The following is a 72,089-nucleotide window of genomic DNA, read 5'->3' on the forward strand; positions in this document are numbered from 1 at the left end:
ATATCAGCACCGCCATCTGTACAAACATGGAAATATCTACACCGCTATCTCTATATACATGGAAATATCTGCACTGCCATCTGCAAAAACATGGAAATAACTATACAGACATCTGTATAAACATGGAAATATCTCCAATGCCATCTGTATACACATGGAAATATCTACACAGCCATCTGTATAAACATGTAAATATCTACACTTCTATCTCTATAAACATGGAAATATCTACACCGCCATCTCTATAAACATGAAAATATCTACACTGCCATCTCCATAAACATGGAACTAACTACTCCGCCATCTGTATAAACATGGAAACATCTACACCGCCATCTGTGTGAATAAGGAAATATCTACAAAGCCATCTGTATAAAGATATAAATATCTGCACCGCGAGCTGTATAAACATGGAAATACCTACATCGATATCTGTATAAACGTGGAAATACCAACACCGCTATCGATATAAACATTGAAATATCTACAACGCCATCTATATAAACATGGAAATATCTACACCGCTATCTCTATAAACATGGAAATATCTACACAGCTATCTGTATAAACATAGAAATATCTACTTCGCTATCTGTATAAACATGGAAATATCTACACCGCGATCTGTATAAACATGGAAATATCTACACCGTGATCTGTATAAACATGGAAATATCTTCACCACGATCTGTATAAACATGGAAATATCTACACCGCTATCTGTATAAACATGGTAATATCCTCACCACCATCTATATAAACGTGGAAATAACTACACCGCCATCTGTATAAACATGGAAATATCTACAATGCCATCTGTAGAAAGATGGAAATATCTACACCGCAATCTGTGTAAACATGGAAATATCTACACCGATATCTGGAAAAACATGGAAATATCTACACTGCTATCTGTATAAACATGGAAATATCTACACCGCGATGTTTATAAACATTGAAATATCTACACCGCGATCTGTAGAAACATGGAAATATCTACACCGCTATCTGTATAAACATGGAAATATCTACACAGCTATCTATATAAACATGGAAATATCTACACCGCCATCTGTATAAACATGGAAATATCTACACAGCTATCTGTATAAATATGAAATATCTAAACCGCTATCTCTATAAAAGTGGAAATATCTCCACTGCTATCTGTATAAACTTGGAAATATCTTCAATTCTATCTGTATAAACATGGAAATATCAACACCGCCATCTGTATAAACATGGAAATATCTCCTCTGCTATCTCTATAAACATCGAAATATCTACACCACCATCTGTATAAACATGGAAATACTTAGAAAGTTATCTGTATAAACATGGAAATATCTACACAGCCATGTTTATATACATGGAAATATCTACACCGCTATCTATATAAACATGGAAATAACTACACTGCTATCTGTATAAACATGGAAATATCTACACCGCCATCTACATATCCATGGAAATATCTGCGCCGCCATCTGTATAAACATGGAAATATCTACACGGTCATCTGTGTATAGATGGAAATATCAACACCGCCATCTGTACAAACATGGAAATATCTGCACCGCTATCTGTATAAACATGGAAATATCTACACCACGGTCTGTATAAACATGGAAATATCTACACCACTATCTGTATAAACATGGAAATATCTACACCGCTATCTCTATAAACATGGAAATATCTACACCGTGATCTGCATAAACATGGAAATATTTACACCGCTATCTGTATAAACATGGATATTTCTAAACCGTCATCTGTATAAATATGGAAATATCTTCACCGCTATCTCTATAAAGATGGAAATATCTACACCGCCATCTGTATAAACATGGAAATACCTATAAACTCATCTGTGTAAACATGGAAATATATACACCACCATCTGTATAAACATGAAAATATCTACAATGCCATCTGTATACACATGGAAACACCTACACGGCAATCTGTGTATAAATGGAAACATCAACACTGCCATCTGTACAAACATGGAAATATCTACACTGCTATCTCTATAAACATGGAAATATCTACACTGCGGTCTGTATAAACATGGAAATATCTACACCGGTATCTGTATAAACATGGAAATATCTACACCATGATCTGTATAAACATGGAAATATATACACCGCTATCTGTATAAACATGGAAATATCTGCACCGATATCTCTATAAACATGGAAATAACTACAAAAACATCTGTAGAAACATGGAAATACCTACACAGTCATGTGTAGGAACACTTAAATATCGACACTGCCATCCGTATAAACATAGAAATATCTACACAGCCCTCTGTATAAATCTGGAAATATCTGCATAGGCATCTGTGTAAACCTGGAAATATCTGCACCGCTATGTGTAGAAACATGGAAATACCTACACCGCTGTCTCTATAAACATGGAAATAAGTACACCGCTATGTGTATAAACATGGAAATATCTCCACTGCTGTCTGTATAAACATGGAAATATGTCCACCGTTATCTGTATAAACATGGAAATATCTACAGCGCCTTCTCTATAAACATTGAAATATCTACACTGCCATCTGTAAAAACATGGAAATATCTACACCGCCAACTGTATAAACATGGAAATATCTACACCACCATCTGTATAAACATGGAAATACCTACAATACCATCTGTATACACATGGAAATATCTACACGGCCATCTGTATAAACATGGAATTATCTACACTGCCATCTGTAGAAAGATGGAAATATCTACACCGCTATCACTATAAATATGGAAATATCTACACCGCCATCTCTATAAACATGAAAATATCTACACTTCCATCTCCATAAAGATGGAAGTATCTACTCCGCCATGTGTATAAACACGGAAGTATCTACACCACCATCTGTGTAAACATGGAAATACCTACACCGCTATCTGTATAAACATGGAAATACCTACACCGCTATCTGCATGCCCATGGAAATATCTATGCCGCCATCTGTATAAACACGGAAATATCTACACTGCGGTCTGTATAAACATGGAAATATCTACACCGCGATCTGTATGAACATGGAAATATCTTCACCACGATCTGTATAAACATGGAAATATCTACACCGCTATCTGTATAAAGATGGTAATATCTACACCACCATCTATATAAACTTGGAAATATCTACACCGCCATCTGTATAAACATGGAAATATCTACAATGCCATCTGTAGAAAGATGGAAATATGTACACCGCAATCTGTGTAAACATGGAAATATCTACAACAATATCTGTAAAAACATGGAAATATCTACAGCCCTATCTGTATAAACATGGAAATATCTACACCGCTATCTCTATACACATGGAAAATTCGACACTGCTATCTCTATGAACATGGAAATATCTACACCGCCATCTCTATAAACATGGAAATATCTACACCACGATCAGTATAAACATGGAAATATCTACACCGCTATCTGTATAAACATGGAAATATCTCCACTGCTATCTCTATAAATATCGAAATATCTACACCGCCATCTGTATAAACATGGAAATACTTACAAAGTTGTCTGTATAAACATGGAAATATCTACACAGCCATGTGTATATACATGGAAATATCCACACAGCTATCTATATAAACATGGAAATAACTACACCGCTATCTGTATAAACATGGAAATATCTACCCCGCTGTCTACATATCCATGGAAATATCTGCGCTGCCATCTGTATAAACATGGAAATATCGACACTGTTATCTGTGTATAGATGGAAATATCAACACCGCCATCTGTACAAACATGGAAATATCTGCACCGCTATCTGTATAAACATGGAAATATCTACACCGCGATCTGTATAAAAATGGAAACATATACAGCGATATCTCTATAAACATGGGAATTTCTGCACCGCTATCTCTATAAACATGGAAATATCTACAAAGCCATCTGTATAAACATGGAAATACCTACACAGTCCTGTGGAGGAACATGGAAATATCTACACTGCCCTCTGTATAAACATAGAAATATCTACACAGCCCTCTCTATAAATATGGAAATATCTGCATAGGCATCTGTGTAAACATGGAAATATCTTCACCGCTATCAGAATAAACATGGAAATACCTACACCGCTGTCTCTATAAACATGGAAATATGTACACCGCTATGTGTATAAACATGGAAATATCTCCACTGCTGTCTGTATAAACATGGAAATATCTCCACCGTTATCTGTTTAAACATGGAAATATCTTCTCCACGATCTGTATGAACATGGAAATATCTACACCGCTATCTGTATAAACATGGTAATATCTACACCACCATCTATATAAACATGGAAATATGTACACCGCCATCTGTATAAACATGGAAAAATCCACACCGCTATCTCTATAAGCGTGGAAAAATCAAAACCGCTATCTCTATGAACATGGAAATATCTACACCACCATCTCTATAAACATGGAAATATCTACACTGCGATCAGTATAAACATGGAAATATCTACACCGCCATCTGTATAAACATGGAAATACCTATAGAGTCATCTGTGTAAACATGGAAATATCTACACCACCATCTGTATAAACATGGAAATATCTACAATGCCATCTGTATGCACATGGAAATACCTACACGGCAATCTGTGTATAGATGGAAACATCAACACCGCCCTCTATACAAACTTGGAAATATCTACACTGCTATCTCAATAAACATGGAAATATCTACACTGCGGTCTGTATAAACATGGAAATATATACACCGCTATCTGTATAAACATGGAGATATCTGCACCGCTATCTCTATAGACATGGAAATATCTACAAAGCCATCTGTATAAACATGGAAATACCTACACAGTCATGTGTAGGAACATGGAAATATCTACACTGCCATCTGTATAAACATAGAAATATCTACACAGCCCTCTTTATAAATATGGAGATATCTGCATAGGCATCTGTATAAACATGGAAATATCTGCACCAATATCTGTATTAACATGGAAATACCTACACTGTTGTCTCTATAAACATGGAAATATGTACACCGCTATGTGTATAAACATGGAAATATCTCCACTGCTGTCTGTATAAACATGGAAATATCTCCACCGTTATCTGTATAAACATGGAAATAAATACAGCGCCATCTCTATAAACATTGAAATATCTACACTGCCATCTGTAAAAACATGGAAATATCTACACAGTTATCTGAATAAACATGGAAATATCTACATAACCATCTGTATAAACATGGAAATACCTACAATACCATCTGTATACACCTGGAAATATCTACACAGACATCTATATAAATATGGAAATATCTACAACGCCATCTGTATAAACATGGAAATATCTACACCGCAATCTGTGCAAATATGGAAATATCTACACCTCTATCTCTGTAAATATGGAAATATCTACACCGCTATCTGTATGAACATGGAAATATCTACACCGCTATCTGTATAAACATGGAAATATATACACCACGATCTGTATAAACATGGATATATCTACACCGCTATCTGTATAAACATGGAAACATCTACACCGCTATCTGTATAAACATGGAAATATGTACACCGCTATCTGTATAACTGTGGAAATATCTACACCGCTATCTCTATAAACATGGAAATGTCTACACCGCTGTCTGTATAAACATGGAAATATCTTCATGGCTATCTCTCTAAACATGGAAATATCTACAACGCCATATGTATAAACATGGAAATACCTACACAGTCATCCCTATAAACATGGAAATATCTACTCCACTATCTGTATAAACATGGAAATATCTACACTGCAATCTGTATAAACATGGAAATAACTACACAGCCATCTCTATAAACATGGAAATATCTACAGCGCTATCTGTATAAACATGGAAATATCCACACTGCTATCTGCGTAACATGGAAATATTTACACAGCCATTTATAAAAAAACATGGAAATATCTACACCGCTATCTGCGTAACATGGAAATATTTACAAGGCCATTTGTAAAAAACATGGAAATATCTACACATTCATCTGTATAAACATGGAAATAACTACACCCCAAGCTGTAAAAACATGGAAATATCTACACCACTGTCTCTACAAACATGGAAATACCTGCACCGCTATCTGTATAAACACGGAAATATCGACAACGCTATCTGTATAAACTTGGAAATATCTACACTGCCATCTCTATAAATATGAAAATATGTCCACCGCTATCTGTATAAACTTGAAGATATCTCCACCGCTATCTGCATAAACATGGAATTATCTACACCGCTATCTGTTAAAACATGGAAATATCTACACCGTTATCTGTATAAACATGGAAATCTCTAGACCGCTATCTGTATAAACATTCAATATCTACATTGCTATCTGTATAAACATGGAAATATCTACACCGCTATCTGTATAAACATGGAAATATCTACACCGCTATCTCTATAAACATACAAATATCTACAGTGCTATCGATATAAACATGGAAATATCTCCACCGTTATCTGTATAAACATGGAAATATCTACACCGCTATCTTTATAAACATGGAAATATCTACCCTGCAATCTCTATAAACATGTTAATATCTACAACACTATCTGTGTAAACATGGAAATATCTTCACAGCTGTTTGTGTAAACATGGAAATATGTACACCACAATGTGAGTGAATATGGAAATATCTACACCTCTGCCTCTGTAAACATGGAAATATCTACACCACTATCTGTATAAACATGGAAATATCTACACCGCTATCTGTATAAACATGGAAATATCTACACCACAATCTGTTTAAACATGGATATACCTACACCGCTATCTGTATAAACTTGTTAATATCTACACTGCTATCTCTATAAATCTGGAAATATCTACACTGCTATCTCTATAAACATGGAAATATCTATATGGCTATCTCTAAAAACATGGAAATATCTTCACCGCCTTCTGTATAAACATGGAAATATCTACACTGCCATCTGTATGAACATTTAAATAACTAAACCGCTATCTCTATAAACATTGAAATATCTACACCGCTATCTGTATAAACGTGGAAATATGTACACCGCAATCTGTGCAAATATGGAAATATCTACACCTCTATCTCTGTAAATATGGAAATATCTACACCGCTATCTGTATAAACATGGAAATATCTACACCGCAATCAGCATAAACATGGATATACCTACACCGCTCTCTGTATAAACATGGAAATATCTACACCGCTATCTGTATAAACATGGAAATATGTACAAAGTCATCTGTACAAACATGGAAATAACTACACAACTATCTGTATAAACGTGGAAATATCTACACCGCTATCCGTATAAACATGGAAATATCTACACCGCTATCTGTATAAATATGGAAATATACACACCGCAATCCCTATAAACATGGAAATGTCTACACCGCTATCTGTATCAACATGGAAATATCTACATGGCTATCTCTATAAACATGGAAATGTCTACACCGCTATCTGCATAAACACGGAAATATCTACACCGCTATCTGCATAGACATGGAAATATCTACATTGTTATCTGTACAAACATGGAAATATCTCCATCGCTATCTCTATGAACATGGAAATATCTCCACCGCTATCTCTATAAACTTGGAAATATCTTCACCGCTATCTTTATAAACATGGAAATATCTTCTCCACTATCTGTATAAACATGGATATATTTATACTGCCATCTGTATAAACGTGGTAATACCCACACCGCTATCTGTATAAACATGAAAATATCTACACCACCGTCTGAATAAACATACAAATATCTGAACTGATATCTGTATAAATATGGAAGTATGTACACCGATATCTCTGTAAACATGGAAATATCTACACCGCTACCTGTTTAAACATTTACATATCTACACCACCATCTCTAGAAACATGGAAATATCTGCACCGCTATCTGTATAAACATGGAAATATCTCCTCCACTCTCTGTATATACATGGAAATAACTACACTGCTATCTGTATAAACATGGAAATATCTACACCACAATCTCTATAAAAATGGAAATATCTACAACACTATCTGTGTAAACATGGAAATAACTACACCGCAATCTGTGCAAATATGGAAATATCTACACCTCTATCTCTGTAAACATGGAAATATCTACACCACTCTCTGTATAAGCATGGAAATATCGTCACCGCTATCTGTATAAACATGGAAATATCTACACCACAATCTGTATAAGCGTGGATATATCTACAACGCTATCTGTATAAACAGGGAAATATCTACACCACTATCTGTATAAACATGGAAATATCTACACCGCTATCTGTATAAACATGGAAATATCCACACCAAAATCTGTATAAACATGGAAATATCTACACCACAATCTGTATAAACATGGAAATATCTACACCACTATCTGTATAAACATGGAAATATCTACTCCGCTATCTGTATAAATATGGAAATATCTACACCGATATCTCTATAAACATGGAAATATCTACACTGCCATCAGCATATACATGGAAATAGCTACACAGTCATCTGTATAAACAAGGAAACATCTACAGCACTATCTGTATAAACGTGGAAATACCTTCACTGCCATCTGTGTAAACATAGAAATATCTACACAGCCATCTCTATAAACATGGAAATATCTACAATGTACCTCTATAAACATTGAAATAGCCACACCGCTATCTGCATAAACATGGAAATATCTACACTGCCATCTGTATACACATGGAAATATCAACAACGACATCTGTATAAACATGGAAATATCTACAACGTTATTTGTGTAAACATGGAAATATCTACCCCGCTATCTGTGTAAAGATGGAAACATCTACACCGCAATCTGTGGAAATATGGAAATATCTACACATCTATCTCTGTAAATATGGAAATATGTACTCCGTTATCTATATAAACATGAAAATATCTACACCGCTGTCTGTATAAACATGGAAATATCTACACCACGATCTGTATATACATGGATATATCTACACCACAATCTGTATAATCATGGAAACATCTACACCGCTATCTGTGTAAACATGGAAATATCTACACCGCTATCTGCATAAATATGGAAATATCTACACCGCTATCTCTATAAACATGGAAATGTCTACACCGCTATCTGTATAAACATGGAAATATCTACATGGTTATTTCTATAAATATGGAAATACCTACACCGCCATCTGTAGAAACATGGAAATACCTACACATTCATCTGTTTAAACATAGAAATATTCACACTACTATCTGAAAAAACACGGAAATATCTACACTGACATCTGTATAAACATGGAAATATCTACACAGCCACCTCCATAAACATGGATATATCTACATCGCTATCTGAATAAACATGGAAATAGCTAAATCGCTATCTGTATAAACCTGGAAATATCTACAACACCATCTGTAAAATATGGAAATATCTACACAGTCATCTGTAGAAACATGGACATATCTACAACGCCATCAGTATACACATGGAAATATCTCCACCGATATCTGTATAAACATGGAAATATCTACACCGATATCTGTAGAAACATGGAAATATCTACACCACTATTTGGATGGACATGGAAATATCTACACCGCAATCTGTATAAACATGGAAATATCTACAATGTTATCTGTATAAACATGGTAATATCTACACCGCTATCTGTATAAACATGGAAATATCTACACTGCCATCTGTATAAACATGGAAATAGCCACACCGCTATCTGTATAAATATGGAAATAACTACACCGCCATCTGAATAAACATGGAAATATCTACACCGCCATCTGAATAAACACACAAATATCTACACCGCTATCTCTATAAATATGGAAGTATCTACACTGCAATCTCTGCAAACACGGAAATATCTACACCGCTACCTGTATGAACATGGAAATATCTACACCACTATCTCTATAAACATGGAAATATCTACACCGCTATCTCCATTTACTTGAAAATATCTACACCACCATCTCCATAAACATTGAAATATCTCCACCGCTATCTGTATAAACATGGAAATATCTCCACCGCTCTCTTTATAAACATGGAAATAGTTACACCGCTATCTGTATAAACATGGAAATACCTACACCGCTATCTGTATAAACATGGAAATATCTACACCGCTATCTGTATAAACATGCAAATATCTACAGCGTTATGAGTATAAACTTGGAAATATCTCCTCCGCTATCTGTATAAACATGGAAATATCTACACTGCTATCTTTATAAACATGGAAATATCTACACCGCAATCTCTATAAACATGGAAATACCTACAACACTATCTGTGTAAACAAGGAAATATCTACACAGCTGTCTGTGTAAACATGGAGATATGTACACCGCAATCTGTGTGAGGATGGAAATATCTACACCGCAATCTGTGCAAATATGGAAATATCTACACCTCTATCTCTGTAAACATGAAAATATCTACACCACAATCTGTATAAACATGGAAATATCTACACCACTATGTGTATAAACATGGAAATATCTACTCCGCTATCTGTATAAATATGGAAATATCTACACCGCTATCTCTATAAACATGGAAATGTCTACACCGCCTTCTGTATAAACATGAAAATATCTACACTCCCATCTGTATAAACACGGAAATAACTACACCGCTATCTCTATAAACATGGAAATATCTACACTGCCACCTGTATATGCATGGAAATAGCTACACAGTCATCTGTATAAACATGGAAACATCTACACCACTATCTGTATAAACGTGGAAATGTCTACACTGCCAACTGTATAAACATGGAAATATCTACACAGCCATCTCTATAAACATGGAATTATCTACAACGCTACCTCTATAAACATGGAAATAGCCACACCGCTGTCTACATAAACATGGAAATATCTACACTGCCATCTGTATACACATCGAAATACCTACACAGTCATCTGTATAAAGATGGAAATATCTACACCGTTATCTGTATAAACATGGAAATACCTACAACACTATCTGTGTGAACATGGAAATATCTACACAGCTGTCTGGGTAAACATGGAAATATGTACACCGCAATCTGTGTGAGGATGGAAATATCTACACCGCAATCTGTGCAAATATGGAAATATCCACACCTCTATCTCTGTAAACATGGAAATATCTACACCAATATCTGTATAAACATGGAAATATCTACACCGCTATCTGTATAAACTTGGAAATATCCACACCAAAATCTGTATAAACATGGAAATATCTACACCAAAATCTGTATAAACATGGAAATATCTACACCACTATCTGTATAAACATGGAAATATCTACTCCGCTATCTGTATAAACATGGAAATATCTACACCGCTATGTGTATAAACATGGTAATACCTACACCATCTATATAAACATGGAAATATCTACACCGCCATCTGTATAAACATGGAAATATCTACAATGCCATCTGTAGAAAGATGGAAATATCTACACCGCAATCTGTGTAAACATGGAAATACCTACACCGATATCTGTAAAAACATGGAAATATCTACACCGCGGTCTGTAGAAACATGGAAATACCTACACCGATATCTGTAAAAACATGGAAATATCTCCACCGCGGTCTGTATAAACATGGAAATATCTACACCGCTATCTCTATAAACATGGAAATATCTACACCGTGATATTAATAAACATGGAAGTATTTACACCAATATCTGTATAAACATGGAAATGTCTACACCGTTATCTCTATAAACATGGAAAAATCAACACCGCTATCTCTATGAACATGGAAATATCTACACCGCCATCTCTATAAACATGGAAATATCTACACCACGATCAGTATAAACATGGAAATATCTACACCGCTATCTGTATAAACATGGAAATATCTCCACTGCTATCTCTATAAACATCGAAATATCTACACCGCCATCTGTATAAACATAGAAATTCTTACAAAGTTATCTGTATAAACATGGAAATATCTACACCGCTATCTGTATAAACATGGAAATATCTACACAACCATGTGTATATACATGGAAATATCTACACTGATATCTATATAAACATGGAAGTAACTACACCGCTATCTGTATAAACATGGAAATATCTACACCGCCATCTACATATCCATGGAAATATCTGCGCCGCCATCTGTATAAACATGGAAATATCGACACGGTCATCTGTGTATAGATGGAAATATCAACACCGCCATCTGTACAAACATGGAAATATCTGCACCGCTATCTGTATAAACATGGAAATATCTACCCCGCGGTCTGTATAAACATGGAAATATCTACACCGCTATCTGTATAAACATGGAAATATCTACACCACTATCTCTGTAAACATGGAAATATCTACACCGTCATATGTATAAACATGGAAATATTTATAACACTATTTGTATAAACATGGAAATGTCTACACCGTTATCTGTATAAATATGGAAATATCTTCACCGGTATCTCTATAAACATGGAAATATCTACACCGCCATCTGTATAAACATGGAAATACCTATACAGTCCTCTGTGTAAACATGGAAATATCTACACCACCATCCGTGTAAACATGGAAATATCTACAATGCCATCTGTATACACATGGAAATAACGACACGGCAATCTGTGAATAGATGGAAACATCAACACCGCCATCTGTACAAACATGGAAATACCTACACTGCTCTCTATAAACATGGAAATATCTACACTGCGGTCTGTATACACATGGAAATGTCTACACCGGTATCTGTATAAACATGGAAATATCTACACCATGATCTGTATAAACATGGAAATATATACACCGCTATCTGTAAAAATATGGAAATATCTGCACCGCTTTCTCTATAAACATGGAAATATCTACAAAGACAACTGTATAAACATGGAAATACCTACACAGTCAAGTGTAGGAACATTTAAATATCTACACTGCCATCTGTATAAACGTAGAAATATCTACACAGCCCTCTGTTTAAATATGGAAATATCTGCATAGGCATCTGTGTAAACCTGGAAATATCTGCACCGCTATCAGTATAAATATGGAAATACCTACACCGCTGTCTCTATAAACATGGAAATATGTACACCGCTATCTGTATAAACATGGAAATATCTCCACTGCTCTCTGTATAAACATGGAAATATCTCCACCGTTATCTGTATAAACATGGAAATATCTACAGCGCCATCTCTATAAACATTGAAAAGTCTACACTGCCATCTGTGAAAACATGGAAATATCTACACAGTCATCTGAATAAACATGGAAATATCTACACCACCATCTGTATAAACATGGAAATACCTACAATACCATCTGTATACACATGGAAATATCTTCACGGCCATCTATATGAACATGGGATTATCTACACTGCCATCTGTAGAAAGATGGAAATATCTACACCGCTATCTCTACAAATATGGAAATATCTACACTGCCATCTCTATAAACATGAAATATCTACACTGCCATCTCCATAAAGATGGAAGTATCTACTCCGCCATGTGTATAAACACGGAAATATCTACACAACCGTCTGTGTAAACATGGAAATATCTACACCGCTATCTGAATAAACATGGAAATATCTACAGCGCCATCTCTATAAACATTGACAAATCTACACTGCCATCTATAAAAACATGGAAATATCTACACAGTCATCTGAATAAACATGGAAATATCTACACCACCATCTGTATAAACATGGAAATATCTACACCGCCATCTGTATAAACATGGAATTATCTACACTGCCATCTGTAGAAAGATGGAAATATCTACACCGCTATCTCTATAAATATGGAAATATCTACACCGCCATCTCTATAAACATGAAAATATCTACACTGCCATCTCCATAAAGATGGAAGTATCTACTCCGCAATGTGTATAAACACGGAAATATCTACACCACCATCTGTTTAAACATGGAAATATCTACACCGCTATCAGTATAAACATGGAAATATCTACACCGCCATCTGCATATCCATGGAAATATCTACACCACCATCTGTATAAACATGGAAATATCTACACGGCCATCTGTGTATAGATGGAAATATCAACACCGCCATCTGTACAAACATGGAAATATCTACACCGCTATCTCTATAAACATGGAAATATCTGCACTGCCATCTATAAAAACATGGAAATACCTATACAGTCATCTGTATAAACATGGAAATATCTACAATGCCATCTGTATACACATGTAAATGTCTACACAGCCATCTGTATAAACATGTAAACATCAACACTGCTATCTCTATAAACATGGAAATATCTACACCGCCATCTCTATAAACATGAAAATATCTACACTGCCATCTCCATAAACATGGAACTAACTACTCCACCATCTGTATAAACATGGAAACATCTACACCGCCATCTGTGTGAATAAGGAAATATCTACAATGCCATCTGTATAAAGATATAAATATCTGCACCGCGAGCTGTATAAACATGGAAATATCTACAACGCTATCTGTATAAACGTGGAAATACCAACACCGCTATTGGTATAAACATAGAAATATCTACAACGCCATCTATATAAACATGGAAATACCTACACCGCTATGTCTATAAACATGGAAATAACTACACCGCTATCTCTATAAATGTGGAAATATCTTCACCACTATCTGTATAAACATGGAAATATCTACACCGCTATCTGTATAAACAGGGAAATATCTACACCGTGATCTGTATAAACATGGAAATATCTACAAAGCTATCTCTATTAACATGGAAATATCTACACCGCTACCTGTATAAACATGGAAATACCTACAATGTCATCTGTATGAACATGGAAATATCTACACAGCCATCTGTATATACATGGAAATATCTACACAATTCTCTGTATAAACATGGAAATAACTACAACGCTATTTTTATGAACAAGGAAATATCTACACCGTGACTTGTATAAACATGGAAATATTTACACCGATATCTGTATAAACATGGAAATTTCTACACCTTTATCTGTATAAATACGGAAATATCTACACCGCTATCTCTATCAACATGGAAATATCTACACCGCCATCTGTATAAACATGGAAATACCTATACAGTCATCTGTGTAAACATGGAAATATCTACACCACCATCTGTATAAACATGGAAATATCTACAATGCCATCTGTTTACACATGGAAATACCTACACAGCAATCTGTGTATAGATGGTAACATCAACACCGCCATCGGTACAAACATGGAAATATCTACACTGCTATCTCTATAAACATGGGAATATCTACTCTGCGGTCTGTATAAACATGGATATATCTACACCGGTATCTGTATAAACATGGAAATATCTACACCATGATCTGTATAAACATGGAAATATATACACCGCTATCTGTATAAACATGGAAATGTCTGCACCGCTATCTCTATAAACATGGAAATATCTACAAAGACATCTGTATAAACATGGAAATACCTACACAGTCATGTGTAGGAACATTTAAATATCTACACTGCCATCTGTATAAACGTAGAAATATCTACACAGCCCTCTGGATAAATATGGAAATATCTGCATAGGCATCTGTGTAAACCTGGAAATATCTGCACCGCTATCTGTATAAACATGGAAATACCTACACCGCTGTCTCTATAAACATGGAAATATGTACACCGCTATGTGTATAAACATGGAAATATCTACACTGCTCTCTGTATAAACATGGAAATATGTCCACCGTTATCTGTATAAACATGGAAATATCTACAGCGCCATCTCTATAAACATTGAAATATCTACACTGCCATCTGTAAAAACATGGAAATATCTACACCGCCAACTGTATAAACATGGAAATATCTACACCACCATCTGTATAAACATGGAAATACCTACAATACCATCTGTATACACATGGAAATATCTACACGGCCATCTGTATAAACATGGAATTATCTACACTGCCATCTGTAGAAAGATGGAAATATCTACACCGCTATCACTATAAATATGGAAATATCTACACCGCCATCTCTATAAACATGAAAATATCTACACTGCCATCTCCATAAAGATGGAAGTATCTACTCCGCCATGTGTATAAACACGGAAGTATCTACACCACCATCTGTGTAAACATGGAAATACCTACACCGCTATCTGTATAAACATGGAAATATCTACACCGCTATCTGCATGCCCATGGAAATATCTACGCCGCCATCTGTATAAACACGGAAATATCTACACCGCGATCTGTATAAACATGGAAATATCTACACCGCGATCTGTATGAACATGGAAATATCTTCACCACGATCTGTATAAACATGGAAATACCTACACCGCTATCTGTATAAAGATGGTAATATCTACACCATCATCTATATAAACATGGAAATATCTACACCGCCATCTGTATAAACATGGAAATATCTACAATGCCATCTGTAGAAAGATGGAAATATGTACACCGCAATCTGTGTAAACATGGAAATCTCTACACCAATATCTGTAAAAACATGGAAATATCTACAGCCCTATCTGTATAAACATGGAAATATCTACACCGCTATCTCTATAAACATGGAAAATTCGACACTGCTATCTCTGTGAACATGGAAATATCTACACCGCCATCTCTATAAACATGGAAATATCTACACCGCGATCAGTACAAACACGGAAATATCTACACCGCTATCTGTATAAACATGGAAATATCTCCACTGATATCTCTATAAACATCGAAATATCTACACCGCCATCTGTATAAACATGGAAAAACTCACAAAGTTATCTGTATAAACATGGAAATATCTACTCCGCCATCTGTATAAACATGGAAATATCTACACAGCAATGTGTATATACATGGAAATATCTACACCGCTATCTGTATAAACATGGAAATACTTCCACCGCCATCTACATATCCATGGAAATATCTGCGCCGCCATCTGTATAAACATGGAAATGTCTACACGGTCATCTGTGTATAGATGGAAATATCAACACCGCCATCTGTACAAACATGGAAATATCTGCACCGCTATCTGTATAAACATGGAAATATCTACACCGCGGACTGTATAAACATGGAAATATCTAAACCGCTATCTGTATAAACATGGAAATATCTACACCGCTATCTCTATAAACATGGAAATAACTACACTGTGATCTGTATAAACATGGAAATATTTACACCGCTATCTGTATAAACATGGAAATATCTACACCGTTATCTGTATAAATATGGAAATATCTACACCGCTATCTCGATAAACATGGAAATATCTACACCGCCATCTGTATAAACATGGAAGTATCTACAATGCTCTCTCTATAAACATGGAAATATCTGCAATGCCATCTGTAAAAACATGGATATACCTGTACAGTCATATGTATAAACATGGAAATATCTACACCACCATCTGTATAAACATGGAAATATCTACAATGCCATCTGTATACACATGGAAATACCTACACGGCAATCGGTGTATAGATTGAAACATCACCACCGCCATCTGTACAAACATGGAAATATCTACACTGCCATGTGTACATACATGGAAATATCTACACCGCTCTCTATATAAACATGGAAATAACTACACCGCTATCTGTATATACATGGAAATATCAACACCGCCATCTACATATCCATTGAAATATCTGCGCCGCCATCTGTATAAACATGGAAATATCTACACGGTCATCTGTGTATACATGGAAATATCAACACCGCCATCTGTACAAACATGGAAATATCTGCACCGCTATCTGTATAAACTTGGAAATATCTACACCGCGGTCTGTATAAACATTGAAATATCTACACCGTGATCTGTGTAAACATGGAAATATCTACACCGATATCTGTATAAACATGGAAATTTCTACACCGTTATCTGTATAAATCTGGAAATATCTACACCGCTATCTCTATAAACATGGAAATATTTACAACGCCATCTGTATAAACATGGAAATATCTACATTGCTATCTCTATAAACATGGAAATATCTACACCGCTATCTGTATAAACATGGAAATACCTAAACCGCTATCTGTATAAACATGGAAATATCTACAACGCTATCTGTGTAAACATGGAAATATCTACAACGCCATCTGTGTAAACATGGAAATATCTACACAGCTATCTTTGTAAACTCGGAAATATCTACACCACTATCTGTGTAAAGATGGAAATACCTACACTGCAAACTGTGCAAAGATGGAAATATCTACACCGCTATCTCTCTAAACACGGAAATATCAACACCACCATCTGCATAAACATGGAAATATCTACACTGCCATCTGTATAAACTTGGAAATATCTACAGAGCCATCTGTATAAACATGGAAATATCTACACCGCTATCTGTATTAGCATGGAAATACCTACACCGCTATCTGTATAAACATGAAAATATCAACACCGCTATCCGTATAAACATGGAAATATCTACACCGCTATCCATATAAACATGGAAATATCTACAACGCTATCACTATAAACATGGAAATTCCTACAACGCTATCACTATAAACATGGAAATATCTACACCGCTATATGTATAAATATGGAAGTATCTACACCGCTATATGTATAAACATGGAAATATCTACACCACTATCTGTATAAACATGGAAATGTCTACACCACTATCACAATAAACATGGAAATATCTACACCGCCATCTGTGTAAACATGGAAAAACTACACCGCTACCTGTATAAAAATGGAAATATCTACACCGTTATCTGTATAAATATGGAAATATCTACACCGCTATCTCTATAAACATGGAAATATCTACACCGCCACCTGTATAAACATGGAAATATCTACACTGCTCTCTCTTTAAACATGGAAATATCTACAATGCCATCTGTAAAAACATGGATATACCTGTACAGTCATATGTATAAACATGGAAATATCTACACCACCATCTGTATAAACATGGAAATATCTACAATGCCATCTGTATACACATGGAAATACCTACACGGCAATCTGCGTATAGATTGAAACATCACCACCGCCATCTGTACAAACATGGAAATATCTACACAACCATGTGTACATACATGGAAATATCTACACCGCTCTCTATATAAACATGGAAATAACTACACCGCTATCTGTATATACACGGAAATATCTACACCGTCATCTACATATCCATAGAAATATCTGCGCCGCCATCTGTATAAACATGAAAATACCTACACGGTCATCTGTGTATACATGGAAATATCAACACCGCCATCTGTACAAACATGGAAATATCTGCACCGCTATCTGTATAAACATGGAAATATCTACACCGCGGTCTGTATAAACATTGAAATATCTACACCGCTATCTTTATAAACATGGAAATATCTACGCTATCTCTATAAACATGGAAATATCTACACCGTGATCTCTGTAAACATGGAAATATTTACACCGATATCTGTATAAACATGGAAATTTCTACACCGTTATCTCTATAAATATGGAAATATCTAAACCGCTATGTCTATAAACATGGAAATATGTACAACGCCATCTGTATAAACATGGAAATATCTACATTGCTATCTCTATAAACATGGAAATATCTACACCGCTATCTGTATAAACATGGAAATATGTTCAACGCCATCTGTATAAACATGGAAATATCTACATTGCTATCTCTATAAACGTGGAAATATCTACACCGCTATCTGTATAAACATGGAAATACCTAAACCGCTATCTGTATAAACATGGAAATATCTACAACGCTATCTGTGTAAACATGGAAATATCTACAACGCCATCTGTGTAAACATGGAAATATCTACACAGCAATCTTTGTAAACTCGGAAATATCTACACCACTATCTGTGTAAAGATGGAAATACCTACACTGCAAACTGTGCAAAGTTGGAAATATCTACACTGCTATCTCTGTAAACACGGAAATATCTACACCGCTATCTGTATAAACATGGAAATATCCACACCGCTATCTCTATAAACATGGAAAAATCTACACCGCGATCAGTATAAACGTGGAAATATCTACACCGCTATCACTATAAACATTGAAATATCTCCATTGCTATCTCTACAAACATCGAAATATCTACACCGCCATCTGTATCAACATGGAAATACTTACAAAGTTATCGGTATAAACATGGAAATATCTACAATGCCATCTGTATAAACATGGAAATAACTACACCGCCTTCTACATATCCATGGAAATACCTGCGCTGCCATCTGTATAAACATGGAAATGTCTACACGGTCATCTGTGTATAGATGGAAATATCAACACCGCCATCTGTACAAACATGGAAATATCTGCACCGCTATCTGTATAAACATGGAAATATCTACACCGCGGTCTGTATAAACATGGAAATAGCTAAACCGCTATCTGTATAAACATGGAAATATGTACACCGCTATCTCTATAATCATGGAAATATCTACAATGCCATCTGTAAAAACATGGAAATACCTATACAGTCACCTGTGTAAACATGGAAATATCTACACCACCATCTGCATAAACATGGAAATATCTACAATGCCATCTGTATACACTTGGAAATACCTACACGGCAATCTGTGTATAGATGGAAACATCAACACCGCCATCTGTACAAACATGGAAATATCTACACCGCTATCTGTATAAACATGGAACTATCTACACTGCGGTCTATATAAACATGGAAATTTCTACACCGGTATCTGTATAAACATGCAAATATCTACACCACGATCTGTATAAACATGGAAATATTGACACCACTATCTGTATAAACATGGAAATATCTACCCCGCTATCTCTATTAACATGGAAATATCTACAAAGCCATCTGTATAAACATGGAAATACCAACACAGTCATGTATAGGAACATGGAAATATCTACACCGCGATTTGTATAAACATGGAAATATCTTCACCGCGATCTGTATAAACATGGAAATATCTACACCGCTATCTGTATAAACATGGAAATATCTACAAAGCTATCTCTATAAACATGGAAATATCTACACCGCAATCTGTATAAACATAGAAATACCTACAAAGTCATCTGTATAAACATGGAAATATCTACACAGCCATCTCTACATACATGGAAATATCTACACAGCCGTCTGTATATACATGGAAATATCTACACCGCTATCCGTATAAACATGGAAATAAATACACCGCTATTTGTATAAACAAGGAAATATCTACACCACCATCTGTTTAAACATGGAAATATCTACACAGACATCTGTTTATACATGGAAATATCTACACCGCTATCTGTATAAACATGCTTATAACTACAGTGCTATCTGTATAAATGTGGAAATATTTGCACCGCTATCCCTATAAACATGGTAATATCAACACCGCGATCTGTATAAACATGGAAATATCTACACCATGATCTGTATAAACATGGAAATATCTACACCGCGATCTCTATAAACATGGAAATATCTACAACGTGAACTGTATAAACATGGAAATATCTACACCGCCATCTCTATAAACATGGAAATATCTACACCCCTATCTGTATAAACATGGAAATATCCACACCGCTATCTCTATGAACACAGAAATATCTACACCGCCATCTCTATAAACATGGAAATATCTACACGGTCATCTGTGTATAGATGGAAATATCAACACCGCCATCTGTACAAACATGGAAATATCTGCACCGCTATCTGTATAAACATGGAAATATCTACACCGCGGACTGTATAAACATGGAAATATCTAAACCGCTATCTGTATAAACATGGAAATATTTACACCGCTATCTGTATAAACATGGAAATATCTACACCGTTATCTGTATAAATATGGAAATATCTACACCGCTATCTCTATTAACATGGAAATATCTACACTGCCATCTGTATAAACATGGAAGTATCTACACTGCTCTCTCTATAAACATGGAAATATCTGCAATGCCATCAGTAAAAACATGGATATACCTGTACAGTCATATCTATAAACAAGGAAATATCTACACCACCATCTGAATAAACATGGAAATATCTACAATGCCATCTGTATACACATGGAAATAACTACACAGCAATCTGTGTATAGATTGAAACATCACCACCGCCATCTGTACAAACATGGAAATATCTACAAAGCCATGTGTACATACATGGAAATATCTACACCGCTCTCTATATAAACATGGAAATAACTACACCGCTATCTGTGTATACATGGAAATATCTACACCGCCATCTACATATCCATAGAAATATCTGCGCCGCCATCTGTATAAACATGGAAATATCTACACGGTCATCTGTGTATACATGGAAATATCAACACCGCCATCTGTACAAACATGGAAATATCTGCACCGCTATCTGTATAAACATGGAAATATCTACACCGCGGTCTGTATAAACATTGAAATATCTACACCGCTATCTGTATAAACATGGAAATATCTAAAACGCTATCTCCACAAACATTGAAATATCTACACCATGATCTGTGTAAACATGGAAATATCTACACCGATATCTGTATAAACATGGAAATTTCTACACCGTTATCTGTATAAATATGGAAATATCTACACCGCTATCTCTATAAACATGGAAATATTTACAACGCCATCTGTATAAACATGGAAATATCTACATTGCTATCTCTATAAACATGGAAATATCTACACCGCTATCTGTATAAACATGGAAATACCTAAACCGCTATCAGTATAAACATGGAAATATCTACAACGCCATCTGTGTAAACATGGAAATATCTACACAGCTATCTTTGTAAACTCAGAAATATCTACACCACTATCTGTGTAAAGATGGAAATACCTACACCGCAAACTGTGCAAAGATGGAAATATCTACACCGCTATCTCTGTAAACACGGAAATATCAACACCACCATCTGCATAAACATGGAAATATCTACACTGCCATCTGTATAAACATGGAAATATCTACAGAGCCATCTGTATAAACATGGAAATATCTACACCGCTATCTGTATTAGCATGGAAATACCTACACCGCTATCTGTATAAACATGAAAATATCAACACCGCTATCCGTATAAACATGGAAATATCTACACCGCTATCCATATAAACATGGAAATATCTACACCGCTATCACTATAAACATGGAAATGCCTACACCGCTATCACTATAAACATGGAAATATCTACACCGCTATATGTATAAATATGGAAATATCTACACCGCTATCTCTATAAACATGGAAATATCTACACCACTATCTGTATAAACATGGAAATGTCTACACCGCTATCTCAATAAACATGGAAATATCTACACCGCCATCTGTGTAAACATGGAAATAACTACACCGCTACCTGTATAAAAATGGAAATATCTACACCGTTATCTGTATAAATATGGAAATATCTACACCGCTATCTCTATAAACATGGAAATATCTACACCGCCATCTGTATAAACATGGAAATATCTACACTGCTCTCTCTATAAACATGGAAATATCTACAATGCCATCTGTAAAAACATGGATATACCTGTATAGTCATATGTATAAACATGGAAATATCTACACCACCATCTGTATAAACATGGAAATATCTACAATGCCATCTGTATACACATGGAAATACCTACACGGCAATCTGTGTATAAATTGAAACATCACCACCGCCATCTGTACAAACATGGAAATATCTACACAGCCATGTGTACATACCAGGAAATATCTACACCGCTCTCTATATAAACATGGAAATAACTACACCGCTATCTGTATATACATGGAAATATCTACACCACCATCTACATATCCATAGAAATATCTGCGCCGCCATCTGTATAAACATGGAAATATCTACACTGTCATCTGTGTATACATGGAAATATCAACACCGCCATCTGTACAAACATGGAAATATCTGCACCGCTATCTGTATAAACATGGAAATATCTACACCGCGGTCTGTATAAACATTGAAATATCTACACCGCTATCTGTATAAACATGGAAATATCTACAACGCTATCTCTATAATCATGGAAATATCTACACCGTTATCTGTGTAAACATGGAAATATTTACACCGATATCTGCATAAACATGGAAATTTCTACACCGTTATCTGTATAAATGTGGAAATATCAACACCGCTATCTCTATAAACATGGAAATATGTACAACGCCATCTGTATAAACATGGAAATATCTACATTGCTATCTCTATATACATGGAAATATCTACACCGCTATCTGTATAAACAAGGAAATACCTAAACCGCTATCTGTATAAACCTGGAAATATCTACAATGCTATCTGTGTAAACATGGAAATATCTACAACGCCATCTGTGTAAACATGGAAATATCTACACAGCTATCTTTGTAAACTCGGAAATATCTACACCACTATCTGTGTAAAGATGGAAATACCTACACTGCAAACTGTGCAAACATGGAAATATCTACACCGCTATCTCTGTAAACACGGAAATATCTACACCCCTATCTGTATAAACATGGAAATATCCACACCGCTATCTCTATAAACATGGAAAAATCTACACCGCGATCAGTATAAACGTGGAAATATCTACACCGCTATCTCTATAAACATGGAAATATCTCCACTGCTATCTCTATAAACATCGAAATATCTACACCGCCATCTGTATAAACATGGAAATACTTACAAATTTATCGGTATAAACATGGAAATACCTACAATGCCATGTGTATACACATGGAAATAACTACACCGCCTTCTACATATCCATGGAAATACCTGAGCCGCCATCTGTATAAACATGGAAATATCTACACGGTCATCTGTGTATAGATGGAAATATCAACACTGCCATCTGTGCAAACATGGAAATATCTGCACCGCTATCTGTATAAACATGGAAATATCTACACCACGGTCTGTATAAACATGGAAATAGCTAAACCGCTATCTTCATAAACATGGAAAAATCTACACCGCTATCTCTATAATCATGGAAATATCTACAATGCCAACTGTAATAACATGGAAATACCTATACAGTCATCTGTGTAAACATGGAAATATCTACACCACCATCTGCATAAACATGGAAATATCTACAATGCCATCTGTATACACATGGAAATACCTACACGGCAATCTGTGTATAGATGGAAACATCAACACCGCCATCTGTACAAACATGGAAATATCTACACCGCTATCTGTATAAACATGGAAATATCTACACTGCGGTCTGTATAAACATGGAAATTTCTACACCGGAATCTGTATAAACATGGAAATATCTACACCACGATCTGTATAAACATGGAAATATTGACACCTCTATCTGTATAAACATGGAAATATCTACACCGCTATCTCTATTAACATGGAAATATCTACACAGCTATCTCTATTAACATGGAAATATCTACAAAGCCATCTGTATAAACATGGAAATACCAACACAGTCATGTATAGGAACATGGAAATATCTACACCGCGATTTGTATAAACATGGAAATATCTTCACCACGATCTGTATAAACATGGAAATATCTACACCGCTATCTGTATAAACATGGAAATATCTACACAGCTATCTCTATAAACATGGAAATATCTACACCGCAATCTGTATAAACATAGAAATACCTACAAAGTCATCTGTATAAACATGGAAATATCTACACAGCCATCTCTATATACATGGAAATATCTACACAGCCGTCTGTATATACATGGAAATATCTACACCGCTATCTGTATAAACATGGAAATAAATACACCGCTATTTGTATAAACAAGGAAATATCTACACCACCATCTGTTTAAACATGGAAATATCTACACAGACATCTGTTTATACATGGAAATATCTACACCGCTATCTGTATAAACATGCTAATAACTACACCGCTATCTGTATAAATGTGGAAATATTTACACCGCTATCCCTATAAACATGGTAATATCAACACCGCGTTCTGTATAAACATGGAAATATCTACACCATGATCTGTATAAACATGGAAATATCTACACCGCGATCTGTATAAACATGGGAATATCTACACCGTGATCTGTATAAACATGGAAATATCTACACCGCCATCTCTATAAACATGGAAATATCTACACCCCTATCTGTATAAACATGGAAATATCTACACCACGATCTGTATAAACATGGAAATATTGACACCGCTATCTGTATAAACATGGAAATATCTACACAGCCATCTCTATATACATGGAAATATCTACATAGCCGTCTGTATATACATGGAAATATCTACACCGCTATTTGTATAAACATGGAAATAAATACACCGCTATTTGTATAAACAAGGAAATATCTACACCACCATCTGTTTAAACATGGAAATATCTACACAGACATCTGTTTATACATGGAAATATCTACACCGCTATCTGTATAAACATACTAATAACTACACCGCTATCTGTATAAATGTGGAAATATTTGCACCGCTATCCCTATAAACATGGTAATATCAACACTGCGTTCTGTATAAACATGGAAATATCTACACCATGATCTGTATATACATGGAAATATCTACACCGCGATCTGTATAAACATGGAAATATCCACACCGCTATCTCTATAAACATGGAAATATCAACAACGCTATCTCTATGAACATGGAAATATCTACACCGCCATCTCTATAAACATGGAAAATCTACACCGCGATCAGTATAAACATGGAAATATCTACACCGCTATCTGTATAAACATGGAAATAGCTCCACTGCTATCTCTATAAACATCGAAATATCTACACCGCCATCTGTATAAACATGGAAAAACTCAGAAAGTTATCTGTATAAACATGGAAATATCTACACCGCCATCTGTATAAACATGGAAATATCTACGCAGCCATGTGTATATACATGGAAATATCTACACCGCTATCTATATAAATATGGAAATAACTACACAGCTATCTGTATAAACATGGAAATATTTCCACCGCCATCTACATATCCATGGAAATATCTGCGCCGCCATCTGTATAAACATGGAAATATCTACACGGTCATCTGTGTATAGATGGAAATATCAACACCGCCATCTGTACAAACATGGAAATATCTGCACCGATATCTCTATAAACATGGAAATATCTACACCGTGGTCTGTATAAACATGGAAATATCTAAACCGCTATCTGTATAAACATGGAAATATCTATACTGCTATCTCTATAAACATGGAAATAACTACACCGTGATCTGTGTAAACATGGAAATATCTACACCGCTACCTGTATAAACATGGAAATATCTACACCGTTATCTGTATAAATATGGAAATATCTACACCGCTATCTCTGTAAACATGGAAATATCTACACCGCCATCTGTATAAACATGGAAATATCTACACTGCTCTCTCTATAAACATGGAAATATCTACAATGCCATCTGTAAAAACATGGATATACCTGTACAGTCATATGTATAAACATGGAAATATCTACACCACCATCTGTATAAACATGGAAATATCTACAATGCCATCTGTATACACATGGAAATACCTACATGGCAATCTGTGTATAGATTGAAACATCACCACCGCCATCTGTACAAACATGGAAATATCTACACAGCCATGTGTATATACATGGAAATATCTACACCGCTCTGTATATAAACATGGAAATAACTACACCGCTATCTGTATATACATGGAAATATCTACACCGCCATCTACATATCCATAGAAATATCTACGCCGCCATCTGTATAAACATGGAAATATCTACACTGCCATCTGTATCAACATGGAAATATCTACACATCCATCTGTATAAACATGGAAATATCTACACCGCTATCTGTATTAGCATGGAAATAACAACACCGCTATCTGTATAAACATGAAAATATCAACACCGCTATCCGTATAAACATGGAAATATCTACACCGCTATCCACATAAACATGGAAATTCCTACACCGCTATCACTATAAACATGGAAATATCTACACCGCTATATGTATAAATATGGAAATATCTACACCGCTATCTCTGTAAACATGGAAATATCTACACCACTATCTGTATAAACATGGAAATGTCTACACCGCTATCTCAATAAACATGGAAATATCTACACCGTCATCTGTGTAAACATGGAAATAACTACACCGCTACCTGTATAAAAATGGAAATATCTACACCGTTATCTGTATAAATATGGAAATATCTACACCGCTATCTCTATAAACATGGAAATATCTACACTGCCATCTGTATAAACATGGAAATATCTACACTGCTCTCTCTATAAACATGGAAATATCTACAATGCCATCTGTAAAAACATGGATATACCTGTACAGTCATATGTATAAACATGGAAATATCTACACCACCATCTGTATAAACATGGAAAAATCTACAATGCCATCTGTATACACATGGAAATACCTACACGGCAATCTGTGTATAGATTGAAACATCACCACCGCCATCTGTACAAACATGGAAATATCTACACAGCCATTTGTACATACATGGAAATATCTACACCGCTCTCTATATAAACATGGAAATAACTTCACCGCTATCTGTATATACACGGAAATATCTACACCGCCATCTACATATCCATAGAAATATCTGCGCCGCCATCTGTATAAACATGGAAATATCTACACGGTCATCTGTGTATACATGGAAATATCAACACCGCCATCTGTACAAACATGGAAATATCTGCACCGCTATCTGTATAAACATGGAAATATCTACACCGCGGTCTGTATAAACATTGAAATATCTACACCGCTATCTGTATAAACATAGAAATATCTACAACGCTATCTCTATAAACATGGAAATATCTACACCGTTATCTGTGTAAACATAGAAATATTTACACCGATATCTGTATAAACATGGAAATTTCTACACCGTTATCTGTATAAATATGGAAATATCTACACCGCTATCTCTATAAACATGGAAATATGTACAACGCCATCTGTATAAACATGGAAATATATACATTGCTATCTCTATAAACATGGAAATATCTACACCGCTATCTGTATAAACATGGAAATATGTTCAACGCCATCTGTATAAACATGGAAATATCTACATTGCTATCTCTATAAACATGGAAATATCTACACCGCTATCTGTATAAACATGGAAATACCTAAACCGCTATCTGTATAAACATGGAAATATCTACAACGCTATCTGTGTAAACATGGAAATATCTACAACGCCATCTGTGTAAACATGGAAATATCTACACAGCAATCTTTGTAAACTCGGAAATATCCACACCATTATCTGTGTAAAGATGGAAATACCTACACTGGAAACTGTGCAAAGATGGAAATATCTACACCGCTATCTCTGTAAACACGGAAATATCTATACCCCTATCTGTATAAACATGGAAATATCCACACCGCGATCAGTATAAACGTGGAAATATCTACACCGCTATCACTATAAACATGGAAATATCTCCACTGCTATCTCTACAAACATCGAAACATCTACACCTCCATCTGTATAAACATGGAAATACTTACAAAGTTATCGGTATAAACATGGAAATATCTACAATGCCATCTGTATAAACATGGAAATATCTACACCGCTATCTGTATAAACATGGAAATAAATACACCGCTATTTGTATAAACAAGGAAATATCTACACCACCATCTGTTTAAACATGGAAATATCTACACAGACATCTGTTTATACATGGAAATATCTACACCGCTATCTGTATAAACATGCTTATAACTACACCGCTATCTGTAGAAATGTGGAAATATTTGCACCGCTATCCCTATAAACATGGTAATATCAACACCGCGATCTGTATAAACATGGAAATATCTACACCATGATCTGTATAAACATGGAAATATCTACACCGCGATCTGTATAAACATGGAAATATCTACAACGTGAACTGTATAAACATGGAAATATCTACACCGCCATCTCTATAAACATGGAAATATCTACACCCCTATCTGTATAAACATGGAAATATCCACACCGCTATCTCTATGAACATGGAAATATCTACACCGCCATCTCTATAAACATGGAAATATCTACACTGCGATCAGTGTAAACATGGAAATATCTACACCGCTATCTGTATAAACATGGAAATATCTCCACTGCTATCTCTATAAACATCGAAATATCTACACAGCCATGTGTATATACATGGAAATATCTACACCGCTGTCTGTGTAAACATGGAAATACCTAAACCGCTATCTGTATAAACATGGAAATATCTACAACGCTATCTGTGCAAAGATGGAAATACCTACACTGCAAACTGTGCAAAGATGGAAATATCTACACCGCTATCTCTGTAAACACGGAAATATCTACACCCCTATCTGTATAAACATGGAAATATCCACACCGCTATCTCTATAAACATGGAAAAATCTACACCGCGATCAGTATAAACGTGGAAATATCTACACCGCTATCTCTATAAACATGGAAATATCTCCACTGCTATCTCTACAAACATCGAAATATCTACACCGCCATCTGTATAAACATGGAAATACTTACAAAGTTATCGGTATAAACATGGAAATATCTACAATGCCATCTGTATAAACATGGAAATAACTACACCGTCTTCTACATATCCATGGAAATACCTGCGCCGCCATCTGTATAAACATGGAAATATCTACACGGTCATCTGTGTATAGATGGAAATATCAACACCGCCATCTGTACAAACATGGAAATATCTGCACCGCTATCTGTATAAAAATGGAAATATCTACACCGCGGTCTGTATAATCATGGAAATAGCTAAACCGCTATCTGTATAAACATGGAAAAATCTACACCGCTATCTCTATAATCATGGAAATATCTACAATGCCATCTGTAAAAACATGGAAATACCTATACAGTCATCTGTGTAAACATGGAAATATCTACACCACCATCTGCATAAACATGGAAATATCTACAAGGCCATCTGTATACACATGGAAATACCTACACGGCAATCTGTGTATAGATGGAAACATCAACACCGCCATCTGTACAAACATGGAAATATCTACACCGCTATCTGTATAAACATGGAAATATCTACACTGCGGTCTGTATAAACATGGAAATTTCTACACCGGTATCTGTATAAACATGGAAATATCTACACCACGATCTGCATAAACATGGAAATATTGACACCGCTATCTGTATAAACATGGAAATATCTACACCGCTATCTCTATAAACATGGAAATATCTACAAAGCCATCTGTATAAACATGGAAATACCAACACAGTCATGTGTAGGAACATGGAAATATCTACACCGCGATTTGTATAAACATTGAAATATCTTCACCGCGATCTGTATAAACATGGAAATATCTACACCGCTATCTGTATAAACATGGAAATATCTACACAGCTATCTCTATAAACATGGAAATATCTACACCGCAATCTGTATAAACTTAGAAATACCTACAAAGTCATCTGTATAAACATGGAAATATCTACACAGCGATCTCTATATACATGGAAATATCTACACAGCCGTGTGTATATACATGGAAATATCTACACCGCTATCTGTATAAACATGGAAATAAATACACTGCTATTTGTATAAACAAGGAAATATCTACACCACCATCTGTTTAAACATGGAAATATCTACACAGACATCTGTTTATACATGGAAATATCTACACCACTATCTGTCTAAACATGCTTATAACTACACCGCTATCTGTATAAATGTGGAAATATTTGCACCGCTATCCCTGTAAACATGGTAATATCAACACCGCGATCTGTATAAACATGGAAATATCTACACCATGATCTGTATAAACATGGAAATATCTACACCGCGATCTGTATAAACATGGAAATATCTACACCGTGAACTGTATAAACATGGAAATATCTACACCGCCATCTCTGTAAACATGGAAATATCTATACCCCTATCTGTATAAACATGGAAATATCCACACCGCTATCTCTATAAACATGGAAATATCAACAACGCTATCTCTATGAACATGGAAATATCTACACCGCCATCTCTATAAACATGGAAATATCTACACCGCGATCAGTATAAAACGGAAATATCTACACCGCTATCTGTATTAACATGGAAATATCTCCACTGCTATCTCTATAAACATCGAAATATCTACACCGCCATCTGTATAAACATGGAAAAACTCACAAAGTTATCTGTATAAACATGGAAATATCTACACCGCCATCTGTATAAACATGGAAATATCTACACCGCCATCTCTATAAACATGGAAATATCTACACCGCCATCTTTAAAAACATGGAAATATCTACACACTCATCAGTATAAACATGGAAATATCTACACCATCATCTGTATAAACATGGAAATATCTACACTGCCAGGAGCTCATGAGCAGCCTGGGCAATACAGCAAGGCCTCATCTCTACAAAAAATTAGAAATATTAGCTGGCCATGGTCGTGTGCACCTGTAGTCCCAACTTCTTGGGAGGCTGAAGTGGGAGGATCTATGGAGCCCAGGATTTTAAGGCTGCAGTGAGCTTGGATAACGACTGCACTCCAACCTGGATGACAGAACAAGAACCTGTTTCAAAAAAGAAAAAAGAAAAAAAAACCTAAAAACTAAAAACTGGATGTAGTTTGCTAGTAACTAAACAGCAAATTAATTGTAACATGCTTACATATCAACGATGTCTTTCTTCTTTGATCATAAACCTGCTCACTAAGAAGCTGCTGAAGTCCATGGTAGTGACAGGTACATGTCTGCATCCTTGTCCTGAGCTGCATCTTCTTTGATTGTCCCCATCTGTGTCTCCGACTGGCACTGCCGAACCGTCTTGCTACCTTATCAATATTGTACTGAACCGGACTGCTAACTGATCAATGTTGTCGAGCTCACTGCACAAAGCTGTTCTTACAAGGTAGATTTCTGCCTGGAATAGCCATACTTACACTGTTTATATTCCTTACTCCTTACCCATCCAACGCAGCACAAGTTCTATTTATTGCCATAGAAACATAGGTCATTTGGAAACACCTCCTTCATTTCTATGGAATGTTCAAACATTTCTGACATTTTGGACTCTGTTCTAGCCTCTTGTTAAATATATCCAGAAAAGAGACAAAGCTTTATGGGGGGGCTATATGCACACATATGCTATAGAATAAGCTATCTAAATGCTTAAAAATACTTTCCATCTGTCACCGCACCTTAATAGGTACACAGAAATTAAGTATGTGTATATCTGTCTGTATAGATACGTATAAATATATATCCCCAAAACAAAAACTCATTCTCTTACTTATACATAGGTAGAATATAGGTGAATATACATATACATTTATAGGTAGAACAAAAAACCCTCAGCTTCTTTAGGGCCATGTGTTTTCTCTGAGTAATTGTCACAATTAATTAAAATACATGTGTATGCCTTTTTAGATAAATTTCATCAGACCAGTTTCTGTCTGGTTGGAAAATAATAACTGCCTATTTGCTAAGTGCCCCTGCCCCCATACTATGTTCCAGTGAACTAAAGACCTCTGGCAATCATATATTTACAACTCAGCAAGATTAAACAATTTATTGTTATTTATGACATCCAAGCTGTATCTTCTGTATTATATTCCACATTAGCATCTATCACCTTACATTTGGGAGATCCTGTCCAAAAAATGATTATGCCTCCTAACCAAACATTCAGCAGGGCTGCAGGAACAGGCCCCCTGAACAAACATCCTGCCAAAGTACTTTAAAGCACCGTGAGCTGCCACAGCTGTGCATTTTCAGATGACTCAGCAGATTAGCGTGGAGTCTCTTAGCCTCTGCTTGGGCTGTTCCTTTCAGTGATCTCTCACATGGCCCAGTCCATTCGGTTTGAAAATCCTCATGAAATGAGCAGATTATGATCTGGCTTCAGTAGAGGGCCATGGGGTGGGCATGGAGGGGAGAGGGTTTGCTCTTAACACAGCCTGAGCCTCAGAAAGGTTTCACATGGAAAAGCATGGCACTGACTCAGCTCATGCTTAACAGGAAATAATGCACAGACCACACCAAAAAAAGCCCTTTATGTTGTGTGAAAGTCTATGCCGGAGCAGCTGCTGCCACCTCATGTACTGTGATAGAGTGTGCATGTGTGTGTTTGTGTGCGCATGAGTGTGAGTATGCACACAAATGTGTGCTGGGAGGGGGAGGAGATCACACCTTCCACAGTCGCCACCTCAGCCTTAGCTAGCAGCGTGGAGAATTGCCAAAAGTCAACAGGAAGCTGCACCAAAGCAACTGTGATCACCACATCAGCAGGCGCTTTCTGGTTAGTAAAGCTACTGGGACTGAAAAACACACACGATCTCGTCCTTCTTTTATTTTAATCAGAGCAAAATATTTTTATAATAATTGTGTTATATGAATAAATAATTCATAATGCTGTAACCCATTATCACATTCAATCCTCCCAACAACCCTAGAAGATATGTAGACAAGTATTATTACTTTCCCTATTTTTATAAATGAGGAAATAAACCCCAGGAGGCTAGGCGACTTCCCCACGGTCATAGAAGTTGCAAACAGTAGTATCATGATTCAAATCCAAAACTTCTCCTTTTGTCTTTATCATTTTAATTTTGAAGGTAATGCGTATGCATGTATGATCTTTTAAATCCAGAGATGTATATGGAATAGATAGGAAAAGGGACTCTCCTTCCCCATTATACACCCCCTCCACCCAAGCTATATACACTGTTGACTAGAGTATGTCCTTTCAATCCTATTTTCTATGCCTACATTATATACAGAAAAGCAGGATTACGTTACACACAATATTCCAGTCATTGCTGTTTTTCACCAACAAGCTATCATTCACATCTTTTTCATACTACATATAAATTTATATCCTTTATTTTAGTGGTGTATATTGTGCAGTTGTGTCATAAATTATGTACCTGTTCTCTGTTGAACATATAGATTTTTTCTGAGTTTTTCCTTAGCAAAATGCTGCAGTGAGTACCCTTGTACACAGATATTTGTACATTTGTTCTAGAAAAATCTACAGTAAAGATTCTTAGATTAAGAGATTCCCAGGTTATTAGAAAACTACTCTATTAATTTAGATATATACTTCCAAATTGCCTGACCAAAAAGTTATGTCAATTTAACTTCTATGAACAGTATACAAACATGACAATTTTCCATCACCTGCACCAACTCTGGGTAATTTCATCTTTTTTACAAGTTGATGGATTGTTTTAATTTATATTTCTCTGGTTATTAATAAGGTTGGCCACCTGTTCATGTGTTATTATTGATGATATTTGTATTGAATTGTTTGAATTTTCTTGATTTCAAAAAACGTTTTACATGTCATAGATATTAAATATTTGTTGTAAAACTCTCCTTCCAGTATTGTGTATGTGTTTGGTCAAGTAGAATAAACTCTCGTCCTCTGATTTCAGATTCCTTTCTCTTTCCATTAGAAATCCCTAAATGTAAAACTACATATTGATAGCTAAAAACCAGGATGTTTACTAGAGAAAAAGAATACAAAGGCAATAATTAAATATTATATTTATACAAAATACCTACTAGTACCAACTTAAAAAGAGAAAGTAAAAGTCAAATGCTTCTACGACTTCAGACTAAGAAAAAGAACTTTTGAGGTTGAATGTTCCTGAAATTTTTCTTTTCATACAACTACGGACATGACTTCAAAAGTTGATGTGACTAAAAAATGTAAGATATGAAAGATATTTGAAGACTCAGAGAAGGTGGATTTTCATTTTAACAAGTCACATATATATTCTAGATATCCTCTTATTCGTAACTAAGAGAGTCAAATCAGATGAAAGAATCTAAAAATTTCCCTTTGACTGTGTTAAGTAGAAGTAGTAGAGGCATATTGGCCAAATCTTGAGTGTTTGCAAATTGACTCTTAAGGCTATAGGCTGGCACAGGTCATTGAAGCCCTAGCTTTTTATCTTTAATTTTAAAATCCCCAAACAATTTATACTAATTTTTCTTGTCCATTGTTTCCAAATAATCTTGTTTAAAGGTTATTACAGTGCTTGCTCATGTTACTGTTGTCTAACAGAAGGGTATCCGGGGCCTTAAAACTGAGAGGGTTAGGATTAATGATTCCAATACCTATGCTTGGACATCTCCAAAAGTGGGTTCCAACTTCTTGTCCTCAAGTCTGTATAGAAACTAGCAAACTTCCAGAGTTCACAAAAGGCTCAAAGAGAACAGATGTTTTATAGAAAATTCTTAGAGCAAGTTTCACGCATAATGTTGCTGATGCGTGTCTGCCTTTTCAATAAACATCACTATGCTTTATCACAAGATTTAATAAAGCAGCTTAGTTAAAAATGCCATCTGGGTCTCTGGACACATTAAACAAAGCTTAAAATAACCACCCCAGCAACTGGGAGGACCCAGCTGTTCTCATAATCTGTCCCAATCCTTTTACTTCCCCATAAAAAGAGTGAATGAAGACCACAGACTAAAAGCATCCAGAAGGAACTGACACAAACAGGGAGATAGATGGAGCCAAGGGCTCCTGTAAGTTTGCTATTGCTCACATAATAGATTTGCTAATTCCACAACCTGCGGATGGTGATTAAGAACGGGAAGCAGAAAGAGGGAAGAGAGAATCATAGAAGGGCTCATTCAAGTTTTCTAATGTATCACAAACCTGTCCTCCCTAATGTCTGGATCATAGCAGCCCATTCCATTCACCTATTCTGTAGTGAACTCCAATAGAAAATACAAAGCCATCACCACCCAGTTCTTTCTCCCTTCTAGAGATGAGATATTAGCCACCCAATCCCAGATTATCAGATCCATTCCAGGAAAGAAGCCCTAGGTATTGAAGCACAGCTTTCCCTCCCTCCCTTCTTTCTTCCACCCCAAGATTTGTTCCCCAGATAGTTCTAGTAAATGCAAAACCAAGTATATTCTCATTCTTTAGAGCAACCAGCTTTTCATAGCCAACTGGAATCAAACACAACCTGCACAAACATCTATCTGGAGGACACTCCCAAGGCTCCTACTGAGCCAGCCTTCTGCATACCACTGCATTTCAGCTTCCTAGTTCACAAGACACTGAGACATTCTTGAATTCTGCAAGGTGCACTGTGTGTTAATATCTTGGCTGCTCATCATGTGGCCAATAAAGGGCATGACTAGTCAACAAATAAATTTTCTCTTGGCTAAAACTTGCAACAAAACTGTAAGCTGTTTACCAAGGGGCCCACTACAGGTTATATTCAATATATACAGTCAAATCCTAACTATCTGAGATATATTCAGTTGACCATACACCTTTATATTTCAGTAAAAGGTCTTTACATTTCCCAGTGCTATCGATGTTACAAAGTGCTTTCATATGCAGTGCTTCATCTGATTTCCAGGATAATTAAATGATCCTGTCATACCTGATTTTTAGATGAGGAAACAAGTGGTTTCTGGGTATTTCAAGAGGCTAACGCATCTGCCCTCCAACTTGTATGTGAAAACCAAAAACAAAATTCCAAGGCCCTTCAACCATCTGAATGGACTTTGACTCTTTTGGTCAATATATGGCAGAGCTAGGAAAAGAAGGTGAGTCTTCCAGCTGCTGATACAGGGTTTTTTCTGCCATACTCCATTACCTCCAAGGCTAAAGTCAAAAGAGGGTGTGGTTATCACATGAAAAAATCTGGTTTGGATTTCCCAAATGTGTATGTAGTATTTGGTGATTTACCTTAATTTAACCTACAGTTCTTTTGGGTTGTAACAGTCTGACTCCATTTTTGAAAACAAAACAAAATCGATTTTAAATGCTGAATTATAGATCTTTGCTGTCCAGTATGGTAGCTACTAACCACTTATGGTTATTTGCATTTCTATTTTAATTAATTAAAATTCAGTAAAATGCAAAATTCAGTTCTTCAGTTGCTCTAGCCACATTTCAAGTGTTACAGTAGTCACATATGGCTAGTGGCTGGGACAATGCAGATTATAGAACAGTTCCATCATCAAAGAAACTTCTATTGAACAGTGCTATTATATAATGTCATCTCCAGAGAAAGAAGACTTTAGAAAAAGTCAGAAACGGCCGGGTGCAGTGGCTCACACGTGTAATCCCAGCACTTCGGGAGGCCAAGGCAGGCAGATCCCTTGAGGTCAGGAGTTCAAGACCAGCCTGGCCGACATGGTGAAACCCCGTCTCTGGTAAAAATACAAAAAATTAGCTAGGCGTGGTGGTGCATGCCTGTAACCCCAGCTACTCAGGAGGCTGAGTTGGGAGAATCACTGGAACCCAGGAGACAGAAGTTGTAGTGAGCCAAGATTGTGCCACTGCACTCTAGCCTGGGTGACAGAGAAAGACTCCATCTCAAAAAAAAAAAAAGAAAAAGAAAAAGAGAAAGTCAGAAACATCTTGAGGCAGGCATAGTGCTGTCATCTGTCCAATATTGAAGATGATTTAAGAATAAGAAAGAAGAAGAGAACAAAGAAGAGAAAAAGAAGTTGCCTTAGGTGTACCTACCCAGAAAAGGACAAAGGCATTCTTGTAGTCATGGTGTTGTATTTTAGCTCTTAAACTTTTAAAGAGATTAGAATAATTTGACACATAGAAGATCTAAACCACTGAAGAGGCTCTGAAGCAGATAAAAGTAGAAAGAAAATAAAAAACGAATTAGTTACAAACTAAGCTTAACCACAATTCGTTTAAACGATACTATTTACTCTTCACATGGTTGGTTTTTCTTTTGCTTTATAGTATGACATAGTTTATATCTTTAAAGGGGAATTAAAATATTTCTGGGAATTTTTAAAAGTAAGTTCACACAGCCACATAAAAACTACAGAAACAGATAAAACCTATCTTCTCATTTATTCCCTAATCCATTCAAATTAAATCTAAAAATCCAAGCAGCCACAGTGATATTCAAAAAAGCAAAAGTGAGACAAAACAAAATTCATTTGTCACCTGTGGAGGTAGTTAGCTCACCTAATCTTCACTCCAAACACCAGTAATTTTTAAAAGACAGAAATAAACATATGTTCTGCCTTCCCGGAAGGAACTATGTTTCAGGGTAGCCAATAACCCAGTTGTGAAGAAAATGGTCTGCTTATAGAAAAATGCCAGCTAAAGCATGTCGATAGAATTAGAGAATTAGAAATTCACCATTTTGAAACCCCTAATGAAATAATCAACTCAAGCAAGGATCATTAATAAATGCTAAAACAATCAAGTAACTATTGATACAGAATATAACTGAATATACACATGGTACAAAGTTCACGTCACAGACTACTGGCTTGACCCAAGGGGGAATATAGCAGAGGAGATAGGCAGTGATCACCCTAACCTTGCGATCATCTCACCATCACTAATGATGGGATGTGAATACACATTATTGCCTATGAAATAGTCTTTAAAAAAAGAAGTTGAACCTGAATCTAACTAAACCTTGCAATGGGCTGAACGTGTATGTCTTCCCCAAATTAATATGTTGACATCCTAACCCCAAAGGTGCTGGTATTAAAAGGTGGGGCCTTTAGGGGGTCATTAGATCATAAGGACAGAGGCTTCATGATTGGAATTAGTGCCCTTATAAAAGAGGCCCCAGAGAGCTAGCTAGTCTCTCCCACTATGTGAGGGCCCAGCAAGAAAGCCAATCTATGAACCAGAAAGTTGGTCCTAACCAGATATCAAAACCACATGCTCCTTGATTTTAAACTTGCTAGCCTCTAGGACTGTGAGAAATAAATTTCTGTTCTTTATAAGTCATCCAGTTTTTGGTATTTTGTTATAGCAGGCCTAAAAGCCTTTAGAACTAACTTCCAGTTAACCAGGAAAAAACAGAGTGAAAAGTTAAATGACACCATAAAAAGCAACCAGAAAATTCCAGAAGGGGAAATATTCTACAGGACAACTGACTAGTTTTTCAACAAGTCAATTTCACTAAATAAATACATAAACAAAGAGTATGTGTATTTTCCAGGTTAAAACAGTCTTGAGCTAAATAATCAAATGCAATGTGTGTCCCTTGATTAGAAGAAACTAATTTGAACAAACCAGCCACAAAAGATATTTCAGGGAGACCAAGCTGGAAGGATCACTTGAGGCCAGGAGTTTGAGACCAGCCTGGGCAACGTAGTAAGACCTCCATCTCTACAAAAACAATAAATTAGCTGGGCATGGTGGTGTGCACCTCTAGTCCTAGCTACTCAGGAAGCTGAGGCAGGAAGATCACTTGAGCCCAGGAGTTTGAGGCTGCAATGAGCTATGATTGTTTCACTGCACTTCAGGCTGTGTGAAAGAGCAAGACTTTGTCTCAAAAAATAAAAGGACATTTCATAATAATTGAGGAAATCTGAATGTGGACTGGGTAATAAATGATATAAAAAAGCCATTTTTTATTTTGTTTGAAAAGATGATTTTGTAACTATACAGGAAAATGTTCTTATTTTTTTAGAAATCTGTACTAAAGAATTTAGGGGTAAAATATCATTTTCTTTAATATACTTTCAAACACAAGCAAAAAATAGTCATGACACAAATATAGCAAAATGTTTACAATCTATGTTCTATGCTTGCCTGTGAGTGCCATTAATCTCATCTGTCTGCTTTTCTGAAAGTTTGAAAATTTCAAAGTTTTATAATAAATTTTTTTACATCCCATAATTTTATAATAATTTTTTTAAAGTTTGAAGCAAATCAACAACTATAGCTTCAAAAATATCCTGACCCACAATAAACGTTGAACAGGGTATATTTCTCCCATTTCCTAAAAAAGTTGGCCCAGGAAGGAGTATGAGAGCTGCCATAGCTCTCCCAAGGCTCATTATTCTCCATCACTCCATGGGAAATCCCAAAATAAATTTCTAAAAAAAGTTGTTTAAATTTATAATGTTTTTGATTCTATAATAATTTTATAATAAAATAATTGTAAAATGTTTTTGATTTTATAATTTATAAAAATTTTTATACATGTTTATGTTTGAAATGTCTATTTCAAACTTTATGAGATATTAAAATATAAGTAATATAGTTCATCATTTTAGAAATGCCATGCTTTTCTTCTCCAGCAATTACATAATCAAAGAGTAACTGTAGTTTTTCCTAGAACATTGCTTTGTAGGCTGGGCATGGTGGTTCATGACACTTTAGGAGGCCAAGGCAGGCAGATCTCTTGAGATCAGGAGTTTGAGACTAGACTGGGCAACAGAGAAACCCTATGAGTAGTAAAAACACAAAAATCAGCTGTGCATAGTGGCGTGCACCTATAGCCCCAGCTACTCAGGAGGCTGAGGTGGGAAGATCACCTGAATCTGGGGAGGTCAAGGCTACAGTGAGCCAAGACTGTACCATTGCACTCCAGCCTGGGCAACAAAGTGAGACCCTGTGTCAAAAAAAAAAAAATGAAATTTAATTGAAAAAAAGAAAATTGCTTTGTAAAATTAATTTTTCAATCAAAACCAAGATTTTTCAGATATAGAGAATGCAGCCCACTGGTCAGATTTGTCAGTTCAAAGAGAATAAATTCTAGTTTCCTATTTTTCTAGCCTGCTTATGATTATCCAATAGGATATCAAAAAAGACCAAAGCCTTTGGGATCCATGTTCAGTATTCCTGAGTCTAATTCAGGATGCCAAATCAGGAGACAAGCACATTCTCATCAATTTTCAATCATTCGAGACCAATTTTGCTTATAATTATCCAGTTCTTTTAGACCACCTTTCTCCTGAAGCCAGCCTTATGGCTATTCACTTCACTTTAGCATAAGCCCCCAAGAAGGTGAACAAAATGAGGAAACGATTGGTTAAAGTTGGCATTTGAAATTCTGAAACATGTCCACCATTCCCTTCACCCATGCCCGCCCCTCTTAGAAGTAGTACTTTCAGATTATTTAAGAGTCGATGCTTCTATGTGGATTTTGTCATCTGTCCTTTATAACAGCTAGTAGGTTTAATTTGACTCTATTTTCAGCATATATTGACCTATGCTAATTATCTGTTAAAATAAATTCCACTCTTAGAGTTAATAAAGTGTGTGTGTCATGGAAGACCCATTGAAGTAAGAAGCTGAGGAGCCCTTATGGTAAAGTGGGACAAGAAATAATAAGACATAATAATTTTCCCATGCAAATCAACAACCGTAGCTTCAAAAATATCTTGACCCACAACAAGTATTGGACAGGCCATGTTTCTCTCACTCCCTAAAAAATTGGCTCGGGAAGGAGTATGAGAGCTCCCATAGCTCTCCCAAGGCTCATTATTCTCCATCACTCCACAGGAACAGCCTGTCAGAGAAGAGTGAAAGACCATTTGTCAACCTCTCTTCAACTCCCTGATTCTAGCCAAACTTCATCAATCTCAAGTGAGGAGCCGGAGAGAAATCAAACCCCATATATCCAGCATCATTGTCTACTGGAGTCAAAAATCACAATTCCACTACCCACCCCAACACCATTGGCCCTGTTTCTCCCAATTGCTTTTTATTGTGTTTTTTAAAAAATCCTCTTTCCCCATCCCTGCAACACCGAGAAGGAGGAATTATAGTAGATAAATATGAAGCATGGAGATCCTTTAAAAATGTTTTTAATAATAAATGAGAAAATGAAAAGGAGAGGGTTGGGAAGGAAGGAGGGAATTCAAATGCCAGGGAATTGTGCAGTTTCGCTTTTAAAGATGTTAACACTCATTTATACATCTGCAAGACACTCCCCTTAAAGAAAAGTTCTATGAGTGTGGGTCTGGTTGCATGAATAAGGATAAAATTACTTTTTTAGACGATGTTTCCCACATATCATTCAGAGACCCCTGAAGTTAGGTATCCCTCTTGTAGATGTCCTTGAGATGCTGCTGGACCTGGGAAAGAGGAAACTGGGATACGGGTCTATGCCAAAAGGTGCTTCTAGTTATAGGACAGAGAGGAAAGGGGCAGAGGGAGAAAAACCCGAAGTCTGAGAATCTGGATTGCAGAAGACTACCGAGGTCGTGGGAGAAGGGAGAGAAAACAAGGATGAAAAGCGAAAGGGGAAGAGGCATGAAATGTTGTCAAATGTCAAAAGGCATTTGGAGAGAAGTTGGGAATTGCATTAAGAAAACCACTGCAAATCTCGTTTCAGACCATTTAGAGATATGCCCCCTGGGAACTGCGAGCTCAGGCTGTTTAGCATCAAACAAATGGATCCACTCCATCCCTACCATAATTAAATAAATCATTCAGTAATTCCACTGGGTTAAAAAACCAAAATATTAAAAACCTTCAGGTCCTACTCTTGCCAAATATGTCAGGGATCGTGTGTGTGTGTGTGTGTGTGTGTGTGTTCTGAGACACCACTACTGTTAAATAGGCAGAGCTAAGACTTAGGGGACTGGCAGATTATTGCAAAAAGGGCACGGGGCAGAGGGACTATGTTGTGAGCCTGGGAAAGAAGTTTGTGTGGGGACTGTGGGCAGTGAACGCATTGGGAACAATATGGAAAACTGGGAGCTGCCTTGGAATCTACAGGGCCGGGTAAGAGAATGTCCGAAAGAAAAATGAGCAGGTGCAGGATGTGTGCAGAGTCGGAGAAGAGTCCAGGGCGCCCGGAGTGGCTCCAGGAACGACGGACACCCCTCAAGGCTTTTGGGGGCGGTGGGTACTAATAGAACCCAGTGTCCGGGGTGCGCCGGGGAGGCTGCAAGCACGGTGGGAGTGGGGCGCTGGAGGGTGAGGACGCGGGAGTGAGGAAGCAAAGCCTGGGCCGGGCAGGGGCCTCCCAGCTGGGCCTGGAGGCAGCAGGGGGACAAGGGCTAGGAGAGGGCATGGCGGCGGCGCGGCGGGAAGCGAGGGGCATCTGGACACTCACCCCGTTGGCCGCGGCCATCTGCCCCACGAGCTCGATGGCCGTCCTGCTAAAGTACCTGCCGTCGCTGCCCACCACCGTGGTGCAGCCCCGACGGTCGCGCAGGTCAATGGACGATAGCACGCTCTGGATGAATTTGGGCAGGTAGTTGCGCTGGCCCTCGAAGAGGCCGGTAGGTCGCCGCAGAACCCCGCCGCCGGCCCGCCGCGAGTCCTCGTAGGGCGCGGTGGGCACTGTCAGCACCGGGATGGGGCTCCCCTCCGTGGTGCCTCCTGGCCGGTCCTGCTGTGGCTCCCGGGGCCGGAGGGAATCTGCAGCCTGCCGGGGGCCTCCACCAGCCTGGCCGCGTGCCGGGACTCCGCCTCACGCCCGGGCCCCCTCTCCGGCAGGTCGGCGCCCTGCGCCCTGCGCCCGCCCGCCTGGGGACCGCCCGCCCCTCCTCTCCGCGCGGCCGCTCGCTGACTCCCTCGGCGGAGATTGCTTCTGCCTTCCTGTAAAGTTTTCTCCCGCCCACCTTCTCCGCTGCCAGACCGCCCGAGGTGTCCTCAGTTTCTCCCCAAGTTGGACTCACTTTCGGGGTGTCCCAAAAGCCTGATTCCAGGGCCTGCTAGCCCGACCCCGGTGACGCCTGCACCCGCGCCTGGCCCCAGCCTTCACGCGCGATCGCCGCCCTCCGGGGCACACCCTCCGCCAGAAAACAGCCGGCGGGCGGCGAGACTTTGGGCAGAGTCCGGGTTCCTCTCCAGAGCCAGGCCCGTCTCCCTGTCTCCCTGGGAGTGCGCAGCCTACACGCACCAGTTTCTCTTTAGAACAAGCATGGGGAGGGATTTGGGAGGGGGCTGAAACCTTTTGCCCTCAGCGAACAGCCTCAGCCAAAAATAACCCTGGAAAGGCGAGCTAAGAATGGTTATCTCCTGCCAGCGCTGAAATCGGAGGCTTGGTGCTGCGTGTGGGGTGTGGGTGTGTGTGTATGCGTGTGTGTACCCTCCCACCCCGACCATTTGTTGAAGGGAATCACCACTGTCAGACTTCAATCCAACAGGACCCACTCGAGCCATCCACACTTTCCCCAGCCTCCTCCAAAACAGCACACTTTCCGGTATGGACAATTCTTTTTTTTTTTTTTTTTTCACTTGTTTGTTTGTTTTGGTGGTTGCAACAGCAGCAACACAGACGACACATATTTCCCTATTCTTCTCGCCCTTCTCACCCTCCCTACCCAGCTCCTGCCTTAGAAACAGGCTTGGCCTACACTGTATCTGTCCACACTGCCTGAACTCTTCCCTGAATTAATCGTTTTCAATAGGAGGGGGCTAAATCCCTTATTAATGCCCTACCAGGAGTGAATGAATAAAGCCAAGTTAAAGGGGAACTGGGTACCACATACTGTGCTAGGTTCCTTTGCATGTATCCTTTCATTCTGCTGGAGCTAAAGATGTTCTGCCTCCTCTCCATAAAACGCACCCAAACTCCAAAACCAGGAAATTCTCCATAGAAAATAGGAGTGAAGAGAGAAAAGACTAACAGGATAAACCCCAAAGCAGGAAGAAAGTTTTGTCTCCCATTTCGCTCAAGGAATTTTTGGACCCACCAAGGCTACTGTCCTGAAAGATCCTGCTGCTTCTCCTTCCCCAAATATTGTCCACTTCCTCAGAGTAAGGCTGACTTGCCACAGGCTTATAAAGTGTTTGGTCACAGTAAGACAACTGTGAGTAATAACACACATTGTATACTGTTTTGCAATTGATAAAAGGCTTTGCATCTGTTTTTTCTTTGGAGGCTGAAGAAAAGAAGAATGGTATTCACGCAGTTCCCATTTTACAGATGAAAACAAGAGGGCTTTTTCTGTGAAGTCAGGAAAGTGGTTACAGTGGTAATTTCCGCCTGTCCAAATTATGTATTGCCCCTCCCCTTTCTATTAATAACATTGAAGTGTGATGGGACAACCACTGAAGCTGTCAGTTGAAACCTGCTGGGACTTTTTAGCCATTCTCTTCAACATAAAGAATGGGTGTTTTTGGAGGGGGTGAGAGGAATGGGGAAATGTTGTCAAAGAGTACAATGTTTTAGTTGAGACAGGAAGAATACATTTTGTTGAGATCTACAGCACAGCATTGTGACTGTAGTTTACAATGAAGTATTGTGTATTTCAAAATTGCTAAGACAATAAATTTCAAATGTTCTCACCACAAAAAAGATAGGTTTTGAGGTGATGAATCTATTAATTCTCTGGATTTAATTATTCCACAATGTATACATATATCATAACATCACATTATACCTCCGTAAATACATACAATTTTAATTTGTCAATTAACATTTTTTAAAAGAATAGTGTGGCCAGTTGGGGAGGTAGTTTTTTTTTTTTTTTTTCCTCTAGTCTCTACTCAGTCTCCAAGATCCCATTCCCCATAAAGTTCCTGTCACCTAGGTGGAGTGCAGTGGCACAATCATGGCTCACTGCACCCTCTCCCTCTTGGGCTCAAGCGATCCTCCCGCCTACAGATACATGCCACCACGCCCAGCTAATTTTTGTAGTTTTTGTAGACATGGGGTTTCACCATGTTGCCTAGGCTGGTCTCGAACTCCTCAGCTCAATCAATCTGCCCACTTTAGCCTCCCACAGTGCTGGGATTACAGGTGGGAGCCACCAAGCCCAACCCATAAAGTTCCTAACTTTTTATCTCCCTGGGAGTGCACAGCCTACACACACCAGTTTCTCTTTAGAACATACTTAAGAGTCTTGGCTTAGCATCCAACAGACAGAACTTTAACACTTCTACGGATCTGTGCACCTGTCTATGGTGTGGGGTTTTTAAGATCTCTTTCTAATGACACTTTATTTTGCAAAGCAGGACAGTTTCATTCCCAGAAGAGCAGGTATGGTAAATCCTTTGTTCCAGTAACGAAGACAATGATCCAAACCCTAAGCCTCAGAGAAGCCCAGAAACCCTCCAGGCCTCCATTTCTCTGCTCCTAGCACCTGCCTCTCTCTTGACATCAACATCATTCTCCCCTCTCACAGCCCAGCTCCTTCCACAGACCCAGGGATTAGGCACCAGCACCTCAGACTAGATTTTAGAGAATTACCATTCAAGAGGCAATCCTCTTCCCTTGGTTCCAATTTCAAGGTTCTCAAAGACTGGAACAGGGCTAGTTTGAGGCAATGTGCCCCATCGCATAGCCAGAAAGAACCTTACAGTGAAAAGGAAAACAATTCTTCCAAAGTAAGGGGGTGCTGATCCCAGAGGGAGGACAGATGGGCAACCAAACAGTAACCGGGCCACCACATGCTTCACACTCACTGATCAAGGATTTCTAAAACCACTTTTCTTTTCTCTGAATTTACATAGGACTTTGTATCACTCATAAAGGAATGTCTTATAGGCTAATAACACCTTTCTATTCATGCTTATACTTAACATTTAGGCTAGGATAATTTCCTAACCTCAGTGTCCTCACTATAAGATGGGAATTATTATAATCCCTACCTCATAAATTGTTGGGAGGATTAAAATACTTAGTAAAGTGCCTGACTAATAGAAAGGCATTCAATAAATGTTAGCTATTCATGGTGTCATCATCATTATATTTACCGTTATTACTAATCTCCTGTATTGCAAGAATTACAGTTTATATTTTTGTAGACCATCACTGTAGCTAAAGGGTCTTTGGGCCATAGGTGATATTCCATAAAGGTTGGTTAAATTGATCTGTGGTTTTTGACTATGGAAACTCAGAACTCCCTCAAAATGTACAAAACAGATTTACCTGCTAAATAAATCTCTTCAAAGCTGACCCCAGGTTTAATTGAATTAATTCCAATGAATTTGTCACAATGATGGAGAAAGGAAACTTAGAGGGCCCCACAGTTGTTTGCTGGTAAAATGAGAAGTTTGGATTAGATCAATGTTTCCCAAAATATTTTCCTCAGAATGTTAGTGCCCCTCGAATCCTGCACAAAGCAAGAGTTTCATGACGAAGTAGCTTTTAAAACTCCTGTACACTCTACTCCCATTCTTCACAATGCACACTTTCATATTAAAAGTTCTGAGAGGTCCTCAACAGAAGACATCACTTAACTTTTTTTTTTTTTTTTAAGACAGATTCTCACTCTGTCACCCAGGCTGGAGTACAGTGGCCACCACTCCTGGCCTAAAATTTTTTTAACCTGGTGCTTCCCAATCTAAACTCACAGGGACCAGTTTTCTTAATGAAAGAGAATCAGACTAGCTTGTAACCATAGCTGGTGACACTCCCCTGCCCCATTCCTTGTATGTCCTCAGTGGACTAGGTCAGGAATAAATAAATTTTCCTGATTCTCAAGGGCTGGTCACTCCTTTGCACTGAGCTCAAAGCTTCTCTGTAGCATGGGTCACAATGAATGGTAGCCCTGATAGCCTAGAGTAGCCTTTCAGCCTTCTCTGAGCCTCTAAAGACTGAGGATCCTTGGCATGAAATGGAGCAACTGATATACCCTTGCTTCCCCTGGGGACTCTCTTGCTCTCAAAAAGGCATCAGCCATCATCTCCATCTAGAGAATATACTAGCTGACTCAGCTTGACCAGCCTGTCCCAAAATGAGAATCTGGGTAAAATAAGCATTGAAACACTTCATTCCTTGTAGATTCACAAAACATATTAGCATATTAAAGACTATGAAGTTCTGCAGGAAAAAAAAACCTATTTAACTTTAATCCAACATTGCCAAGTTTTATTTGACCATGGAAGATTTTTCCAAAACACTTACAAACAGATCAAGGACATTAATCTTTCATGAAACACTAGATCCCCAGGGTCCTCTCCAGCTACATCATTCTGTGATTTTCTTTTTTATTTATGATGCATTAAAAGATTAATCTCTATCAGACTTCCATTTAGAAATTCACCAGAATGTGCAAAGGCAGCAGGTAAAATTGCTGAAGGGTATTATAAAAATACCCTCCAGTGATTTTTGAAACTTAAACTGAAATATTTATATAACTATATATTTCAGTTTGTATATTATATATATATGTATATACACACATATATATGTGTGTATATACATGTATATACACACATATATATGTGTGTATATATATTGGTGTATGTATATCTATATCTATGTATATATGGCATTATATCCATTTTACAGATGCAGAAACTGAGCTTTAGAGGGGGTGAGCAATTGGTCCAAAGCCACACAGCACACAGGTAGTCATTGATAAAGGTAAAAACAAGAGTTGAAGCCTGAGGTGTAAGGACACAGAGACAAGTACACAAATGTTTACAAGTTACACATATGACACGTGCCTTTAACATGAATTTCTTGAACATTCATTTAGAGGCCTTACAATGAAGACATCAGAGTGGCAGCAAGTTCTGTTGGAATCAGGGGAGCGTGTTCTTCTATAATCCCCTGGCTAACAGGAAAGCACACTGATTTGGCCCATGGTAGTTATACACTCCCATTGAGTCAGGGGCCACTTCTATGCACACAGGAGGTGCTAAAAATATGCTGTTGACTCATTGCCTCTAAGAGCAGAAGAAATGCCAAAAGTATAGGACAAGAGGCAGAAAAGCACACGGAAAAATGTCGTAGGGCAGTCCTCTGAGGAAGTGTTAGATCCCTTTGAAATCTGTCCAAACACTTTCTTGTGCTGGGGAAAGTAAATTCCATATTTCAAGCAACCCCACATGTCATACGAGTATCTTGTACGTGTTTGTGTACTCGTGTCTGTGAACTTACATCTCAGACTTCAACTTCTCGCCCCCCACCCTTATCAATGACTGCCTGCATGGCCTTGGGCAAGTTGCTTTCCCTCTTCAAAGCTCAGTTTCTGCATCTATAAAATGGACATAATGCTACCTACCTCATGGGGTTAGTGATCACATTTAAGGAGCTAATATGTGCAAATTGCTTACGCAGTACCTATCACATAATAAGGGTTTAATAAGTGTTTGATGTAATTGTTTTGATTATTACTACTATTACTAAAATAATAATTACTACAATAATAATGATTCTTATTCTCTATATTAGTATTATCTTTGAAAATGGGCATGGATTATGTCTATGTAACACTTTTGGCACAATATCTAGCATTATATCACACACAAATTAGAGAATTCATGTTATTAAGGATGAAAAAATATTTTTACTGACCCTTCAATTCTTCGTAAGTAACTGCAAAAGAAGCCATTATCCCAACACATGAAATAAAAAAGAAAATTCAGTTCCTCTGGAGTTTGTTTTTGGAGGTAGCCACAGGATACCTAAATTTTTTTTCTTTTCAGAGAGACCGAGGGGCTCACTAGGTTGACCAGGCTGGTCTTGAACTCCTGGTTTCAAGCCATCCTCCCACCTCAGCCTCCCAAAGTGCTGGGATTACATGCATGAGCCACCACATCCAGCCTACCTGAAATATTGAATGCTGTTAATAAATCTCCTGAGGCCAGCATAAGAAGGTGATGGGCAAAACTAATGCAGGTATGTTTTTCTGGCTTTTTCATGTATTGGGCCAAACTTTGAAAAGCACTTACTATTAATGGCTAACTTGCAAAATTTGTGATTTATTAAAAGCAGATTTTAATTGTTTTACCTAAAAATAATAGGCCTCTGATCTGCAAAAGATGAAGATTTAATTTCTAGGTGTTCCCCACAATACCTAGAAACATCAGTGGAATCGATTATTAAACACTTTAGAACTATTCTCATCAAAGTTCTTTAATATATAATACAGCAAAAGAAAAGTTTCTTTTCTAAAGGCTTCTCTATACTTTTTTTAATAGTTGAATTTCATTTCTGAAGGCTCCTAAAAAGAATAGAATTTAGATCTTTATTAAAGAGGAAATATATTTTCCATGTTTAATTTAAATGACATTCCATCAGTCATTTGCAATCTTAGCCTACAGGGAATTTGTTTTTTTTGGTAGTTTTTATGTTTGGCTTTAGGAGGGGATTCCCAATAATCTCTATATAAATATTTCTAATCTCTATATAAATATTTTAACATTTCAATGTAAATTAGTTTTTTAAAACTATTTTATCCATAAAAATAATGAATTTGCATGGCTGAGGGTGAAATAATATGTTACCAGGACCCGTCAGTTTTGGGGGTTGTGAGTAGATCCCATCTTCATGTTCCTCCAGCCCAGCCCAAGCCTGGCTCAGGTCCTCCTCCCCCATTTGCCAGGAACCACCATCCCCAGGGATTCTATGTGCCCTGCCTGACCAGTGTTCTCCATCAGAGTTTACCAATCTTTTGTTCATTCCCTCAGAGCACAGCTAAGCAAGAGTACACTAATTTGAAAATTAACTCAAGCAAATAGAGGAACAATATCCCCAACACATTGCATTTTAACATAGGGTTTCCTGGACACACTGTTTCAACCCAAGAGTTGGGCTAATAGTAGGAGTTCCATCTGCTAAAATACGGCTGTCAGCTTCAGAGGGAAATTCATGAACGTCTTCGTAGTTTGTTTTTACGTTTCACTTGGCACTGTTTCTAAAATTTCCTCTGAAGCCAAAAAATAAGTTATTTCCCAGCACACTGGGCACTTTTCATTTATCATTGGATTGATTTTTGTAACTTGCAGTAGGAGCTGAAATCGACCAGGGGGTTCTTATCCAACAGACAGCAGCAAAACTCTTTGTGTATCTGTGTTCCTTTCAACAAGCGTGACTTCCTCAATGGCATCATTCGTGAGCGTAACACAGAGCTCAGCAATAACGTTTCTTCACTAACCCTACCAGGTATCCAACATAGGATGTTACTTCCTTTCACTGTTTTCCGACTCCTGGCAGATATTAATCATTGGGATTTGGGAACAAGGAAATAGAATTTCTGAGAATGCTTGGGAATTCCCAAATTCATATGATTTTCATAACACTTCACTTACAAGTTTTTGAAAAATAATAAATGACTATAATAACAAGCAAATAGTCGTTTTTTTCTGTAACAGGATTATATGAAAAGTTTTAGTAGTCTTCTGTTTTAAAGAGATATGATAACAAATGATGATTTATTATTATTATGAGCCAACATATTGTAACAAGATTATAAAATCCAATAGCATTAATAGAGAAAACATTAAAAAGAAATGAATGTTATCACAAAATAAATGCTAAAGAAAAGTCCTTTAAAGATTGAAAGGTAACACCACAAATACTTAATGCTTTAATCATAGTTTACATGACATTGTTAAACAAGGCATCAATCATCCCCTCCAATACCATTTAAATAACATAACATTCTGATCTCCTGGCAAGATGAATAGCACTAGAAAGAAGCAACTGTCAAAATTGCCGATTTAAGGGTATATTTTGTTTCTAAAACTTGGCATTTCATAGAAAACCTCTCATAGGATTTGTAAAACATATACTATGCCTAGGAACACATTAATATTTATTTGCAGAAATGGTTCACTGTTAGCAGTGGACAAGGCCATGAACACACACTTGTAACACAGCAACAGATACAAGAAAGTCTGACTGAGGCTCCTTTACTGCTCCTGTCCTGTTCACCTTAACTTTCATCTCCACATGTCAGTGCTTCCTCATCTTGCTTGACTTGAAGTCAGTGCATTTCTTCAAGCCAGTAAGTTCTCTATACTGACTATTAAGCTGTAATTTTCACAGGAAAATTAGAATGTTCCTTCCCATTTTCCTAATGTCTCAACTGATTTTTCTCAGAATTCAGAATCCATAAATATTGAAATGCCAGGAGAGAATTTCCAAATGGAAATGCTGTTCCCTTCGTCCATTTTCAGAAGAAACCGTAGGATAGTGTTATCCTTCTCTTCTCCAATTTTTTTTTCCTGCAAACTTATGGTTATCACCTCTTTAAGTGAGTAGCTCACAATTTTGCCTCCCCTGCAAATGGTCCCAAAACAGTGAAGTGGGTCCTCTTTAGCTGTGTCTTTAGTACATAATCCTGCATTTCTGACCATATGCAGGGAGTGTGACCCAGGGAAGGATCCCTGACTCAATGGGATTTCTCTTGCTGTCTCTAGAATTTGAACACCGGAACCCAGACGTACAGAGGCTGGGAGCCATCGTGGTGTGCTATATTGATGACGGCAGCAGTGGGTGGTGTGGAGGCAGTAAATTGACAGCTACCTGTTGCTGACATCCCAGGAACTGCCTGAACCTCCTCTTTCCCAGTCATAAGATATCTAAGATTCTGCAGTATTCTTCATTAAATCCTAGCATGGTTTAAGCTAGCCAGAATTAGGTTCTGTTGCTTTCAATCAACAGAACCTTAGCTAATACATTGTTATTTCCTGGTCTTTGTTCCTTTAATTTTCCAGGAAAAGAAGGGAAAATGGCTTACTGGTTTTAAAAAGAGACAAGGGACAACATACCATTTATGCAAAATTTAGAAGCACTCAAAGGAAACTCTGGAAATTTCCTGAGACATACCTAGGTAGGATCAGCATAAAACTTGAACAGTGTATCTAGATCTTGGTTACCATGGTTGCCTTGATACAATGAACATCTGTATCAAGATCATATTTTCTTGGTGGGACAGAGAGAAGCACAAGGCAGAACTCACATTTACAGTAATCCTTGTTTTCCAGGGACCATACAACCCAGTTTGTCCAGAGCTGTTCATCTTAAGTTTGTTATCCCACCATAATTATAAATAGAATCTCCTTTTTCTCTCAAGAATATCCCACATTGGATGATAATTTCTGTGACTACCCATTAAGAATATTTAATAACTATAGAAAACTGCTTATCTATATTTTTTGTATGTTTGAAACATTTTATAACAGAAATATCTTTAAAGTTATCACCTACACAGAATATAGCTGCCAAATGCTCCTACTCTGCTATTCTAACCATGAATCCCTCTGGGGCCCCTTCCTCCTACGGCGCTTGTAAGGATGAAATGAAATAAGCTCTATGAAGTGCCCAACAGTGACCAACACTGAATAAAATACAGCCACCATAGGTGGCCTTCCCTTATGTTCACCAAACTCCTGATAAGTTATTCGGTGATGTTTTAATCTTAATATTTTATGTAGATTATACATTCATCTGATTCAAAATGCAAAAGGTACAAAAGCGTATACAGTTAAAAGTTTCCCAACCCACTACCATTTATCTCCCTGGAGGCAACTGTTTCCAGATTTTTGAATATCCTTAAAGAATATCATGTGTATGGAAAAGAAAGATTATATATTTATATGCATCTGTGAATGCATTTTCCTATGAGAGGCTCACAAAGTCTCCTTGAAGAGATATCATTATTACAAATACCCCTCAATTTACAATGGGTTATATTCCAATAAACTTATGAAAATATTGTAAGCTGAAAATGCATTTAATACACTTAACCTACTAAACATCATAGCTTAGCTTGGCCTACCTTAAACACTCACATTAACCTACAATTAGGCAAAATCATCTAACAGAAAGCCCATTTTATAATAAAGTGGGCTTTGAATATCTCATGTAATATAATGAATACTGTACTGAAAGTGGAAAACAGAATGGTTGTATGAGTACTCAAAGTACAGCTTCTGCTGAATGTGTATTGCTTTCAAACTATCTTAAAGTTGAAAAATCATAAGTCAAAATATTCTAAGTCAGGGATTGTTTGTACTTCTACTTTACATGATGAAATTGAGCCTTGAAAAGATTAAGTGACTCGCCCAAGGTCACACTGGCAGTTAAATAGTGAAACTTGGATCCCAATTGTTCAGTCACTACATGTATTGTCTTGAAATTTGAAAAAGAGGAAGAGGAATTAAACTACTAAATTGAAGGACTATTTTAGGCATAGAAGAAGCAGATGCCTTCATGTCCAAGTGATTGTGAAAAGCCCACTTGCCCCAAAATATGTCTCCTGGTCATATGAAATTCCACCATTTCAGATTTTTACCTGGGGATTTAGAGTAATCTGCTGTTTTCCTAGAGCTCCCCTAAAATAGAAATAGAAAATTTTGGAAGGCTAAATATATGCTAACATTGGAAAACTCATTTTCTCCCCTTCGTAAGGCAAGGTACTGAAGGAGGGGCCCCTACGGGCCGTGCAGGGACATCCTGGAGGCATGGGGAGAAGAAACTGAAAGGCAAGTTTGTATGGAACAAAGAATACCGATCTCAGGATTCTCCATTGAACCTGCCCTAACTTTGTTCAAATAGACTTAGCCACTGACCTGCTGTCAAAAGACCACAGCCAATCTGACTTGTTTTCAATATAATGATGAATATTGATTTGGTCCCTTCATCCAACATTCTCAGCTGGATCTTTTCTGACCAAGGATATACATTACTAGGTGAGTACAGGCAGTTAATTCTTCCACACGGGACTTCGGAGTTTCTGAGTTAACCAGAATCACCCACCTTAACATCTGCCAGTTTATACCCCAAGTCCTGACCAGTGCCCCCTACCTGCTATGCCTCATGTTTTCAATAGAGCATAAAATCAGAAATGAAAGATGAAACATCATAGCCAATATCACAGAAATACAAAGGATCCTAAGAAACTGCTAGGTATAATTACACACTAACTAATTGGATCATCTAGAAGAAATGGATAAATTCCCAGACACATAAAACCTACCAAGATTGACTCATGAAGAAATTTAAAAATCTGAACAGACTAATAGCAAGCAAGGAGGTTGAATCTGTAAGAAAATGTCTCCTATCAATGAAAAACCCAAAACCAGATGGCTTCCCAGATTAATTCTACCAAATATTTTAAGAAGAACGAATACCAGTCCTTCTCAAACTCTTCCAAAAAGCTGAAGTGGAGGCAATACTTCCAAACTCATCTTACAGGGCCAGCATTACCCTGATTCCAAAGCCAGACAAGAACACTACAAGAAAGGAAAATGACAGGCCAATATCCTTGATCTACATAGATGCAAAAATCCTCAACAAAATCCTAGCAAACCAAATTCAATAGCACATTGAAAGAATCATTCACCATGATCATGTCATGGTTCAACATAAGCAAATCAATACATATAATATACCATATTAGAAAATTAAAGGATAGAAACTATATGGCCATCACAATAGATATAGAAAAAGCTTTTGACAAAATTCGAAACCCTTTCATGGTGAAAAAAAAAAAACACCCAACAGATCACGTATTGAGGGACTGTATCCCAACAAAATAAAGGCCATATATGACAAACCCATAGCTAACACCATAATCAATGGTGAAAAGTTGAAACTTTTCCTCTACCATCAGGAGCAAGACAAGGATGCCCACAGACACCACTTCTCAGGGTAATTAGGCAAAAGAAAGAAATAAAAGGCATCCTAATAGGAAAGGAAGAAGTGAAACTGTCTCTACTGACGGCATGATCTTGTTATATATAGAAAACCCTACAAACTTCACTAAAAAAAGGTTAGAACTCAACACAAAGAAGGGAACAATAGACACTGGGGGACTCCAAAGGTGGGAGGGAAGGATGGTGGGAGCAAGGGTTGAAAAACTACCTATCCATTACTATGCTCACTGCTTGGGTGGTGGGATCATTAGAAGCCCAAACCTCAGCACCATGCAATATACCTGTTTAAGAAACCTGTACATCTACCCTCCTGACTCTAAAATGAAACATACAATATTTAAAAAACAAAAACAAATAAATAAAATTTGAAAACTGTTAGAACTGAACTGATAGGTGAAATCAGTAAAGTTGTAGGATGCAAAATCAACATATAGAGCCTTGAACACAGCAACATCCAGCTGTCTGACACGAAAGTCTCAGGGGCAAGAAAACCTCTATATGAACTCAGAAACAATGAGCTAAGTTGTGTTTATGACTGAAAGGATGTTAAGAACTTCATTCATGTTACATCAGAGCCAACAGAAAGAACCAACAGGAAACCTGTACCCAACAAACAGAAATGACAAGATGAAGGGAAAGCAGAGGTAAGGGCTTACCTTAGAAAGTGCAAGTGATTAGCTCAATATGCAATACAATGTTTGCTCCTGAGCCAAAAATTTGTACAATAATTTGGATATTACTTGCACAACCAGAAAAATCAGCCACTCATTAGGAAAATGTGTTTCCGTATAAGTCTTAGGACTCAGCTATCTATAATAACATGAAAAGACAATATTTTCATCCAAAATGAGTATTTTTGTTTGTCTTGGCTTGTTATTCTAACGTCAACAGCCTCTAAATAAACTGTTGAAGTACATGATATAACCACCTCTTTCTCCATCTTTCCCATTGCTCCCATAGGGTTTCAGTTGTGCAATTTCACCATTAGCAAAGCTTTTTGCTGAAATCTGGCTTTTCAAAGGGAGAGTATCCAGAAACAGAAGATGCTGATCTGGGAGCCTCTTCCTAATAGAACTGCTGCTTCAGTTTAACTTGAAATAGCCCACACCCAGTTCCTAATGACAAATATCTGAACACCGGGTCTTCCCATGAGCAACACCATGCTCTGCCTCCTGCTCGCTCTGTTCTATAAGCAACCCACAGATTGCTCCCTGTGAAGAGGAGCCTGCAAGGGGAGCAGCATTCCACCAGACCCTGATTTAGCAAGATATTTCTGTATCATTCCCCCAACCAGCTGGAAGTCCTCCACTGCTCTTGTCTAAAAATCTAACTCATCTCGCTGAATTTCCTGATTTAAAAGTCTAATTCATTTCACCAAAAGTGTGACAGAAGGAATCCAAGTACACCATCTCTCTCTTACTAAACCAAAGCTATTGCATGTGCATTCTGGGGGAAAAACATGGTCCAAATATGTTATGGAGGGGGTGCCAGCCCAGTGTCATCCTCTTACTATTGCCATAGGATCTTGGCTGATGGCATCAGAGGAAAAACAAGTTTATCGATTACTTTCAACCATTAAGCTCACTCCTCCATGAAAAATAAGTCACAAGTCCAATGTCTCTTATTAAAATAAGCACTGCAAAATATAAAGGAGTCACAGTTTTAAAATGGGACACACGTTCTCTAAGCGGTGAACCACGTTAGAGGTGCACTGTTTACATTGTATAAAGTCCCCTGGAGCCAGGGTTAGGAAGCGCATCTGTTCTTTGGTGTTCTGGGATGAAGGAGAAAGGAAAATGTGCTGCCAGAAGTGAGTGGGAAGGAGCCCATGAGATAAAGGAAGTAAATCCATTTGCTGATTGCAATAATAATGGTAAAACACGAAGCTATACATACATACATACATACATACATACATACATACATAATAATGGTAATACACGAAGCTATACATACATACATACATACATGCAAACTTTCACATTTTTTAAAAAAAGAACTTAAGGCTTCCACACATGTAATCAGCCCTTATGAGCTCTCCTGATTAGCTGCAAGGAAAATCTTCCTTTCTCCTTTTTCCTGCACCATCCTGGGCTCCCTTTTGACTTTTTTTTTTTTTTTTAACTTATAAACGATCAGCTCATATTCTGAAGTTTGTAGTCCCCTCCCGCCCCCTCTCTCTCTACACCGCTCATTTACATTGGCAGCTGTCGTGCTGCTGGGCGTCCTCAAACCCACCAGTTTCCCTTTTATGTTTGAGCAGACAAACATGATCATGCACTAGGCATCACTGTGCCACTCAAAATGCTTTTTTGTTTTTTTATTGCATCTGAGAGAAATCTCAAGGTTGCAAACCTGGAGTCAGAATTGTCTCCATGTGTCTCAGTGGGAAGAGTATCGTGTGAAGAAACAAGTTGATTCTACTAATCAAAAGGAATTTTTTTTTTGATATCAGGTCATCCTCCGAATGAATTTATATTACCGAGAGGAGGGTCACATGAAGAAAATGGTCAAACAGCACCACCTAGAGCAAGAGCTGAGAAGTGCAGCGGAGCCGGGCTGAGTCAGGAAAGAAAAGCAAGCTGGGGCCTGGCTCAGCGCTCTCCCCTCTGCTCCTGTCTGCATGGAAAGATTAGGATGACAGTGGCAGGAAGCCTGTGCACCTAGTATGCATCACTTGAAGGAAACACACAGATTCCAGTAAACAGTTGGAAGGAAATGTTAATACCAGGCTCTGCTAAACAATATGAAATGACTCCTAGATGAGACAAGCGACTTTCATCAAAGTTTCCTGATACCTGAAAAGGTAGCCCAGGGGATCCTGCACTACATGTGGTGTATGTAAATTAAGCGGGTTTTTTTCCCCTTTGTAATCAAGGCTCATACACAAACAAAATCACACTTTAGAAATGGCCTATTTCAACTTGTAACTAGCTTGCTTTCAGGGGCTCCAGGTCAAAAAGAAATAGAGCACAAAGACGCTTTCTCCTTAGGGATCATACACAAATTCACTCTGTCCGTTTCTTTCCCACATGGAGCAACAAAGCCATCAGACCTCTCCATCCACCCATCGGGTCCTTCCTGATTAAAGTGAGATAAATCACAGCCCTCTCTCTCCAGATGGCAGGCGACAAGAGGGGGATGCTTGCCTCAAGAAGTCCTCCCCATCCCTCTGCATTCATGCAAGCCCGAGCGGAGAGATGCAAGAAATTACGGATGCATTTTAATTCCCCAGACCCTGCAATTAAAAATGGAAATTTTTTGGCCACGCGTATTGGCTCACGCCTGTAATCCCAGCACTTTCAGAGGCCGAGGTCGGCGGATCACCTGGGGTCAGGAGTTCGAGACCAGCCTGGCCAACATGGTAAAACCCTGTCTCTACTAAAAATACAAAAATTAGCTAGGAATGGTGGTGGGCGCCTGTAGTCCCAGCTACTCGGGAGGATGAGGCAGGAGAATCACTTGAACCCGGGAGGCAAAGTTTGCAGTGAGCCAAGATCGCACCACTGCACTCCACTCTGGGTGACAAAGCAAGACTTCATCTCAAAAAATGTTTTTAAAAAATGGAAGTGTTGTTCTTTCATTTGTAAATGTGTTTTGGTAAAAGAGGGGCAGTTTAAGCAACCCTTTTTATTGTCTACATTGTTAAAATTCATCAGACATGGACTCTTGACTCCGTTTTGCCTGGGCAGACCCAATTCAAGCATTTACAACAGCTATAACCTCAAATCAAAAAGAGGAATCAGCATTATTGCTAAGTTCAAATAAGGTCTTGTTTTATTTCATTTTTATTTTTGAATGCAGCCATTCCTCCAGGTGCTATCATCAGGTAAGATTGTCAGTCCTGATTAGGTAAAGGTATTATTACAAAATGCAATTCTTAAAAATTCAGTGTCTAACTACACTTTTAATAAGCCTTTCCCCCTCCCCTATGTATTCTCCCTTAGACACCCCTTCTCAAATTTAAAATCACAGAAACTAAAATATGATGCGTAAAGAGAGCCTAGCGACTGCCCAGTCTTCTAATTTGATGAGTGGGAGTACTGAAGCCCAGAGGAGGTCAAGTAATTTGTTCCCAATGTCTTAGATAAGAAGAAAATGACCAGCTGGGAAATCCCACTCATGTCAAGGCAGAGGCACAGGGCCACAGACTGTGGTTGAATTGTGCCACACTCCTACATCCTTCTTTAGGAATCACAGAACATTCCTGTGTTGAGTCGGAGTCACTGACTTCGTTTTCAGGCTGATTGAGTTCTGTCCTTATGGGCTGCGACAAGAAGTTTTGGTATTATGCTACACCAAGACCATTTATCTAGTTCAAGAAATGAGCACAGTCCTTAGAGCTCAGCAACTTTCCCCATGTCCAGTAAATGTAGCTTCTCCAATAGAAGCTGTCAGAATGGAGCCTTCTGGCTCATCTTGATTTTGATTTGTGCAAGAATGAATGGTTGTGCTAAGACAGCTTTCCTAGCTGATAGTGAGCAAAACTTTTTTCTCATAATCTATAAAAAAATATTAAATTAGAAGCACAGAGTTTATTTCATGACTTTTATCTTCCTGCAATTTTCTTATGGGCATAAATGATTTGTTTTTATCCTGCCTGCCCCCACCAATCCCTTTTCCAAGAGACTAAAAGAGTATCTAGTGCAAAGTAGAGACTCAAATATTTTTTAATAAACAGTGATCCCAGCCACCCAGTGCATGTTGCCAAATGCCAACCCCATAAATGATCAAACACATCATCTCATTCAGCCAATCAAAATCAAGTGCTACCTATTTTTTTAAGTTTTCATAGCCCTTGGGCATCTGCTTTCTCAGCATTTCCCAAACTTGAGTCATTCTCATCCTGCCTTCATAGTTTTGCTCTGTCAATTACCTCTACTATTATTTATCTCATATATTTTTAAATAGCCCCACTTTTGAAACTTAAATACATGCCTTTTAAAAGGAAGCTTTCTTACTACTATACATCAAAAGCCATTATTACTTGTTCTAAGTACTCATAACAACATGTTCACAACTATTAAAATTTAGTAATGTGCATCCACATACTCTCTAAATTCATGGAGCATCTGCACACACTTTAAGAAACAATTCTGCATTACTCACTCAATTTTCTTGACATCCTTCTGAGGCAGGACAAACCTTGGGCCCAAAGAATTGAGGTAAGAGTCCAAGCAAGTTGCCAGCCACATAAAGGCAAATCTTGGCACGGAAGTCAGGACTACCAGCCCCTAGGTTATGGTTCATGCTCTTTCCTCTGCTCTCCAGAACCTCCTATCTCCAAGTGTAGTTAGCAGCCCAGATGCAGCAGCATCCTCTAGAGACTTGTTAAAAATGCAGAAGCTCAGGCTCCACCCCAGGCCTATGCAGACTGAATCTGCATTTTAACAAGGTCCAGGTAATTCATGTGCAGATTAAGTTTGAAAAGGCCTGGTCTAGATCAGCGGTTCTCTAACTTAGCAGCACATTAGAACCATCTGTAGAGACTTTAAAAATACCAGTGCCTGGGCTTCACCTCCCAGAGAATCTGATTTAAGTGTCTGGGGTTTGCCCTGAGTCTAGGTATTTTTAAAAACTCCTCAGCTTATACAAAGCTGGCAGGACCGGGCACAGTGGCTCATGCCTATAATCCCAGCACTTCGTGAGGCCAAAGTGGGCAGATTGCTTGAGTCCAGGAGTTTGAGACTAGCCTGGGCTAAAACCCTATCCCTACAAAAAAAAAATACAAAAAGTAGTTGGGCATGGTGGTGGCACATACCTGTAGTCCCGGCTACTCAGGAGGCTGAGTCTTCGCTTGAACCCAGGAGGTCACGGTCTGGTCAACAGAGCAAGACCCTGTATCAAAACAAACAAACAAACAAACAAAAAATGCTATCAGCTTACCAGCTAGGGAGGCCTGTACAGCCAAGTTTTCCAAATGGGGCTACATTAGTTGTTCCAGAACTTTAGCTGCATCAAAACCACCTGGATGGCTTGTTCAGCTACAGAGGGTCTGGCCATGCCCCTAGAGTTTCCAGCTGAGGGTCTGGAATGAGGCCCGATGATTTGCATTTCTAACAATCTCCAGGCGATGCTGATGCTGTGGGTCCAGGGACCACATTTTGAGAATCTATGCTAAATGAACCGGACAAGATCAAAGCTCAAACTTATTCCAAGAACTTTTCAAGGCCCACCTGCAAGTTGTAGTGGAAGTAAGCATCCAAGGGTGCAAAAAAGTTTCACTGTAGACTAAGTCTCTAATAAAATACAAAAACTAGCCTGGTGTGGTCGTATGCACCTGTAGTCCCAGCTGCTTCTGCTTGGGAGACTGAGGCAGGAGAATTGCTTGAACCTGGGAAGTGGAGGTTGCAGTGAGCTGAGATCACTCCACTGCACTCCAGCCTCAGCAACAGTGCAAGACTCTGTCTAAAAAAAAAAAAAAAAGAGTCATGGAGCTGGAGGTTGTGCTCTGGTTGTTTAAGTAGCTTGTGTTTAAAGGGAAACTTAGAAAGGCCCCCAGAAACAAGTGGTTTTGTTTTAGAGAGCAGCCTGGCAGCTTATTGGATGCCCAACAGAAATGACTAGCAGGCTCTCGAAATAAATAAATGGCATTTTGAATAGGACAGAGGCTCAGGAGGAAGAGGTCGTAGCGGTAGATTTTACTGCAGGTCATCATCATAAATATAACTGGTTTCATCAGAGATGTAATAAGGTTCTTGTGGGTGGAGTGTGCTGGTTTAGAGGTCCTAGCAGTAGATTTAACTGCAGGTCATCATCATAAATATAACTGGTTTCATCAGAGCTGTGATAAGGTTCTTGTGGGTGGAGTGTGCTTGTTTTGCTGTCAGAAATTGAGTAATGCAGTGTTAGTGCTACAGCTATTGACAACAAAACAAATTTCTATGGAAATTACTTTTAATATTGAGTTACTACAATTTAATGGCCACAATTTTTTTAAAGATTGGCTAAATCAAAGAACACTGACTCCTCTCATCCTTCATAAAATTAAAGGTGAAACAGCAAACAGAGTTGAAAAACCTACCTAGTCAATGAAAACACTGCGCCGTACCTTTCCCTTTATTTTTATGCGTGTATTTATTTATTTTTGAGAGACAGGGTCTCGCTCTGTTGACCAGGCTGGAGTGCAGTGCTGCAACTGTGGCTCACTGCAGCCTCGACTTCCTATGCTCAAGTGATCCTCCCATCTAAGCCTCCTGAATAGCTGCAGCTACAAGTGCACACCACCATACCCAGCTAATTAAAAAAAATTTTTTGTAGAGGCGTGGTCTCACTACATGCCTAGGCTGATCTCAAACTCCTAGGCTCAAGGAATCCTCCTGCCTCAGCCTCCCAAAGTGCTGGGATTACAGGCGTGAGACACCTTTCCTTTTATTGGTAGAGATAGTTCTAATATGTTCTGCAAAAGGGCCTAAAGCAGTGTTTCTCATGTTTTTTGATATTATTAATTTTTACTTTGTCTTAGCTCAGGCTGCTGTAACAAAATGCCATAGATTGAATAGTTTAAACAATAGACATTTATTTTCTTACAATTTTGGAGACTGGAAATCCAATATGAGGGTCTAGCACAGTGAGATTCAGGTGAGGGCCCTCTCCTGGGTTGCAGACCGGTGACTTCTTTATCCTCACCTGGTAGGAAGACAATGAGAGCTCTCTGGGGTCTCTCTTTTTTTTTTTTTTTTTTTGAGACGGAGTCTTGCTCTGTCGCCCAGGCTGGAGTGCAGTGGCACGATCTCGGCTCACTGCAACCTCCGCCTCCCACGTTCAAGCGATTCTTCTGCCTCAGCCTCCCGAGTAGCTGGGATTACAGGGGTGCACCACCATACCCAGCTAATTTTTGTATTTTTAGTAGAGATGGGGTTTCAACATCTTGGTCAGGCTGGTCTTAAACTCCTGACCTCGTGATCCACCCGCCTTGGCCTCCCAAAGTGCTGGGATTACAGATGTGAGCGACCGTGCCCAGCCTCTCTGGGGTCTCTTATAAAAGCACCAATCCCACTCATGAGGATTCCATCCGCTATGACCTAATCATTTTCCAAAGGCCCCACCTCCTAATACCATTACATTTGGGGTTAGGATTTCTTTCTTTCTTTCTTTCTTTCTTTCTTTCTTTCTTTCTTTCTTTCTTTCTTTCTTTCTTTCTTTCTTTTTGAGACGGAGTTTCACTCTGTCACCCAGGCTGGAGTGCAGTGGCACAATCTCAGCTCACTGCAACCTCTGCCTCCCGGGTTTAAGCGATTCTCCTGCCTCAGCCTCCAGAGTAGCTGGGATTACAGGCTTGCACCACCACGCCTGGCTAATTTTTTGTATTTTTAGTAGAGACGGGGTTTCATCATGTTGGTCAGGCTGGTCTCGAACTCCTGACCTCGTGATCCGCCTGCCTCGGCCTCCCAAAGTGCTGGGATTACAGGCGTGAGCCACCATGCATGGCCAGGATTAGGATTTCAATATATGGATTTTGAGGGAATACAAACATTCGGTCTATAACACACTTTCTAAGCAGAAAATTTATGGTAATTTAATAAATTTAAACTAATTAAAGTTAAACAAATTAAGTTCCATAATAGGAAATTATAACATATATATAATTTAATTTCTCCCTAGTGAGAGAAATATTAAAGAAGAAGAATTTGTCAGGTAGGATTTGACTTTGGAGGGCTACACACCATTGTAATATCTAGGATTTCTTGGCCCCCCAAGAACCAGTTTTAACTTCTGAGAATTCATGGCCTAAAGGAGAAACAAAGAAAACACACACACACACACACACACACACACACACACACATACACACGTTGCAGAGCAGCATTATCTTATGATCTGTAAAGGATTGTACTAAATGGGAACTAAATGGTCATTGTGATGGTTATTTTGTTTGTTTGTTTTTGAGACGGAATCTCTCTGTCACCAGGCTGGAGTGCAGTGGCAAAATCTCAGCTCACTGCAACCTCTGCTCCCCGGTTCAAGCGATTCTTCTGTCTCAGCCTGCCTAGTAGCTGGGACGACAGGCACAAGCCACCACGCCCAGATAATTTTTTTGTATTTTTAGTAGAGACAGGGTTTCACCATGTTGGCTAGGATGGTCACTGCAGTAAGCATTTTGCCTGCATTATTTGTTTAATCCTCACAACAACCCTATGAAGCATATACTACTGTTGTTCACCTTTTATAAATTAAGAGAGGCTCTGAGAAGTTAACAGCTGTCAGCTTTTAAGTAGCAGAGCTGTGAATCCTACTCATCTCTGTTCCCCACACAGCTCCCAGGCTGCAGCCACTGCAGAGGATAGCATCCTCTGGAAGTGTTCTTAGTATCTATGTGAATTTTGTCCTTGGGGCCATCTCACCTCTCCTTCCCCTTCTCTTCCACTCCTGGCCTGCTCCCTTGTTCCTATTACCCAGTATAAAACTTATTCCTCCTGAATCAGGGTTGGAAAGCAATCTGATAAATAGTTATTATTGGCTTGGGATTCCTAGCATTTGCCTTTCAGCAAAGGATATCTGTAACTCCCAAAAACTGAGTGGTGGGATTTGAGCAGGGGGGAGGAATTTCAGCAGGTGGGTAAAGTATTTGGAGGCTATGTGAGTTAGGCTACTGACAGGAGGAGGGTGGTACCCTTAGGTGGGGAATGGAGGAGAATTTAATAAAGAGATAATTTACAGAGGTTTGAGGAAGGTTAAGGGAAACCAACATGGGATAGCAACAGGCCTCCCCGGGGATGGCAACAAAGGGAGCCACAACCACCCGACACCTGAAGGGACAAGGAATAGTCCTAGGAACCCAAGAAAGGGGCTGAAGCTTTGGAGAATGCCATCTGGCAGAGACCTTGGCTTCAGCAGAGACCTGCAGCCAACCTCTGGTCACCCAGCAGGGAGAAAACCAGGGAAAGAAAGACTCCTTCCTTGCCCTTGTCCTACCCTCCTACTTTTAAGGGTACCTCTTATGACCACACGCAAACTAAAGCCAGAGGACAAGGGGCCTGTTGATGCAGTCCATAGAGGCCAGATTTTGGGACACAGAGCAGTGTGGAGAAGAGGGCACAGGGGACCTGGAGGGCAGCGTTACAGCCTAGGATGGTGGCCGTCTGAGACAGGTGAACACAGGGCCAGTTTCATAAATGAAGCACAGAGGATACCTCAGTTTTCATCAAGTGGCTGGGAGCATAGCAACGAAGGACACAGGGAGCTGGACTGCCTGGCTTGAAGACTGCCCTGCCATTTCTACATTGGTGACTTTGGTGAAGTTCCTTAACCCTTCTGTGCCTTGGTTTCCTTATCTGTGAAACAGGCATGATAATCTCTACTCATAGGATTGTGAGGATAGAATTAATTGTAGCACTTGAACAAGGTCTGACTGAATTAACACCATCCTTATGACACTCCAGGTACAAAGCAGGTAGGAAGAAGCAATGTGCCCTTAGGTACTTACACGCTAAGGGGGAGACACACACACCAGCCCTCACGACACAAGGTTAGGTGAGCTGGCAACTGAGGAGAAAGACTTGGCCGAAGGAGGGGTTGATCCTGCACCTCAGTGGGTCAGGTAGGGTTTTGCAGAGGAGGAGCCTTGAGCAAGGACTTGCAGAATGAGTTGATTTACAGATGTGCCCAGTACACATCAATTAACAGTTCTGGAACTTTAAGGAAGGAAGGAAGTCCAGTTGGGTATTAAAAAGACTGGTAGATTTGTGGATTGTCAGAGGACAAGAAAGAACCCTGGAAATTAGGGCACAACTAAGCAGTGCAACAAGAATCCAGTAGGTGGCATAAATACGCCATTCATTTGGAGTTCCATTTGTCGTTTTTTTGTTTTGGTTTTTGGTTTTTTTTTTTGTTTTGGATTTGGGAACTTTCTTTTTTTCTTCTTCTCTTCCCTAAGCTGCCCATTTCACCAACACTGTTGTTAGCAGTTTTACGTGATCTTTATTTAATGTGATTAGATTTGTCTTTAGATCGAAGCAAACTATTTACAGTTGATATAATAACTAAGCACCTCTCCAGAAAGAAGGTTTACTGTTTTGCAATTATGAGCCCATTGTCTTAGTCCATGTGTGCTGCTGTAACGAAATATCACAGACTGGGTAATTTACAGCCATGAGCCACTATGCCCGAGGTGCTGAGGCCACCTCTTCACCTCTTTTTTTTTTTTTTTTTTTGTGATGGAGTTTCACTCTTGTTGCCCAAGCTGGAATGCAATGGGGCAATCTCAGCTCACTGCAACCTCTGCCTCCCAGGTTCAAGTGATTCTCCGGCCTCAGCCTCCCAAGTAGCTGAGATTACAGGCACATGCCACCATGCCTGGCTAATTTTTTTGTATGTTTAGTAGAAATGGGGTTTCACCATGTTAGCCAGGCTGGTTTCGAACTCCTGTCCTCAGATAATCCACCCACCTCGGCCTCCCAAAGTGCTGGGATTACAAGTGTGAGCCACCGTGCCCGGCCTAAGGCCACCTCTTAATACATCATATTGGTGATTAAGTTTGAACACATGAATTTTGCAGGACATTCCGACCGTAGTACCATATTTAAAGAAAGGCTGATTCACGTTGAGGTGAACCATCTAAACCCAATTTTCGTTATATTGTTTTCTAGAAAATAGATTAAAAATTAAAATACTCCCAAGCTTAGCATGGTGGCTCACACCTGTAATCCCAGCTACTTGGGAGGCTAAGGTAGGAGAACTGATTGAGCCCAGGAGGTGGATGTTGCAGCAAGCCAAGATCACCCCACTGCACTCCAGCCTAGGCAACAGAGCAAGATGCTGTCAAAAAAAAAAAAAGGAAGGGAGGGAGGGAAATAATATTATAGAAAGCATATAAAAATATTAAGAAAGAGAAAAAAAATCAACTCAGGTATCTTTGTAGAAAATGCTAGCAATTTGAGGTATTGCCTTCCTTTTTCTTTTTTAAAGAAAATTAAATCACTTATTGATTACACATGATAATAGATGATACAAGCTTCATTCCAATCTATAATTTTATCTGGTAGCATTATTCAATTTAGATACATTGCATAGGATGTGCTAACAACCATTTTTATAACCACATGATTTTGCTTGATCCCTTTTAATGGTGAACTTCAGGTCACAACAGTAACTATCAGATCAACTACACCAAGATTTCTGAAGACAATGGCATCTCCACCCAAGCGGGTTGTAAATAAATTCCGAATAGAACCTGTCATCACCCTGAAGGAATTCTAACTTCACACTGTTGGGGAAATTTACCAAGATGGCTTCAGAATAGACTAACTTTACACAGCACATTTTTCAGAAAGACATTTATTCAGCATCATGATCAGAGTATTACATTTAGCAATCAACAGCATGGGTGCAAAAAAAAAAAAAAACTACATTAAAACTCTTTGTTGGAATGCTCTTCACTTTCCACAGAGCAGAAACTAAAATTACCTGTTATACAATTAGTCACAAATAGTCCTTGAGTGTTTTGCCCATACACATGAGCATTTGTCTAAAACATGTCTTATTTGGAGCAGCTATTGCCTTTCTTTTCCTTTGCATATTTTCTTTTTCTTTTCTTTTTTTTTTTTTTTTTTTTTGTTTGTTTTGAGATTTTGTCTCGATTTGTTGCCCAGGCTGGAGTACAGTGGCGTGATCTTGGCTCACTGCAACCTCTGCCTCCCAGGTTCAAGCAATTCTCCTGCCTCAGCCTCCCAAGTAGCTGGGATTACAGGTGCCTGCCACCATGCCCGGCTAATTTTTTGTGTTTTAGTAGAGACAGGGTTTCACCATGTTGGCAGGCTGGTCTCCAACTCCTGACCTCAAGTGATCCACTTGCCTCGGCCTCCCAAAGTGTTGGGATTACAGGCGTAAGCCACCGCACCCGGCCACATATTTTCATTTATTCATGGAACAGATAGTAACTGATCAAATGTTATTCTGGGATATGGGGATCTAATAGCAAACAATTGGCAAAGCTCCTGTTGTCATAAAGTAAACAAGAAAATGAATGAATAAGCTGAAATAAGGATAATTTCACATTCACCGGAGAAGAAAATTGAACAAGGTGATAAGGAGGTTTGTGTTCTCTTCTTTAGATCGGGCTTTCAGGGAAAGCCTCATTAGGGCATGATGTTGAGCCACACTTGACTTGAATTGCTAGGAAGGATGTAGCATGTGAAGAGAGGGAGAAGGGCATTCCAGGCAGAGGGAAGAGCTGTGCAGAGATCCCAGGGTGCAAACAAGCTGGGTGTGTATGAGGCACCAAAAGAGGTCCTGAGTAGCTGGAGCACAGCAAGAGACCAGGAGAGAGGGAGGAGATGTGGTCAGAGAGCTGGACAGAGGGCTGAATCATGCAGGCCTGGACAAAGGTGTGGGACTTTATTATAACTGTTAATCATTGTATATGAGTTTGTAAGAACACATTTATCCTTCTGCCTTTTTCCCTTTGACATTATTAATACACTTTCTCCATGTCATTACATAGAGCTCAAAGCCATCATTTAAAATCAATACATACAATTCCATCAAGTGGATAATAATTTACTTAACCATTTTCCCCGTGAAAAGCATGTCCTCTTAACAAATATCCCTGAGTGGCAATATGTAGGCCAGGCACAGTGGCTCACGCCTGTAATTCCAGCACTTTGGGAGGCTGAGGCAGGCGGATCATCTGAGGTCAGGAGTTCAAGACCAGCCTGGCCAACCTGGTGAAACCCCATCTCTACTAAAAATACAAAAAAAATAGCCAGGCGTGGTGGCGGTTGCCTGTAGTCCCAGCTACTCAGGAGGTTGAGGCATAAGAATCTCTTGAATCTGGGAGGTGGAGATTGCAGTGAGCCGAGATCACACCACTGCACTTCCAGCCTTGGTGACAGAGTGAGGCTCCGTCTCAAAAAAGCAAAAACAAAAATCAAAAACAACAACAACAAAGCAAAACAAGGAAATAGTTGGGACACAGACATGCGCACAGGGAGAACACATGAAGATGAAAGCCAAGATGAGGGTGATGCTTCTGCAAGCCAAGGAACAGCAAAGATATTTGAAAGCGCCTTGTGGTACAAGTGCCTTCAGATGTGAGCACAGACATCAGTTGAAATACAAGACAGTCGTAATAGAGCTAAATTTGATAAGCCACTCAAGCATGACCCAGGCAACCCAGCCTGTTAAATCAGGATGCACAATTAATTGCTACTCTTTTATTTATTATCTTTAATCCCTCATTGGATACAGTTGACTTGCTACTTCCTGGGATGAGGCCACAGCATAGGCAGGGATGAATAATTTTTAAATTATGAAGCAATTTCTTTGTTACAAACCTGGGCTCAGATGTAAATTCTAATCATTTCCTTTTCCCAGGACAGTGCCCTCTGAACTCAAAAGGGCGTTCATCCTTTTCCTCCTTCTACCCGTAGCGGGCAGCAAGCCAGGCATGTCTAGTTCTTAGAGGTCATTGTTGTTTTTCTTGCCCTCACTAAGGAATTGGCATATTCCCCTGAGACTCCTTTTTGACACCCTAAAGGCTCATTTAAACCCTATCTGATATTACAAATAATAAAACTCTCCTGGGTGAACTAGCTCTTTCTCCAACCCTCTTCCACCCTGCCTCTCACTTTGCTTCTTCATTCATGTTCATTTTTTGTTGTTGTTTTTTTGAGATGGAGTCTCACTCCATCACTCAGGCTAGAATGCAGTGGCGAGATCTGAGCTCACTGCGACCTCCACCTCCCGAGTTCAAGTGATTCTCCTGCCTCAGCTTCCAAAGTATCTGGGATTATAGGTGCATGGCATTATGCCCAGCTAATTTTTGTATTTTAGTAGAGAGGCGGGTTTCACCATGTTGCTTATGCTGATCTCAAACTCTTGACCTCAAGTGATCCGCCCTCCTTGGCCTCCCAACATTCATGTTTATTTTAGCAAGTTTTGTACCTCTTAGGAAATAAGGTTTTTCTCACTTTGAGCTGTCAGTGGTTTTGAGCTGAGCCAGAATGAATAACTCAACCAAATGAATTAACAGGCTTTGATTTCAGGAACATCAGGAAGCCATTTTCCTTCCTGCTTATTCCACAGCTTCCTCCATTGTCTTGGTGTTGCCTAAAATGCCACTCTTAGGAATTTCATCCTTTCTTTCCTGGTAAAACGTACATTCTTGTGGCAAGCATAATGCTTTATGCCTTTTTACAGTTGAGCTTGAGTTCACAGAATCCCATGCTGAGAGGAGGCCATGTAAGGGGGAGGAGAGGAGGGAAGTGAAGAGTGGGACAGTTGTGATGGGAGAAGGGCCACACGTCTGGAGATACCCAGAGAGCAGGAAACTGCATTGAGGGAGCACTGATGTGGAAGAAAAGCATTACCATGGAGGGTGCAGCACAATCGCCCCTCGGTCTCCACGGGGGATGGGTTCCAGGACCCCTTTCTTTTTTTTTTTTTGAGGTGGAGTATCACTCTGTCCCCCAGGCTGGAGTGCTGCAGCGTGATCTCAGCTCACTGAAACCTCCACCTCCCAGGTTCAAGTGATTCTCCTGCCTCAGCCTCCCCAGTAGCTGGGATTACAGATGTGCACCACCACGCCCAGCTAATTTTTTTTTTTTAATTTTTAGTAGAGACGGGGTTTCACCATGTTGGCCAGGCTCATCTTGAACTCCTGACCTCAAGTGATCCTCCTGCCTCGGCCTCCCAAAGTGCTGGGATTGCAGGCGTGAGCCACTGTGCCCGGCCCGGGACACCTTTCAGATACCAAAATCCACAGATGCTCAAGTCCCATGGCGTAATGTTTGCGTATAATTTACATAGACTCTTCCATGTACCT

This window comes from Pan paniscus, chromosome 12 (genome assembly GCF_029289425.2).
Source record: "Pan paniscus chromosome 12, NHGRI_mPanPan1-v2.0_pri, whole genome shotgun sequence".
In the NCBI taxonomy this organism is placed as follows: Eukaryota; Metazoa; Chordata; class Mammalia; order Primates; family Hominidae; genus Pan; species Pan paniscus.